Consider the following 71,568-nt stretch of genomic DNA (forward strand, 5'->3'; position numbering starts at 1 on the left):
AGAGCATCCAGGAACAAGGGAACGATTCCTGAAACAATTAATATAGAGGAATTGCATTCAAAAGCAGAATAATGGAGGGATAGATCTTCTCTAATACGAGTTAAAGAGGAGGTTTTTGTCTTTAATTGTTAGTGATAAATAAAAATATATATAAAAAATTTTTATGAATACCTGAGGGAGCAAGCAGTCATAATAGAAATCTTTGCATAAAATCCAGCTTCTAAGTGTAGAAATATAAAAAGTTGTTTAGCCTGGAGAAGAGGAGGCTCATGGGACACTTTATCTCTCTCTTCAACTATTTGAAAGAAGAATGTAGCCCCCATTGTGGGGGTGGTGGCTTTCTCCCAAGTTAGAAGCAATAGGATGAGAGAAAATGGCCTCAAGTTGCACCAGGGGAAGTTTAACTGGATATTAGAATTTTTTTTTTCTTGGAAAGAGTTGTAAAATATAGAAACAGGCTTTCCAGGGAAGTGGTGGAGTCACCATCTCTGGAAGTATTTAAAAGACATGTAGATGTGGCACTTGGTGTGTGGTTTAATGGTAGACTTGGCTGTGCTGGGCTAATGGTTGAATTTCATGATCTCAAGGGTCTTTTTCAACCTAAACAATTCTATGATTCTAGGGTTCTAAATAACTATTCAAAGTTAAAATAATCTGTATTATTCCATACAGTAGGCTAAAAAAAGAAATATAAATCACAGGGGATTCACGCTGAAATTGCATTCTGGTGACTCAGATACTTATTTCCAGAAGAAGCCCCATACATAAAATGTACGATAAGAGAAATAAACGAATCATTTTTAAAACCTGTAAATTGAGTAGAGACTCATTTCCCCCTCCTTCCCTTATCTGCTTCACCAATGCCATCACAAAGCTATCACCCAGCAAGCAGAGAAGGTAGCACTGCAGAAAATATGTGCAAGGAATTGGGAAGCAGGTACTATGAAAAAATGTCATTATGCTATATAAAAATATATTTCTTTTCGGACATTCATATTAAAGTGACAGCTACATCCCAAGAAATATGGGCTATTTTTCTAAAATGTGGAAGTTAAAAATTTCTCTGCAAGATTCTATCTAAACCTGAAAAAAGCCAGGCTTGATTTCTAGACTAGCTGATGAATGTATGTAGCAGTTTTTCAATTTGTTTTGTGGAATGGTAAGACTGGCATAAAAGAGCAAAAATGGAAGACATATTTGGTAGCTCTTGGGAAAAGTTGATGTGAGCGCCAAAAAGGGGAAATGAAGGAAAAGCTCTGCATTCCTGATGTGAGCTCTGGGCCTTTTTATTTGGATTCTGACTGATGAGTTTTTGTACTTTCTACATGATCTTTCTCCTTAAGGTACAAGTTGTTAAACCTAAAGTATTCAAAAGGCAAAAAATAATGTCTTCCACTGTATAAGTGTTGTGATTTATTTAATTCTGTGAAGTTACAGCCTTAGCTAATTAGTTGACAAAAAATACATTTTTTAGAGTTTTTCCTCTGGATTTTTTCATGGAACTAAGGATGTTTGTTTTTTCTTTAGTTGCCTAATAACAAAAGGCTTCAGGAGATGTTCATCAAGAGAACAATGACTATTGTCATTTGGAATATGCATTTTTCTTTTGAATCATCTTTTCAAGGGAAACTTACATATATCTTACCAAAACACTTCCCATGATTTCCCATGGGGAAAGGTTCACAGCTGCGTGTGCTGCCTCTACACAATTGCTTGTGTTCAGCTCTTTAGGGAACTAAAACTGAATAGATCAATTTCAAGTATACCTTGATGACTGGTAATACATGAATCAGGAAATACTCATCTGATTTAGGGTTTTTGTCTTAATAACTGAGAAAAACAGCAGATATATAAAAGCCCAAACACTATGAACTCATAAACATTTAGTCTCATGAACATTTGAGTGAATTCAAGAGGCAGTATTGGAGAAGTGAGCTTATATAATACTTGCAGGGTTTTTTTTTTCATTTCAGTTCTCATCTGTTCTCGATTCTTCAGAGAATCCAAAGACATCAGTTTGGATCTGTGGGCTTTGTCATATCTACAGCTAAGTGATTAATTTGAAATTTGGAAGGACTTTCTGATTGAGTCATAACCTCCAAAGGCACCTCTTCTGCAATGCCAACAAGCATTTCCACCTTCAGCATGCAGCCACATATTACCATAACACTGTGAACCTCCTGTTTGACTCGGTCCAACATTTTCTGGCAATAGCTAGCAAAAAAAAAAAAAAAAAAAAAAAAAAAAAAGGTCGCTTTTATTTGCCTCATTTTCCTGTTCTGCTGTACAATGTTGCCCCTGTGTCACTGGCTGGTGGGAAGTAACCAGGTGAGATCTCCAGTTCCCCATCCCAGGTGACACACTCAGTCAAGCCCTACCCCAGCAGCAAAGATGGATTTCAAAACGTTTTTCCCTAACACCTGCTTCTGCTGTGATGCAGCCAGGCAGGAGCTTGGTTAGATAGGTGTCTGGACCAGTTACCAGAGCCAAGGGTTGCAGGAAGTGCCAGCATATGCCTATGCCCCCCAGGAGGGGTCTTGTGTTTACAGCCATAGGCGAGGAGAAGGCAGGGCAGGTGCAGGGGCTCTCAGCTTGGGAAACCATGCTGTTTGTGATGAGACTGGAGCCAAGGGCTGGGCTCGCTTGCCAAGTGTAGCCAGAAAACTCCTGTGGACCTGGGGAGGCTGAGAAGAACTGGGAAGTGCAGTTATTCTCAGCTCTCAGGAGCTGCCTCCATATATCATCCCTAATTTCTTCAGCCTTTACTGTCTGTTTATTAAGCCAATTTAATCTAGCCTTAAACAGTAACTAATATGAAGCCCTGTTTCCTGTGCAGAAGACAGCAGGTCCCAGAAGTTTTCTTATCTGGGGACACATGGTTCTGGAGCCAAAAAGCCTCTCCATTACCATAGGCTTCTTGCAACATACAAAGTTTGGTTTGCAACTCAGAAAGGTGAGGTGTTGGTCAGAAAGAGGACAAAATGGCTGTTTTCCCATCACTAATGTCAAGGCCATGGCTAACATTTCCTTTTCCAGGAATATAGCTTACTTGTCTTCAGTTTCTTCTCTTGGTCTGCTCTAGAACCATTATAAAGGTGATTTCTATTACTTTATTAGTGACTCAGTGGCTTTAAAATGGGACATTTACAATGATGTTATACTAATATCTCATGGTAAATGTTTTAGTTGAAACCTGAATTATGTTGACATTTTAACTTCACCTCTGACTCAAATAATTAATACATTAAATGAGCACTGAAATATCATGAACAGCCAGATTTGAAGTAAAGTATCTTAAATTGAAAAAAAAAAATTAAAGCTAATTGAACATGACATAGTTTTCAGAAATTTGAAGTAACAGCTCAGATGCACTGAATACCAGCCCCCTTCCTTATCCCGAGCACAAAAAGTATTTGTTTCTTTTAAACATCAAAATGTCATGAATGTGCCTTTTAACCACATTTGTTAAGAAATGCACTGAGTGGTGGTTAGAAGTGAACATGAGTTTTAAATGTTCTTAATTGTTTATCCTGCCCATTGTACAGTCTTGGAACTCATTCACCCCAAATGAGAAAACAAACAACAGTTATTTCCATGACTCACAAGCACTCAGAAAAAGAAAAAGGAGTGTTTAGATATTAATCTGAGATTTTCTTGCTCCTTGAAGTAAAAACATATTCAAAGCCAGTAAAAAACCACTTTGGTCAGCTCTAGTCATAAAGGACTAGTAGCAATTGCATTCAGGAGCTCAAAATGTTGGTGCTGCTGTTGGCTCTCTCTGTTCTGGTACCCCAGTCTTGGTCTTTGCCATGTAATGGATAAGACATAATCAAGTTTTTCAGTAAGATAAATAGCCTGCTCTCCTCCTTTGAGAGTTGAATAAGATTTAGGGGATATAGAGATCTTAAGATTTAGGGGAATAGAGATCTTTACTAGTTTTGTAATTTGAAAACAATTGCTAATAATGAACAGCTTTCTTACAAAACACACAAACCACTTTTCATTCCCATTCCTATACAACCAATGAAGTAAAAGGCATCTGAAATGTCAAGAATGGTTTTCATTTAATCAATGTTAATATTTACTCATCAGTTGAGGGATTTATTAAAGAACTGTCTCTAGAGGAAAGACGAGGGGGGAAGCTGATGCATCCTTTTCACTGTGAAGCCTTAGACAAGACAAACATGCAGAAACCATGAAAGGGAGCAACAGCAAAGACAAAAACCCCAGTTCCATTTCTGGCATCTCCTATTCTTAGCTTCATTGAAAGCAAAATTCATGTGTAAAACCCTTAAAGCTGTTTTTCTGACTTTCTGTGGTATCACAGGATCATATGGAACTTTTAATATCACGCGTCTTATGGATTTTTGCGTCAAAAGCTCAGCTCACTGGCAAAAAATACAGACTTAGGGCATGCTCAGAAGAACAAGAAAGTTAAGTAATGCAATAAAGAAAAAGCATCTGAGATGAGAGAGGATGCTCAGATCTCCCACCCCATTGAGGACACAACTGTCTCTACAGGAGCTGGCAGCATCTTGCTGAACACAGTGGCCAGTTCTGACTAGTTTCATATGGTCACTGAGGCCAGCCCAGTCTGGGAACACCCAGGCCACCTGGGCCTCTAGGTCTTGGGGCTCAGTGACCTCTCCAGAGCATACCTGGTACCCCCCAGCACATTTGAATATATACTCCAGCATGTGACATCAGCTTCTGCAGCATTCTCAGCAAGGCAAGGGAGCAGCAAAGGTGGGGCAGCATGGAGGTAGCACCCTTTGTTGACCTTAGCTGGATGACATCTTCCGGACACGTTTGTTGTCTATTTTAATATTGGAAATGTTATTTTGACCCACAATCATAACAGGGTTTTACAACTCTTGTCCCTTGTGTCTTACTTGTGTCTGATTTTTGGCAGAGTAAGCTAGTCACGTGCAGGCTGATCCATGCTGCCTGGAAGAAACTGCTTTCTGAGTCAAGCCCAGGTTTTGTACTGAAGATGGTTCTGATGGTTCATCAGCCCTTTTTGGTTGCTGGCACCCTCTGGTTAAATGATATAAATATTTTCAGTGAATCTCAAGAATCAACATCCAGGATAACAAATCAATGCTATTCCATTAACATATCCTCCTGCTTTATGAACTGAACTGACAAAAAAAAGGGAAAATTACTTCTCTGTGTTTTGATCTCCCCAAAACAGCTGTATTTCAGCAGACAGTTTTGGCCCATAGGTTTTCTCAACTTGCAATTACCTTATTTGATGCATGCAAGCTCATGTTGTGGCTTAGAATAATTCTAGATTATCTACTTGAAGCATCTTTGCTATTAAAGTCCTGTACCACTTCCAGTTCCTACACACAAAGTACTATCTCCTTCTACTTTATTCAAATATCAGTAAAAATAAATGGATGGAAGAACCTAATATCGCTACAGCTAAAACATGATCTCAGTATGTCTTCCTGCAATCATTCTCTTTCGACCAGCACGGAGGGAAGAAGGGTGGGGGATTTTGGACCCTTGCCAGGATCCCTATTAAAGGCTAATTTGTTCTTCATTATTTAACAGACAATGTTGAAAACACAAAAATCAGTGGGATAAAAAATGGTTTATGTAAGTAGCAGTGGGGAAACTCTGTGGTAAACCAAAGGTGAGACTAATCCCCTAACAGAGAGGAGTGAGTAATCACAGCTGAGTCAGAGGGAGCAAGGTTTCTCTGGGTGCTGAGTGCATCCATGAGGAGCTGAGCATTTCTATTCCTGTGACAGTGGTCACTACAGGCAAGACAGGACCTATGTGAGCACCACAACAATTTGAAGAGGACGAGTGAAAGGGCTGCTTGAATTTCTAGTGAAACCGGAACAAGTGGTTTTTGCTATCTGTGTAAGGAGAATTACTACTGAGCAATTTGTTACTGGGGGTAAAAATGCTCCAAGTTAGTCCTGCAAAAAAAAAACAAACAAAAAAAAAAAAAAAAAAACCAGAATCATCACTATGCATTTCTTTAAAAAGGCCAGATAACCTTTTCAAGAGTGCTATTAAGCCAGGAACAGCATGATCTAGAACAAGAGACGTATTTCCAATGCTCAGCTAAGATTGTGCCACTTTATAACACTTGTTAAAAGGTGTGCAACCTCAGGAGAGAATTTAGTATGCCATTTCTCAGGGGAGCCATTTGCCTTACGGTATTTGCAGCTTGCATAAATAGAGGATGAGAGGGATGTTGATTCTGAGTCTTTTTCCTAAGTATTAATACTGAAGAAAACAAAACAGGTGGGTGGCTAGGCCCCAGAGTGTGCTTGGAAGTTTGCAAAGGGAAATAGTCTCCTTTAACATATCCATTTGCAAACTTCTGTCTAGTGGGTTGTCCTTGGAAAGCAAAGGTGTGTTCCAAAGCATTATCAGATCCTTAGCTAGCTGTTGTTCCAACAAACTGGGAAATCTCAGGCTGTTTCCAGCCAGAAAGGGGAGGTTGTGTTTCCACCCTCTCCCAGCCTCAGTTACTCATGCCTGGCCCCAAATCATAGGGCCTCACTGAATCCTTTGCTAAGCTGCACTGTCCCACTAGTTTGGCAGGAGTGATGTGACAGGTTCTCCATGTGAGTGGCGCAGAGGAAGGTCAGACACACTGGAGAAGCCAGAAGGAAGGAAGAGGAGGACATGAGTGATGTGACTCCAACCTCAGTCACTAGCACCCTCTGACATCTCAGCAGAGCAGACAAACCTACTATTTTCCTGGGTTCTTTTATTTTTAAAGAAGTAAACAGCTTTAGACCTTCCCTTCTCCCTGTCTCAAACATCATGAGGGATGATGATGATGATGATGATGATGATGATGATGATGATATGAACACAACTTACCTGCTGGATTCATTTGCTGGTATGTCTGTGTAGGCTTCTAGCACCTCCCTTTGGATAGTTTGGGGTCTGTGTGCTCCCTGGCAGAGTTGTGGTGCTTGTTTACCTTCATGGCTCTTGAGGCTTATCTAGTCTTGAAAAAGTAAAAGGGTGAAAATAAATCACGCTACAGTTTTCAGTCAGATGTTCACTTCTAAACACAGGCTTGACAAATAATGCTCTATCAGTATCAATGCACATCAGTGACCATATTGTTCAGTCTTGCATTTGGGAGTGCATTCCAATTAAAAGCAAATCACTGAAAGAGACTTTCAAATTGGTTTCATTGAAGAAGAAGAAATGAAGGGAAGCTACTTGAAATCTGACAATAGCTGGAGTGATTTGTAAGCATGAAGTACGCAAGATAACATTTAATTAACGGTGGCAAAAATAGAACATCACTTTGAATTTACGTAAGTTCTCTTGTTCTACATATGAGCAATGCCCTTTCTTTAAGTTCCTCTTTTCAGAAAAATGTATTAACCCTTCATTCCTGTAGATGATATAACAGTCACAGGTTGGGCAGCATTTCGCTTCCCTTTTTTGAAGATTTCAATATTCACATATGGGGTATCCAGACAGTATGTTCCAAAAAATCTCAATCAAATAATTTTCCCTAAAGCATTGAAAACGACTGTTTGTATAGTAGGAGTTACAACTAAATCCTTGTATCTTACTATGCAGAGACTTGTTTATTAGCTGATGCATGAATTTGAATCTTAATCTCTGTGGTTTAATCAAGTGTTATGTCCAGAACATGAGGATAAGCTGGGATGCCTGCAACTCAGGTGACAATCCTGGCCCCCCCGATCAGCGGAGCCAAGCAAACAGGGTTTAGATGCCAGTCACCTGATGCATTTTGGATGCCTGCTGTTCCCAGGCATTGTTTCTCACTGATGACCAGTGAGAGGACCATCACACTGTGGATGACTCCAATTATTCAGAGGGTCTTGGCTCAGAGCATACCTCCCAGCCCCATTATCACTCCAGTGATTCCTCTGGGTGAGATCCCACAGCCTCTACTCAGCACACAGTGAGACAGTGTTGCTGTCTGCATCCCATTTCCATCCTGCATCAGAATGCCAGTGTTGAGACACCACTGAAATGGTCATTAGGTTTGCTCCAAAACCCCCTCCAACCCCTCTGTCCTGCTGCATCTCCCTTTGCAGTGAAGCTGGGCAAGTTGCCTCTCTAAGGACACCATTCCTGCCCACCAGCTTTGAGAGGCAGTGGTGGTAGGCTGATGACAGATCAGCAGCTGTTTAGTAGGACTGATGGTGCTGGACAGGGTTCCCACCTTATTCACTGCTCTTACAATTCCCCTGCGATGGAGAGGGTGTTTTAGACCTAGAATACAATTGGAGGGACCATATAATGCTGAGTGTCCAGGTTATGGCCTCCCTGACCATGGGGAACTCCACCCTTCACTGGCTAAGGCCCTGAGCAACTTGGTGCAGCTGTGGAGGAAGCACCCAGATGATCTGCTGAGTCCTCTCCAGACAGAGCACCTCTGAGGGGCTGGGCATTGCAGTGAGCACACGGCTCACTGACATTTGAACACACTTGGTTTTACTCCACTTTTGAGTTTTGCAGACTTACTGCGTACTATACTACACCTCTGTAAATTAGAAAGCATCAAAGAAACCATGTCCCAATATGAAAAACAGCAGTAATTAGTAGTAATAGTAAGGTGTACAGGAATTATTAGTTAACCCACTAGTAATAAATAACTAATTATACATGGCAATTAATCAATTCTACAAGAAACATGAGCATAGGTGGGATCTATTTCTGTGATCCTATTATTCAGAATTAAGCTGTGCTCCAGTTTTTTGTGACGTCTGTTTTGAAGTTGCTGGCAGAACTGATGACTTTTCAATAGTGGTGTCTCCTAATCGTACCCCTGGGTTGTGATGAACCAGCTTGGTCTTTTCCAAATTATTTTCCTTTTTGCATTTGATGCAATGCAGGCTCCATTATCTACTTGACTTTGATGTATCCTCTGTAAAGTATGCAAATACACTCTTGTCAGAACTTTCCCCTCCTGCTCCACTTTTCCTTAATAAGATAGTAGAACAACTGTCCAAATCAGCCAAGAGATGGGAACACACTCTGATGGATCATGCTCCTCAATTAGGCTGGTTGTGAATAAGAGCAAGCCACAACCACTGGGACAAATCCCCCAAGATTCAGATTAGTTAATTCTTTGTTTTAGATTAGAACTTCTGAACACCATTGCCACTGTATCCTCACCTTCCCACAAAATGGTACCATTTACTGCCTGTAGAGACTGACAGCTCAGAGGGGCTGAGAATAAGGTTTTTTATTTTTGTAATCCCCATTATCTGTGTTCAATCTAACCAGATTATGATAGCACACACAGAGCAATTTCCATGTTTTGTGAAGAATCTATTTCTAACATGAAAAAGATTGTATTTGGACAGGTAGGGCTGATGTAACTGTAGTGACAAATGGATCAGCCAAAACAAATCTCCTTCCAAAAATAGCTACATATTTGGATGTAACGAGATGATAAATGTGGGTGACAGCTGCATTAAGAATGGACTTTATTATGCAGGGATGGCTCTATGAAGCTTTCCAGATTTACTTATTTTCTGCCTTTTATTTTGAGGATTCGATTCTTCCTGCTTCTAAGCAGGTTTTTTGTTTTATTTTGTTTTGTTTTGTTTTTTTTTTGTCATCTCCTCTACTTAAAGGAACCCAGTGTACTTGACAACAAATCCTTTTTCACCAGTTACACTAGTAATATGGCTTCTTCCCAAAGCTTCAGCTCAGCCCTGGAGCTTGCAGCAGCATGAAGACAAAGGATTTTTAGTACAATAACAAACTGCCTACACATTCGCAAAGGTGAGGTTTGAGCTTGATTGAACACTCAGAGACCTTGTTTGGTTACCACTTCATTTGGGATACTTAATTTTTGTCTTCCAATTGATTGTTGTATTTGGCAGAACTGAAGGAGGATTTACTATAACTCAAATTCAGTTATGGCAGTGTAAGAAACATGCCTTACCAATCTCATTTGCCTTGCAAACTGGACAAATTTCCAAACCAAAATATTTTTAAGGGAAACCAAAAACTTGGGTCTGTTTGGATCTCCTTCGAAAGGTGTCCAGTTTAATGCCCAGTTTACTACAATGCCTGAATTTGAGCAGGAGTGAGACCAACAGCTGCTTAGAGATATTGTTGATTTTGTCATGTCTTGTATCCTCACAGAAGAGACAACAAAGTACTTTGAGCCTGCTTGTTGTCCTATCTGACTGGTGTAGTCCTTGGGCCCAAAGAACTCATAGAAGAGATATTTTCCCTTGAAAATATAGACTTCTTCATTCAAAAGGTTGTGAAATCTTTCCAGAGAGGTTAGGTTTTGACTATACACCTACACAGCTAGCTCCATATTGAAGGGCTTTTTGGGACCTGCAAAATCCACTTGCAGATAGTTCCGATAGCAAGAGGTGCCTGGTTTGGGTTGCAGTAGGTGACAGGTGTAAGTGGAGAAGCTGCATGTGTCCAGCTCCTGCTGAGCCCTCACATTGTGTGACTTCTCACCACCACAAGGGGTTTTGGTCTGGGAAAAGCAAGGTAGGATCAGCTGAGACTCTCAGCAACTACCCCCCCATCACTGTGACTGAACTTCTGACATCTGAACAGAAGAAGTCATCACCATCCTGGCTCTTTGAGTTCTACTGTGCTGTACATATCTGCTGGTATCTGTCAGTTAATTAAAGCTGAGTTTTCCAAAGAGAGTGATTGTTCTTCAGACAAATTATTATGATTTTTTATCATCAGCCGCTATGATAATTCTGTAATTTTTTTTTTGTTGCGTGACAAGTACTCAGTCATCCCCTCTGCTATTGCCTCATATTGTTTTAATAACTGAGCTTTATATAATGTTTTATTTAAATGCATTTCAGTGCCTGCCTTTATCTGCACATGTCCAAGGTGTGTGCAGCGGTCAGTGGGCCCTGATGATGATATGATAGAGTAGCTTCTGCTGCTCTCCTCCACAAAAAAGATCCTTCCCCAAGCATCTCCTCACCACCAGCAGTGGGAAGCATACAGGATAAGAGAAATCCTGGGGGACAAGAGCCAAGATTATCCTCAATCAACAAGTGAGAGCCAGGCATAACACCAGGGCAAAGGAGGAGAGCTGGTGTGCCCTGCCGCCCTGCCTGTGATCTTAAAGTTCAGAAGATGATTTTCCTCCAGCTTTGGGGCATGAGTTCCTGGCAGAAGCAATAAGGCGTTCCTCATGTGGCTTCTCCTCTAGGTCCTTTCCCTTCTTCATAACCCTCGTCTTTATGTTTTTCTTTATTTTTTTTTTAGCTTTATATTTTTCTTACACTGCACCCAGAACTGCCCCCAGCACTCGAGGTGAGGCCGTCCCAGTGCAGAGCAGAGCAGGACAATCCCCTCCCTTGCCTGGCTGGTGATGCTGTCCCTGGTGCCCCCAGGACACAGCTGGCCCTCCTGGCTGCCAGGGCACAGTGGAGGCCAAGTGGTGGGACATCCATGAGAAATGTGCCCTTCGTGAAACAAGCATGATATGCTTGACTTGAAGGACATGCTAGGGGCTCTTCAAAATGCTGTGTGAGTCCTGATGAGGGATACTGAGCACCAGTATATAGATGGAAGGCAAATTTTGGTTATAAATCTGCTTGCTTTCCTGTTGAGGGGCAAAGTTATAAAAAAAAACCTATTAGTCAACACTATAATTGATGGTTTTATGGTAATTTGCAGGAGCACATATCAATTTTATTCAAAAGAACAGATAATGAAAACTTTTCATTTTGTAGTGACTCACGTGTAATACACTGCATTTCCTTTAATAGGAAATGATGTGCGTACAAAATCCATAGTTGCTATGATTAGTTGTTGCTGATCTTTAAAGATAAGAAGCAAAGTGGGGGAAAAAAATTGAAAACTGTGTCAATTTATCTACAAGAAAGTTACTCAGATACCATAAGTAATGAGTCTCTGAATAAAAATGACTATAATGAATCACTTCCTTGAAGTATAATTTAGCTGTGTTTAGAACTGAGTAAGTACAGCTTTGAGGTCCTAAGAAGTGTGCATTTCATGAAGGCAAATGAAATTTCTTAGAGCCATTAAAAATTAGCTTGATCTCTGTAACATAATTGGTACTACATATACTCCAGTGAAGGATAATGGAATCTAGAGGTTTTTGAACCCTATGTGAAAGAAATAATGTAGTCCCTGAAGATACATAAAATCTAATTGGCATGTGAGGCCAGTGCAGTGTGATGGCACAGGAGATGTAGTTTAAATTTTCAGGAGCAGACATTGGGTGGGAAGGACGTTATACAGTCAAGCAGTTAATATGTTCTGCAAATCTACATTCCTTACTTTTCAGCTTTCATGAAACTCCTCCCTAACTGTGGATTGAAACTTCAGCACAGAGAAAGCAGAGCATGATTTCACAGACTCAATGTCAGAGCAGATATTTAGGAGATGTTTTAGAAGTTGCTTGGACTGCCATTCAGAAAGACCAGAACATCTTGCTATGAGTGCTTATTTTCATTGTCAGTTGTGAAAGATAAAAATCAACATAATTTTAAGAGCAAAACTTCAACTTTGAAAAGATATTGTTCATTGTTACAGGGAGTAGCACATTACTGCCAATAAATCTATGATTTTTTTTTGTTGCTGCTTTATGAAGAAACAATCTAATTCTGGGAGCCTACGGTCACTTCACAAAGCAAAAAAGTCATTGTAATATCTCACTATTGCTGGTCTTTCTATATTACAATTGTTCTTTTGAATTTTTACCTCCGAAGACAGAAATCAGTGGAATTGAAGAATCATAAAATATCCTGAGTTGGAAGGAAGGCACAAGAATCAAAGTGCATGTCCTGGCCCTGCACAGGACATCACTATGAATCTCACTATGTGCCTGAGAGCATTGTCCAAATAATTCTTGAACTTCGTTTGGCTTGGTGCTGGAGAGCCTGTTCCAGTGCCCAACCACCCTCAGGGTAAAGATCCATCCAACCTAAACCTTCCCTGACACAAATTGAGGCTATTCCCTTGGGTGCTGTTGCTGGTCACCACAAAGAGATCATTGCCTGCCCCTCCTCTTCCCCTCACGAGAAGATGTAGACTGCAATGAGGTCTCCCCTCAGTGTCCTCCAGGCTGAACAGACCAGGTGACCTCAGCTGCTCCTCATACTTCATACCTCAAGGCTCTGCACCATCTTTGTGGCCCTCCTTTGGACACTCTCTAATCTTTCATTAGGCTGTTGTGGCACCCAGAACTGCCCCCAGCACTCGAGGTGAGGCTGCCCCAGAGCAGAGCAGAGCAGGACAATCCCTCCCTTGCCTGGCTGTTGATGCTGTCCCTGATGCCCCCCAGGACACAACTGGCCCTCCTGGCTGCCAGGGCACTGCTGACCAGGTTCAATTTGCCATCGGCTTGGACCCCCAGCTCTGTGGAGAGCAGCACTCTCCACAGTGCTGCTCTCCAGCCTCTCATTCCCCAGTCTGTCCTACATCCAGTTTTGCCCCATCCCAGGGCAGAATCTGCTACTTGCCCTCCTTAAACTTTACATGGTTGGTGATTGTCCATCTCTCTAATTTGTTGAGGTCTCTTTGTGGAGCCTTTCTGCCTTCAAGGGAGTCAACAGCTCATCCCAGTTTAGTGTGATCAGGACAACTTTGATAAAAGATTTCCAATACACCTTACTTACTGAAAATAAACCTGAATTTCTAAGTGTTTCTTTTTTTTTTTTTTTTCCTTAAAAATCCCAAGCAGCTTCAACAAATCTGTATCTGTTCCTGTATCAAGTCTTATCTTATAAGGCTCTTGGCTGAGATTCTCTCCGTTTAATAGAGCACAGTGCAAATAACACCAGGATTGTGGGTTTGATCCCAGTATGGAGACCATTCAGTAAAGAGCTGGATTTCATGATCCTTGCGAGTCCCTTCCAGCTCAGAGTATTCTGTGATCTGTGACTGCTCCATGTTGGTGGCTCCCGTAACAATGTTCCCCTTTCCATTGCCAAAAATCTTGTGACAAATGTTTTCCAGTTGACTGATTCTTTCAAAGGCCTGTAGTCACTTTTCTATGGACAGTTTTTTTTTTCCCCAGTACCTCCAGAATATTTCCATCTTCTCTTCTGACTAATTTTGACAACAAACACTCTGCACTCTCTATTAAATCTCTGTACTATAATTCACATATTTCATTTATACCTGGTATATATGGAAAGAAAAACCCCAACAATTCAGCTGAAGAATTATTGCATGGTTTTAAGTCAAAGAGTTTTCAATGTCAACTCTCAGTGGATTTGAGATTTTTAAGGGGGGAAATTCAACTTTCCTCTGGGAACTGTATTATTTTTTCTGAGCAGCCACCCTGGATTTAACGTTGTTTCATGCCCTGTATCCCTCTGTCTTTGAAGAGATTTTTTTGCAGTTAGAATTGTTGATTACTTCCTTTCCCTGCAGACAACAATTCTTGTCAGTAGGCTCTTTAGTAGCTTTTGTGGTGCTGAAGAGTTTTTCAGTCACTGCTTAAGTGTTGGCTCAGTTCAAGGCTTGTTGTTTTCTTTCTTAGCACGGTGCTCTTGTGCCATGTGCTGTTGTGGTATCATGACCCCTTTTATATCACTTCCCTAAAAAAAAAAGTCAGTGGTGATGACAAGTAAAAAAGATGAAGAGAACTGGTTTATTCACAGACATCAGAGTCTGCACTAACGCTGTTTACTCACACCTTTCTCCAAGGATATTTTGGGTTTTAGCATTAATTGTGAGATTTGATGATTTTGCCTGCAGTGATGGATGACAGGGTGCCTAAATACTGGACATACAGCTTTGTTTTCAAAGCCAATATTTCAAAACACTTCCTCTTCAAAGACTTTTATAACATTTTTATTGTTAGGGGCTTGATTTCTTTGCTTATTCTTAGGGGGCTTTCCATTTTTTGTCATCCTCCAGGCTAAAACCTTGCTAATTGATAAGTGCTTTCCTTGTTTCTTTCAACAGATGTTCAAGTTATTCACCTATTTCTAATCTTGTTTTTTTTTTTTTTTTAACTCATTTGCAAAATTTCCACTTGCCTTGTTTTTTTTTATTTTTCTTCTTGCAGTGCTTTTATTGTCTTTTTAAAAATGTTTTTCACTTATGAGGATACCTATTTCCTTATTTCTGCATTACTAAACCCTTGAGGATTCATGCCATTTGACATCTAAGAGCTGACTTCTTGTGACTGAAGTTCTGCAACTCCTGAAATCATAAGGGCCTCCAAAAATACACATACACAGATTGAAGTGACTTGATTTTCTGCATAAGGTAGGTGTTAAAGCACCGACCAGAGAAGGCCTGGTTGTCTGGGATCCAGGTTTGTCTAAGACAGCCATCAGAGAGGAGTGATAGAGGAGTGATACCATTGATGGTGCTGCCTAAATTTATGTTGATTAGAAGACAGACAGTTCTAAGAAAACCACTATGTACTGGAGTACTTCACATGAAACAGCAAGTGCTGCCCATCATATACTGTCTTTTTCATTTTCCTTTATCTCTAACAATGTTTTCTTACTAATAAAGTCCACTTCTGTACAACATGGAAGGTGAAATCTCAAATCTCTTAACATCAAGAATCTTTTCTACAAGGTCTTGGTGTTTTGGTGGTATTTAAGCCATGTTAGCATTGATAAAAAAGTACCACAGGAAACTGAAAGGTGGAAAATCCCACTATGAAATGGCATGAAGCAAAAGACTGAGTTTTCCTTCACTGGTGACTTAGTCCTCACTATTGGATCTGAAATATGTTGTTGAAATTTCATCTCCTCTGTTTCCTAGTGACCAAGGTATAGTGTTTTAAAGACCTCTACCTCTCCTTGCTTTGATGGGAGGGATATGAATGGGAACAATTTGATATAAGAGCTTATTCCCAAATGGCACAATGCAGAAACTGCCCTGGTTCACTGAAGGGTGCTCAGAAAAGGCTGGTGGGACTACTCGCAGTCAGGACCACCCTGACAGTTACATGCACGCAGAAAGGATGTACTGAGCAAGATGTCTGGGGACAGAGATGCTCTGTCACTTCAAGTTTTCTCATAAAAAAAGCTTTTTCATTGAGCCCTGTTTTTTCTCCCCCTGACTGATCAAATCAGTGGCCTTCTATGATGGAGTGACTGTATCAGTAGACAAGGGAGGGGTTACAGGTGTTATTTATCTGGTCTTCTGTAAAGCCTTTGACACAGTTCCCCACAACATCCTTCTCTCCAAATTGGAAAGAACAATTTTATGGGTGGATTGTTAGGTGGATGAAGATTGGCTTGATAGTCGCATCCAGAGTGTAGAGTCAATGGCTCGGAGTCTCAGTGTACATCAGTGACAGGTGGTGTCCCGCAGGAGCCTGTACTGGGACCAGTGTGATTTAATATCTTCATTAATGTCACAGATGAGGAGATCAAGTGCACCCTCAGCAAACTTGCAGATGACACCAAGCTGAATGCACCTTTTACCATCCAGAGGGACCTGGACAAACTCTAGGAGAGGGCCCATGGGAATCTCATGAGGTTTAACAAGCCCACTGTGCAAGGTGCTGCACCTGGGTCAGAGCAGCCCTGGCACCAGCACAGGCTGGGGATGGACAGATCACAGCAGCCCTGCCCAGAAGGACTTGGGGGTGCTGGTGGCTGAGAGGCTGGACATGACCCAGCCAGGGGCACTGCCAGCCCAGAGAGCCACACGTGTCCTGGGCTGCATCCAGAGCAGTGTGGGCAGCAGGGCCAGGGAGGGGATTCTGCCCCTCTGCTCTGCTCTGCTGAGACCCCACCTGCAGGGCTGCAGCAGCTCTGGGGCCCAGCACAGGAAGGACATGGACCTGCTGGAGGGAGTCCAGAGGAGGCCACACAGATGGTCAGAGGGATGGAGCACCTCTCTTATCAGGAAAGAAAGAGACAACTGGACTTTTTCAGCCTGGAAAGGAGAAGTCTTAGGGGTGATCTAATTTTGGCTTGCTAGCACCTGAAGGGAGCCTACAAGAAAGGTAGAGAGAGACTTTTTACAAGAGCATGCAGTGGCAGGATAAGGGACATGGATTCAAACTGATTGTAGGTTTAGGTTAGGTATTAGGAAGGAATTCTGTTCTATGAGGGTGGTGAGACACTGGAACCGGTTGCCCAAGGAAGTTGTGGATGCCCCATGCCTGGAAGTGTATAAGGCCAGGCTGGATGGAGCTCTGGGCAACCTGGTCTAGTGAAAGGTGTTCCTGCCCACAGCAGAAGGGTTAGAACTATATGATGTTTAAGGTCCCTTCAAACTCAGGCCATTCTGTGATTTTAGGATTATAGGATGTGATGTTTTTGATATTAGGTGGTGACACTGACACTTCAGCACGGCTCGGAAAGCCCACAGTGATTTGCATGAGGCTGGAGCAGGGATGTAGTGGCCAAGAACCCCCCAGTCAGAGACCCAAGTCAGGGTTGCTTCATGTTGTGAAGTAGCCATCAGTACTTCTGTTTTCCTTGGAATGAAGTGAAACATTCCCACAGTCCCCACTTTTTCCATAAACACAGCCCTGCAGGGGTGGATATGCTCACCTGCATCTGACCAGTCTGCCAAAGACATCCATCTGTTCATGAGTCAGTCACAAAAACAGGGCTTCCAAAAGAAAAAGAGGGAGAGTCTGAGGCATCCTGTGGTTTTCACCCCCTTCAGTCACAGAGAGTAACTGCAGAGCTGCTGAATAATCAAGACACTTGATTTTGGATTAATGCCTGTGAGATTAAGAGCCATAATTTAGAGTGAAAGATTTCAGGAACGCAGCAGGATTAATTAGGTTTCATCATTAATTTGAGGAGGAATAGTTTACTCTTGGTACTGGCAGGTACCACTCCCTGAAAACACAGCAATCAGACCTTGCTCTCAAACCTAGGACACAGCTCTGGTCCTCTACTGTACTTGTGCTTCCCAGAGTTCTTCAAGGCTGACACTCCTTTCCTGGAAAGGCCTGGAAAAAATAAATCTATATTTTTGTATCCTTGCCTTCGTGGGTCAGCAGGACACCTGACCAAAAAATCTGAAAGCGGGAAGGTACCAGTAAGAGTACTTCTGAAACCTGTTCTGTGTGGAGGGAAAACCAACCTAGAGAAAGCAAATTTTTGCTCATAATAGTTCACGTTTTTTCAGCAACATGTATTCAAAATTTTCATTTCCAGAAAACTGCACAAGACTTAGGAAGTTTAATCAGTATGTTAAAAGAACACAACATAAGAACTCTTTGCCAACTCTTTGAATGTATTTATTTATGTTTTGATTTGTGTAAGGAAGTCTCATGCTATAAATTTTTATTAAAAACATGTCATTAGAAATAAATAGTACATTTATAGTCATAAGTAAAACAGTAGTTTTTAAGCACACGAATGTTTGGCTTCCTCTTACAAAACAGGAATTGTATTTTACCTTTTTTTTTTTTATTTGTTTATACTTGATATAAAAGGATAAAGCTGCTGCATGAAGTTTATATTTATTGTGGGTTTAATATATCCCCAAACTAGTGGTTTTGTCTATTTTCCTAATAATACTGATACAGGAAAAATACCCTTCTATTCTTGCTACTGACTTTCGGTATGGTAAATGAGCTTAAACATTGCAGAAAGAATATAATGATAATAACAAAGATTAATACATTTGTTGCTTTTTCTTGCTTGCTGATGGGAATGACTGATTTGTATGAGAAAAGAATTATGCTTACAGAAAGGCTCGACACGACCAGCTAGTTAAAGGAAAAAATACATTATTACAGAACATTATTTTCATTAGCTATATGAAGATGCATGTCCTGGTTTCTCAGATACTAGGAAAGCAGAATTCCTCAATGCTGTTCTCCTTTCTTGTTTCTGTTTCCTGCAGATCCAGCTGATGATACTCAAATGTCACACGGTTGATGTGTTTGCCACTGGAGACCATTCGCAGCACAGTGTTGTCACAGCCAATCTTCATTTGGGCTATTTAGGGAAAAGAGATGTAAAGGGGCTATAAAGACACATTTATATGAGAGAAGGTGAGGGAAAAGAGATATGTAATGATGGGAATTATGAAGCACCGACACATGCAGTTTTGGAAATAAAGCAAATTCCTGTGTCATAATGACCTGCTGGACATCACTTTTAACTTTTGATTAACTTTTGTGTTTGTTAATTTTGCATTACAATGCTGATTAACTTTTGTGTTTGTTAATTTTGCATTACAATATCGGGTATTTAATCAAGTATCCATCCCTCATCCAAACATTACTCCATGTCTATGTGCTACTGTTAGATACCATGAGTGATGGGTAAGGGTAATGGCACTCTGTCCTGGAGATAGCCAAAATTAGCAACATCAAAATATTTCCCATTAGAGGGATGAGTGGATTTGTGTATAAGGACATTCTTCACAGGAACAAAGGCACGTGAAAGTCCCATCCAGACCAACTCAAATGGTAGTGCCCAGCATGTGGGCCCACTCTGAGGGAAATTAAGAGTCACTAGCTGCTGACTTAGGCAAGCCATTTGAGTAGAGATTTGGCAAAGCCTTTGTGTTTGGGGAGCTTGGGGGAACTTCCTAACTTGAGGAGAAATCTGGTATGTCATGGGGAGCTGCTGAGATGGATTTTCACTTCTTTCACGCCACCATGAAAGCACATTTTAATCTCATTCCAGTGCTCAGTATTATCATTCAACAGCAGCACTTACCAGTTAAGTCTTTGAAAAGTGCCTGGACTGCTAAGTTGTGGAGTGAGGAAGGCATGGGAAACCACAAGGGCCAGGCAAGTTCCTGCCGTGCATGTCTGGAAATGCCACTTCTCCAGTACCCTGTTGGTATTCCTGAGATATGACAGGTCCGCCACAGAGGTTAGTCTGTCATATCACTGCCACACTTTGCAGTCTGCCATCGAATATTAGGGAAACTGGAAGTTCTTATTTTTATGGGGAGAAAGAAGACACTGGACCAGCATGATAGTGAAACAGGTTCAGAGCCCAGCAGGTTCAATGTATAGAATGGGAACTCTGAGGCTTTTGGGGTATGTGTTACACCTGCAGCAGGAAAGGTCTTGGGAACACTGAGTAAATGAGAGAAAAGCTCTTTAACTGAAAATGTAACAATCTACCTTCATTTACTGTGGATTCTCAGACTTTTTTGGATGTGCTGACATTCTAATATTTATTTTTGTCATAGGACAAGAATTTTTAAAATATGTCTAATTCAGCCTTGTCATAATGATTACTAAAGGGGCAAATGAAGGTGGTCATGGGTGTGCTGAAACACATAGCCAAACCACAGGCTTTAGCTCTCATGTTCTGCTAAATGTGAAGTTCACCAGTCTAGCAGGAAGCGCAGATGTATGTGGGGGTCTCTGCGTGTCTTATTACAGTTAATTATTTTATTATGTGGAGGTAATTGGAAGAAGTTCTTACCGGACCCATGAAAAGAATGACAGAGGTCAGCTAGTGGAAACATCTTGGATGGGTCTAAGCCAGCTCCTCCAAGAAGCTCTACAAAATCTCCCACTCCTGCACAGCTTGCAGATGGTTTCTTAAAAAGGCAGAGACCAAAAGTTATTTACCATTCATATTCAAAATGCAGCAGTTCTGCAGACATTATTTGAGCTAACAATAGGTTTTAGAAATCCCCTGTGCTTAGAACTGTGTGAAATCAGTTTCTCATCCTGAGCAGTACTACCTTGATTTGACATTAGTAAGTTATTTTCTTAAGGCATTCCAAAGAAAGACCTAAGCAGACTCTAAAAATTACTGACAAGTAGAAAAGGTGTTGATTCAACTGCTTTTAATGCAGATAAGCAATCTGGTTCTGGATGCTTAAACACATAATCAAATTAATGCAGGCATGGGCTGTATGTATGCCTATATTCAGCTGGCAGGCAAGAGCTTCAGTTCCACTATATCATACTCATTCCTAAAAAAATACTACAATGCACCATTGTGGCAAAGTTCAATTAAAGTAGAAATTAACAAAAAGAGTAGTTTTGGGTGGTTTTTTTTTTTTTTTTTTTTTTTTTTTTTTTTTTTTCCTGAAAGCAATGGCTTACTTATTAAATACACAATTTTCCTGAAATTAATGCTGTTTGCCAATAATATCTTGGATGGACATCTTGAGCACCTCTGGGCTGTCACCTCTATGCTGCTATTTAAGTGCCTTCCAACAGTAAAGAACCTTCCTTTGCTGTTGTCCTTTTCTGCTCACCACTGAATAAGTCAACTAATTCACTTGCCCATCTCTCAAAACCTGTCTTGTTCAGACACTGGCAATGTCCTTGAAGAACTCACTCAGGCTGTCAGACTCAATGGCAGGAGAAAACAAATTTCCTTGCTCTGCTCTTCTGAATATTCTGGAATTGGCACCTTCTGGCACCTCCCAGGCACAGGTATCACCAATAGCTCCTGTCCTCTTCTGTTGGTTTGTCACCAAGCACCAAATACCCCAGACCAGAGCAGAGAATGCTCAGCACATGGAGCAGGCAATCAGTTGTGAGTACATTTGTACTTTGTCTGTGATAAAACCTTTCTATCTAGTGGCTCCTTTCTCTCTTCAGAGTGTTTTCTGCTTTTATTAACTTAGACAGACAGCTCTCTGAGAGAGTGCTCCTTTCTTTATAATGAAATCCTTACCCTTTGTTATGGCAAGCAATTTTTACATTCATTAATGGTACTTTGCATAATTTGGCTGCCATTGCAACATTACAGAGACAACAGTGGCAGAGACAGCCCCAGCTCTCCTCTCTGGGAGAAACTAGAGCCCTCAGCGCACACACAAGAGGTCCAGAACACACACACTTCAGCAGCCAGTGGCACAGCCTATCCCTGCTTCACCCCTTCCCTCTTCTGTGCCCACAAAAATTGCACATGCTAATATTTTCTTAAGAAATAAAGATCTCACCTTTAAAAAGAGACCATTTAAATGTCCCAGGATAAGATCAGATATTTTTATCACCACTGGGTAGATTATGGAGAAGCTGCAGTTTCTGTGCTGGTGAGGAATGACCATGGTAAACCTTCCTGAGGGGGTCTGAGAGATGACATTGCAAGCTGGGACACAGGAAAAGTACAAGAGTTACTTGTCCAGTCATCACTGCATGTAGCAAAACTACCTAATTACAGTACAAAAAAAAAGCAGAGATAGTTTAATTATTGTGAGTTACAACCAAATGCTGAAAAAATATGTGTGGCATTTTCTGATGTTCTTGCATAGCATTTGTTCCTTAAAAATTCCCTCCCCGTTTTTTTACTATATAGCATGAGGTCTGGCAGAACCTGAGGGTGAAGCAGCCAACAGAAGAGTTCACACCTGGAATCTGTACATCAGGGGCGCACACTGTCAAGGGCTCATACAGTTTGTCAGTTTGAAGGAGGCTAATCATAGGTGGAGGAAGGAATTGTGTTTAGTTTTGACAGTTTATTGCCTGATACTACCAGCAACTTCCTAAATCCTATTCTGCTCCTCTGAACTGGAGTTCCTTACACTGCAAAATATCCCATTGAAATGAGAGCATGATTTTAAGTTCAAACATAAGAGTTCAGGTAAAGGAGTAACTTGTCTTCTACTAGAACAATCCAAGGGATCCTTGACATAGATCTGGAGTCCTGCCATTGCTTTAGCAGGACTGTGAGAGACACCAGCCACCTCCAGCAGGTGAGTACAATAATCACATCCACGGGCATGAAGCCACACCAGAGTGGGGACCTAGCTTGCAGGCCCAAGTCTGAATAATTTGGAGTAAAGACGTAGCAGACATACTGTCACTGTTTTTTGGTTTTGGGGGCTTCTTTTTTTTTTTTGGTGTTTTAATTTGGGATTTTTTCTTTCGTTGTATTTTTTCTTTTGTTGTTTTTGGGGAGTTTCTTTGTTGTTTGGGTGGGGTTTTTTTTTTGTTTTTGTTTTGTTTGTTTGTTCTGTTTTCGTTTTGTTTGGTCACTTTAAGTGGTTAGGAAATAAATCAGACTGGCCTGAACAATTATTGTTAAATATACTGTCCTCTCTGGAAAACACAATTCAAGTGAGGTACTGGAACAGGTTGCCCAGTCAAGTTGTGTGTGCCCCACTGCTGGAAGAGCTCAACATCAGGTTGGACGAGGCCCCGGATAACCGAGTCTAGCGTGTGGCATTCCTGGCCATGGTGGGGGGGTTGAGATAATCTTTATGACCTCTTTCAACCCAAGCTGTTCTATGATTCTATGATAATTTGTGCCTTGCCAGCTCAGAGGCTTAGGCAAAGAACTTGCAGATAGATCTCTGTGATCATGTATCTCTCATAACTGCCACATAACCATTCAATATACTGATTTTACTGTTGATGTTTTTCAAATATTTTTTTCTCATTGTTCACCCAGATCTAGAAAATGCTGAGATTGAAGTTGCTCAATTAATACTATTTGTTCTAGCTGAATGTGTTGGAATATGCCAATATTAGATTGGGAGGGATCTTATTTGAAAGAAATAGCCTTATGGTCTTGCATATTGAAGCCTGTGTGATCTCTTAAGCTCCTTTGTTCTCTGGGGACACACACTGAGCCTGAATCAAGCTGCAGTCATGCAGGTACACATGGCTCCTCCTGCCTTATCGCAGCCATGTCAGCGCAGATAACACAAGGAGAAAACTCAGTGCAAAGCAACACATTCTCTTTGCTTCCTGCCTCAAATTCAAGCCCCTTTGGTGGTATGAAATGCAGACTTACGGAAGAGATTGCTGTTTTTCTTGACTGTGACAGTAAATCCATTGCCCGGTAGCTGAATCCTGAAGAGGATCATTGCCACGTTCTGTGATGATCTGATGCTCCTCTGAATATTCCCACTTTCACAGAAGTCTACATATCTTTGAGAAGTGGTGAGAGGATGGTCCAAGGAACTGGGAAATTTCTCTCCCTTGAGTATCCATCCATCAAACACCTACAGAGGTTCAATAATATAAAACAAGACTTTGCTTAATACTTTGTTAGCAGAGAACAGAAACATGACATATAACAAATACCCTTTACTTTTGACACCATATAACCTGTTCAAAGCCACAAACCGAAAAAAAAAAATCACTGTATTTATTGATTTCCTAACATTTAACTAATTATTCATGCTTCAATGGATGTTTAGGAAAGGCACACATATAACTTTTAATGTTGTTTTTATCTCCTTCAGGTGACAACTTTTGTTACCCACTTTTTTTTTTTGAGGGAAGTTTGTTTTTGTTTTTTTTTTTTTGCAATTGCATTGTTACTATGAGGAATTTTTGACCAGCTTGGTTTGGATGCTTTACAGCTTGTCATTAATGATCCCAATGGTCTTGCAGAGATATTGGAATACAGAAATCTTTGGGGAGGAATTCTTTGCAGAGGTATTGCTCTCACTCGTGCCAACTATTTTACCTCATCCTAACAACTAGAAAACAAAACTGCATTATTTATCTGGACCTTAGGCATCAACTTCTACAAATCTTTCCTTCATAACAAAAAAGCAACAATTTCCCTCACCATCTTCAGATCAGAAATAGAAATAGGTATTAGTTCTAGCACAGATACGCAGCTACCTGCCTTGCTGTTTCAGTTCCCTCCTAGCTGCTCTCACATGGCAATTCCTTGAACACTTCAGTCAATACTCCCAAAATTCAAGGGCCATGTTCAGCCATCGCTTCAGTCAATAATTCTGATGTGAGACTTCCTGATGAAAAAAACATCAGGATCTGTCTCTGTATTTGCCAGAACTGTAAGTTTCTGAAGTAATGGGACGCAGGTGCTCAAATTACATGAGGGAAAAGCTGTCTGTGTGTATATATATATATATATATATATATATATAGCAATATAATAGAGAAGTTTGGGACACCATTACAAAAGAAAGGAAAGCTCAATAAAACATAAAAGATATCTTGGCATTTTTCTAGTCTCCATGAGTGACCATAAGTGCAGGTACAAAAGCCTTAGCGCCACAAGAGACTGAAATCAGCCTCCCTCTAGCCACGTGGCGAGAGATCTCAGCCAAGATATGGAATGGAAGGACAGAGGTCTGAGCAGGAGACAAGGAAAGGCAGCTTTCCTCCTTCACCCTGTCCCTGGACCTCAGCTTTCCACTAGATGGGATGTGTTCTGTTCTGTGCCTTGCCAGTTCAGCGCAAAGTGCAAGATGAAGGGAGCCAGGGACCATCAAGCCTCCCCTTCTCTCCTTGACTGAGTTCAGACCTTGGTGAATGCTCCTGCCTGCCAGAGAAATGTGCTAGTAAAGTTTTTTAACACTGGAATAAATGGCTCTGAGTCATGAGCCTCTTTCTGTTCAGAGCCGATGTCCTGAAAAGTTCTAGCAGGGAAATTTTAAAGAAAGCCTGCAATGATCCACTCACTATTAATCTGATGCTAAATGACCCGAGAGCAGAGGTCCTAGAGCAGTGACAGTGATCCAGAGATCTGTGTCATTATCTGCTGGGCTTACGTGATTCATGGTGCAATGAGGAAATCCTACTGACCAAATTTTCAGCCATTCACCCAGGCATGGACACTCCATAGAGGAGCTTCTGGAAAAGTTCAGCCAGTACTGTAGGCTGGAGAGGGATCCTCACCCTGCATCTGACTTTGCTTTAGAGGAGTGGTGATGGGGAGGACACATGCTCAGAGTGCCTCAGGGAGGAGAAAGAGCCATCCCAGAGGTGGTTGCTTTGCGAAAGCCTATTTTTTACACACAACACACAGATGTGCACACACACTCGCCCGCCCCTTGCACTCACAGCAAACACCTCACAAGGCAGAGGAGAGCAGAGACCTGCAGCTCCTTACCTTCAGGAAGTCCCCGCCTTGGCAGTCGATGTTTACGAAGTCGTAGTGTATTGTGATGAGCTCCTCGGGCTCCCCGATGAAGAAGGTTGCGCAGTGCAGCTGTGGTTGGTCTGCGGTGAAGGTGAACTGCCCCTCTATACTCAGCATGTCAATACACCCTGGGGAAGCAGGGACAAAGGGCTGCTGCCTCCGCCTGCTCTGCAGGAAGACCCCGTGCCAGCTCCCACTGCGCAGGGAAGGAGGGGAGTGGCCCCCCGGCACTGGGATCCGGCTGGCAGTGAGGACAAGGAGAGCCAGCTGAAGCAATTAGGAGCCCGCTGAGCATCAGAGGATAAATGGTAACTGGCAGGTGTGAGCACAAACGTGCGGCGGGGGGATGAGGGGGGATGGCGTGTCGATGCATCTCTGAGCGGAAAGCTCCGTGCGTATATGTGTACAAGTGCACAAACACTCTATTCTTTCAGATTTCTCTCCAGCCACAGCTGTCACACCTGCCCCACCCCTTGGCAATGTGACCCTGCCTAGGGGCAGGGGTGGGGAATCCTCACCCTACTGCAGTTATTTAGGACCATTAACTATGAACCCCAACCCTCTGCCTTAAGCCACAGGTTTCTGCGTATTTAATGCTTTGTCCTCCTTCTTCTCCCTAGTCTTGCAAAAAGCTCCTGCAGCTCTGTTACTCCCAATTAGCCCCTTTCCCTCCCTGAGGTACCCCCAGGATTCTCCCACCTCCCAGTAGTCCCTACTAGAGCACCAAAGAAACTCACGGAGCGACCGCCGGTAGATCTGTCCGGCCGACAGCTCTCGCTTCAGATCTTCACTGAGCAGTAGGAAGGGGTCATCTTCACCAGCATCCCTCACCTGGTTAGAGATGGAGGGCAAAAAGAGTCTGGGGCAAAGTGAAATGCAGCTCTCTCCCTGCACCTCTCAAGAACAGGCACAGCGCGTTATGTCCCCCCTCCAGAAACAGTGCAGCTGTGGAAGAGATCAGGCAGAAAGCTGCCAACCTGCAGTAGAGGGGAAATAAACCTGGGATCTAAGAGGTGAGCCCAGCAGCTAAGTGCACTGAGAGTTTCTTAAATCCTCAGCAAAATTGCTGAGTATAAATAAATAGAGGGGTAGTACAGAATACGTGGGACTGTTGCATTAATGTTGCCCAGGTGTAAGTTTAATGCAGGAGAAGTGGGAATAGGAAAGGGAGAGAGAATAAAGCACAATGCTTGAAAGGTGAGAGCACAAGTTAGAAGATAGCAGCTAAAAGCACAGCGAGATGTTTAATCATCAGCCCTGTTGCTCACCTCTAGGTATCTGGTTTCTCCTTTGGAAGCTGCCAGGACGATGAGAACGAGGTGGCATTGAAACTGGAAAGCAGACGGCATGCTGACACCTCCTCTGGCGGCCGGCCCCCTGTGGCCAAGTTTCTGCGGGTCTGTGCCGGTATGCAGGAGCCGCTGGGGTGTCTTGGAGCGACTCTTTTTATAGAGCTGTTGGGAGGGGAGGCACTTGGTCCCCGTACTGATAGGGTAACCCATGGTAACTGAATTCCTCTCACAGTGACACAGTACGTGGGCATGACAAGGGTCCAAATTGCAGCCACAAATTTTCAAGGCGGTTGAATTCCCCTCTCTGGCAGATGTCTTTCCTCCTAATCTGTCTGGTGGAATAGCTGAAAACCTCTAGGGGAGAGAGCCCATCCCTGTGCATATGGGGCACTCATACACTGTGTTTATTTCCATTTATTCCAAGGCAAGCAACGAGGAGCATCCCTCCCTCCTTCTGGGACAGTCTCGGGGTATTTCAGACCTGCAGGGCTTTCTGCCTACCTTCTGCTGCTCTGTGACATGGAGCTCCCTGCAGTGCCTGTGCTGGGTGCTTCCTGCTGGCCAGGCCTGGGTGGGCACCCCTGGGTCCCAGACAGGTTTGCAGCCTGTGCCAGCATCCCTCCAGGGCTCTGCAGCAAGCACACAGGCAAAACCAGACAGCTCTTCCCACCAAAACCAGCTTTCATACAGAAATGACGAAAACTTGGTCTTTCCAAGGGCATATTCATCACAGAACTCCTGAGACTGCTTCAGCCTTGATCCTCAGGTGAAACCTGAGAAGACCTTTAAAAGTTGAGCCTGTGAGTGAAAATTCATAACTCTGCAGGGTACTAAAAATCTGGAACTCAGCAGAGGTATTAGATGTAGGGTATATATCTAAAATCTATTGGAAGTTACTTGGGAATTTCAAGTTTTGCTGGAAAACTGCAGAGTTTAGTCCCAGTTTGCATTAGAGTGTGGCTGGAACATTGATAAGGAAAGTGAGAGGTGCCTTGGGAGACCATGAGGATCAGAAGGGGCTGCAGAAGAGCCCAGCCTTACTTGCTATCCTTTTGCTCACTCTCTAAAGAGATTGACAAGGTTAAAATTATAGCTTGACCCCTCCAATCCCAAATTCTGGCTGCAGCATCCCAGTTTGTCCTGCCAGTACCCAGCCTATACCTCAGACGCTGTGTTGAGGAATATTCAGTGCAGGGAGCTGGGTGTGCAGCTGCAGGGAGAGTTGCAGATGGAGGTGTGGGGGGCCAGCAGTCCAAGCCCAGAGTAAGAGGCTGTGAACTGCTGACCTTTTGAATTCCAGAAGGGCCAGGGACCTGTGGCACTAGCCAGGTGACCAGACACTCGGAGATACAGCAAGAGTCGAGGACTCAGCTGGATCACATACCTTTGCATACATAGAGTGTGAGGGTGTAAAAGCCCAGGCACCCCTTTGTTCAGGGTCCCTCTCTGGAGGCACTAGCTCAAGGTTTCTATTCTGCTGCTGCACCATTATGCAGAATAATGGTCTGAGGCTCTGCTGGGGGAAACCTGGATTTCAACCAGTGAGGAAAGCTGGTCTGCCTAAGTGAGTGTGGGATGTGTAGGGAGTTGAGTGGGGACCCATTGGCTCACTGGAGCTGCCCTCTATGAAGGGGCTTGGATCCCAGCAGCTAAAGGCTCTCGTGGTAGGGGTGTGACTGCCTGAGTGCCTCCTGAATGGTCAGACTGGGACACTATCTTGCTGTGAGTCCTTGAAGATCATCAGTGAAGCACAGCATGTCTGTATGTCAATTTGTTACTGAAGACTTCAGATTTCAGAATTCAACTCCAAAAATTAGTGAAGGACACATGGCACTGCAGCTAAAATATTATACCTCTCTTAAACCAGAAGTGAGGTGATCTACTCAGAATGAAGCATACAGCAGTGATGTCACCATAGTTTAAACTCTTGCATATGAATAGCTGAGATCTGGGCTTAGCACAACATTCACAGGTGGAAGAAAAGCAGGAAGCTCCACAGTGTGGAGGACAGCCTGGCAAGTGGAGTGAGGGTACTGTCCTTCTCCAATAAACAAAGTGGTGGGAGGGACAATAGGTGCCACCTCCATATCTGCTGTAATTTATTGCTCACACAGGGCCTAAAGCAACTTTGAAATTCCTATGCAACACCTTGGACTTTGTTATGAATATACAGATATTCTGTGTAACACTGGTGCAAAAGCTGAACTCAGATACACTTTGCTGTTGATGTGGTACTTAATTTTAACAGAGGTGCTAAATTGTTCCCACCCCCTGCCCCCACTTTTCAGCTTTGGGCTCAGCAGGAGCTGATGAAGCACAATGACATGCTGACCAGCCTCATCACAAAGCCCCCCAGTGCCTGAGGCAACTCTCTCTGTCTTCAAACACAGGGCTGTCCTCAGCCCCCAGTCTCATAAGCCTTCTTTTGTGCTGCTCTAATGCTTGGGGAAGGCAAGTGTTTGGGATGGAATAGGGAATCACACTCAAAGAGATGCAGCTGCTGCTGCTGGCTGGGGCTCTGCTGCCTCAGGTGGAGCTCAAGCAGATAGATCCCCAAAAGGGACCACTCAAAGGGGAAAGAGGAGGTTCGTCTCCTAGCCCTGCATCCCACCTGCCAGAGGGTGAGAGAGGAGGTGAGGCCATCTTCTCACTCAACTCTGCTGCCTCCTCAGCGTATCACAGGTCTCCCTCCCCTCTGCCCTCCCTTTGCCTGCTGCAGGACTGCTTTTGTTAAAAGTCACTTGCAGAAACAGATTTTCAGGAGATGAGAATGTGACAAACAAAGCAAAGAAAAATCACTTTGAATTGGGTTCAAAACATCCCTGCAGCATTTCAGAAGGGAAAAGCACCTCCAATGTGATATAAACCCTTGGTGAATGAGGAGAGTGTCATTTTTCTTTAATGGAGTTGGGTCATGATAACACTCTGAAGGACAAATTTTTTTGTTAATATCAAATTGTTTAGCACAATAAAATGCCTTCCCAGTGACACCCTGTCACAGGCTAAATAATCCAGTTGATTGGCACCTTGATCTGCTAACTACTGTCAGTTACCCTGGGAGCAGCCCTTCTCCCTGGCAGAAATGATGGAAAGCCATGGTGCTGGTTAGAGTCTGGGCTGAGTGCAGGGCTTCACTCACTCTGCTCTGCTGCAGCTCAAGATGGTATTGTTTAGGCACCCCAGCCTTTGCAGAGCCTTTGGCTGTTACAGCAGTGCCCTTGGGTGGGCTTTTCAGGAATGCGCTTTGGAGGACCTGCCTTCCCCACTTGTGCTCAAAGCTTGTAGGTGTGTTGTCAACTATTATAGAAAAGAAGAAAACCCAGCTGTAGTAAGAAGTGGAGAAAATAAAACTGAATAAAGACAATAGTGAAACAAACTCCATTTACCCTCCCCCATGGTGGTCAAACCATACTCTGTCCTATAATACAGATGGTAAATGCAGCTTCTTCTCATAAAAAGTAAAAGTAGTTGTCACAGGAAGAATACACATTAAGTGCTTGGTAGTGAGATTTATTAGTGAGAAGAGCTTGAGCTACAGACAATCCTTAGGGATTCCTCCCTGTAGCAAAGATGAGCCAGGTGTTATGAACCCTTTTGGCTCTCAAAAAGGGTGCCCGTCTCTTCTTACACCTCAGTTGCAGCCTGACTTCTTGCACAAGTGGCTTGAGCAGACCAAACCCCTCACTAGCATCAGGGTCTTAAACATGAGTTAATATTTTCTATACAGACACAGTCCCAAGCAAGCTTTACACCACAGGGATCAGCCTGGCTGCTGCATGTCCCATGGAGGCTCCTCTGCTTGTCTGTGACTGGTGGTTTCTTGAACTGAGAGGAGCAGCAGTGAGACTGCAGTACAACTGCTCCAGGGAAGAGAAGCAGTCCTGCCTCAGGCACTCTGTCCTCAGCTGTTCGTGCTGATTTCTCACTACTGCTCAGTACTGGCTGAAGAGACACCATGTGGGGTCATGCACAGTGTGAGACATCTGACTGGACTTTAAACTTCATATCGTGTCAGCTGCTACGCATTGTGCTGAGCTAGATTTATTTCCCTTATGCTTTTTCCCACTCTAACTGAGAATTCATTCAGAGGATAGCTTTTCATTTCCTTCATGGTGTCTGTGAGACATAGTACTAGTCATTCCTGTCTTGTTATCATGTGGCTGCAAGTCTCATACCAATATCAGTGTCTTTGAGGAGTAGGAGATTGCTACACATCCCTTCTAGTTTATTATATATGTTCAACTGTTTGTGAATCCTTGAGTGTATTGTTTCCGAACAATGGGATGAGTAAAGGTAAGAAAGAAATCTAGTGTCTCTATAGTGTCACAACTGCTACAGTGAAGGCTAAGTTTTTTGTCCCATCTTTGCTAAATCACAATCAGTCACTGTTTTAAAATAGTACCACAGAAAAGAAAGCAAGGGGAAGACTGTACAGCAAATCACAGTCCTGAAAGCCATTAGGAAACCATGTCTTTGATACAGACATATACAAGATTTCACTTCAAACTCTGTCTGAGCCAAAGACAAATGTGTAAGAAGCTCTTGTTCCTGGCTCAGTTTAAGCACTGGATTATGGACATACAACAGGAAAGATAGAATTCAGCATGGCTAAAGTAAATTGGCCCTGTCAATAAGATATTGGCCCTGGTTTGAAGATATGTCCTTTATGCAAGAACCCAGTCAGAGTTGCAATGACAGCTGAAGGAGAGCATTTCCAGCAGCAGAAACACAAAGTCTGAAATCACATTTTGTGCTTCAATCCTTTACTCTTGTGTTTGTTGCAAAATCAGGTAGGTGTCCCAACAGTCCATGAGGACTCCTCCCTCTGTAATCAGTCTGCATCTGCATCACTGATTTCTGTTGCTACCTGTCTGCCTCAGCTTTGTGCTGGGTATGACAAGCCTTTTGCAAACCTCACCACACATCTCTCTGTAACACCACTTCTGTTACTTCTCTCTGTGTGTCTAAACTGGCTTTAAATAGAGCTGAACTTTCCATAAGGTGAAGTAAGAGTGGCTTGTTAACTCTGGGCAGTTTGACACAAGAGATGGTGTGATTTGTCACATTAAGTGGCTCAGAGGGATGACAAACGCATGTGATTTATGAACTGAAGGCCTATCAGCATCATGCAGGCTTGATGATAAATGTTGCATTAACTCTATTTATGGCATTGGCTAAAAGCAAAGGTTGTGAAACTCGCAGTTTAGCGGGTTACAAATAATCAAGCAAACATTATATTCAGACACTGAGATTACCCTGAGGGCGGTTATCACTACCAGCTCTGCCTGTGAGTCAACCAGCATCTACACAAAGCAGTCAGGGCCAAGAAGTGGGAGAAAAGTTTTTTTCTCAGGAGGGAGAAAAGAGATATGAGAATGGGTGACTGGAAAAAAGCACATGCCATTGCTCTGGTGTTTGGAGAGGTACCAGATGTTTCTTGAGCTGTTTAATTTTAGCGTGGACTTTCCTCCTCTGTGGATCCTTCAAACAGAATCTCTACCCTCAAGGGTTGTTTCAAGAAGGCCTCAACACCAGAGCTGCACACAGGTGTCAGCATGGCCCCCAGGCAGCCTCTTTGAGCCCATCATATTTGCCTTTCCCAGCTGCAGCAGCTAGTCTGATCAGTACCAGTGCCCTTGCAAAACGGTCTCCTTTCCAAAACATGGCACAGTTACTGCATCTAGACATTGCTTGGACGTGTAACCCTCATGGCCCAGGTCACATCCTGTTCTAGATCTCCTTTCCCATGGCTGCAACTTTCTCCCAGTGACCCTCCCCAAAGCAAAAGCCCCTGTTCCTTCTCTCCCAAATTTCCTGTTCAGTTTGGGGCTACTAGAACACTTGTCACTTTGTTTTCAACGCTGAGCCAGTTTATTACACAGAATATAATCTCGGATGTGTTGAGAAATCCCTGTATTTCCACATTTCATGTTTCAAAATTTGTTTAATCTCTGAAGTACAAACTTTACCTTTGACAAAGCACCACTTTCCTAAGTGATATTTTAAGATGTTTTGGGTTTTTTTATCCAAGAAGGACAAGAATTTCTTCGCTGAAGTGACTCTCCCTGAGGAGAATCATTCTCATCCGGAAAAAACTGTAATTCAACACAATTCTGGTAGTGTTAGACATCACAGTAATGAACGCAACTTCAGAAACACTGTGAACTGTTACACAATTCAGGCAGTCAGTATGAGTCAGATAAGAGATGTCAGCATACCCAGCGTAATGGTATATTTATCCTTTCAACTGCTCCCTCTGCGTAGTCCTTTGTTTTTCATGTGTGTGATTCCTTACCAGTCATCCCCAGTACTGTGCAGTCTGCAGTGCCAATTTGATCAGTTAGGCTCCAAATGCTTTTAGGTGAAAGTACAGGAATATCTTGTGTTAGTGTAAAAATCACATATGTTGAAGGACCTTGGCTCACCTGGTCAGCATTTTTCCACCTCCTGATGTCTAAAGGCAGCTTCATCTTTGCCAGCAATGTTACAGAGCATCTTTAGCTCAAGTGCAGTAATGGGTTTTTAAATTTCAAACATAAACTATTCTCCTTCTTGCAATACTACTAGGGCACCAAAAATGACCAAAAAAAAACCCCTCCTCTGAGAGAGAGATTTTTCCTAAAACTGCAGAATTCGGTCATTAGTGCAAGGGCAAAACCAGTTTTGCTTTCATCTACCAAAGGCATCAGTAGTTCAATGGGATGGAACTCTCCAGCCCTGTGTCTCATCCAGACACATCACTCAGCCACAGGGATCTGTTTGCTACTGTCACTTGATCTCCCCAGCCAGAGCTGAGGAATTTACATCCTTCTGCAGCAGTCTCAACTTCTCGCCATTTTTCTACTCCAAAAAAAAAAATAAGTAGGGCTCTAGATGGTTCAGTTGCTTTTCTGCCCTTTATAACTTGTTCTACACACAGATCTTTTTCCTGCCATACCTTTATTCTGTAGTGCTTTTCTGAGTTCGTGCAACTACTGGGAATGTAAAATCAAAGCAACACACGGAGTTTTAAGGCAGAGTCCACTGACAGATATTTGAAAGCTGCGCTGTGATGCTTGCTCTGCACCCCATGCAGTCAAACAGGACTTGAGAGGACAGCTTAGAATTTAAAGCAAATGTGTAACAGGAACATTTTCCACTGATTTTCCCCCAAAGAGCTGGGCTCTGAGCAACTACTTCTTCTATCTTCCTCTTTGCTCTCTTGTTGCAATATTTGCAGTTTTATAGACATGTCCTTATTTAGCCAACCAGCTTACAGAAACACAACTTTCCATTGAAGGCTAATTTAGAGTCTCAAGCACATGTTCTCAGCTGCTGCAAAATTATGCCACTGAGTGCAATAGGCTCTGTCATTTTACATCAGCTGAGAATCTGCTTGCAAGGGCAAAATAAGTGGATGCAGCTGCAGTTCTCTTCCTTGGGAGTTGCCCCTTATACACAACTGATAGCAGGTGGCTGAGAGCTGGTATTTAAAAATTACAAGTTTTTTTGTGTTTCTTTTATTTAAAATATTTTTGCTGAAGTTCTTTCATGTGCTCTCTTTGGTAGTTGCCCGGTTTATAGCCCACCATCCTCCAACTCAGAGGAAAGGATGTGGACAGAATTAATTTAGAAAATGGATTTCCAGATCATGAATTAAACATTCTCTCTCATGCCATATCATGTGGCAGAAGAAAGATCAAATTTAAAATGTTACTCCTTTTTTCTTCAAATAATACAGTGCTATTCAACAGACGTAATTATCCCTAAAGACACATGCAATAATTGATGGCCTGTCAATCAAAGCCCTTGTTAGACATGCACATGATGTCACATCACAGTCTAAATCTTAATCTAAATCTAAGTCTTCCTGCCAGTCAAAAACCTTTATATAGATTAATCGGATTTCAGATACAAGTTTTGTGTGCGACCTTTTACCCTATCTTTTCAAGGCTGTGATCAGAGAGGAGCTGGATCTTTTATGTGTGCTGTTGAGCTCCTATTATGGACACTGGGCTGTCCCTGAGAGTTTTTCTCCTGGCCCCACTTTGCTTTATGCTCTAGCATGGAGCCTGGAAAAGTGGCTGAAGGACCTGGGGTGGACCTGCAGTGCTACAATCGGTGGACGGCAATTAATAACATTACTAGCTACTGGAAACATCATCTGTTCTGCTGGGGTCTCCAGGGGTCACTTCTCTTTCCCTCCTCACAATGCCAGGCAACTTTGTCTCTCATCTTTACAGAGAGAAAACAGTGTTGTGTAAGATTGTTATCCCATTGCACTTGATGCCTTCCATGCTGCTTGGGATTATTATCCTATTGCATTTCCACACCTTCCATTGAAAGGTGGTGCCTTCCTGCTGGACCTAGGTGGTAATTCACAGCTTGGAGGCACAGCTTCATTACAAACTCCTTGTCCTCATGATGAAGTCATGCACATCTCTTTGGGATTGGTAGTTGGATAACAAATCTGAAGAATTTATAAATTTGCCAACAGGTAATGCATCAAGCTTTGTGTTGCCAGTTTCAGGCACTTCAAATCTCTTTCAAACAGAAATAAAAGCAAATGGCAGAGTCTGAGGCTTTCAAGATAATGGAATTTATCTTCTGCAAATCTGCTCTTTAGATGTCAAACAAAGCAATTTCACAATATGTAGAAAAGATCTTGTCTGGCTTTGTTGTATTTTTATTGATCTTTGATGTATCTTCAAAATATTAGGCCATGTTTTGGCGTTCAATTTTCTATAGGTTTTTAAGACAGCCTGATATAACAAATGGAAAAAATGTCTGTAATTAGATGTCATTCCTAATGCTGAGGCACTCTGGAGAAAGCCACAAGCTTGCTTGATCTGCAAGCTTGATCTGCATGTAAAACTTCAAAGTGCTCCCTAGATCCATGAACTACAGAAAGACTTGAAGTCAGCAGGAAAATGTCAGTAAGCAATGAGAAAAAAAATCCTGCCTTCAGGTCTGAAAGAGAGAATGAAAACCCAAAATGGTTCACATCTGCAGGACTCATGTTCATAGTGAGGTCAGCCTTGTAGGCACCCTCTTGCATAGCCACTGCCAGTGGTTTCAATGCCATTTTCCTTCTTGAGGAGTGCTGGCAGAACAGAGGATTGCTCATGGGTTTTTTTCTGGTTCAGAGGCAATTCAGAACTTTCAGGTGATCCTCATATATCTTAGAAGCGATGTCTACTGTAACAGCTAATGTTCTAATGGAGCATTAATTGGCTCCTGTGGGAGAGGAGTGAGAGAGGGCCACTGGTGCAGTGGATCAGCCCATAGGTAGCCCAAGAATACAATGGCTAGTCTTACCCCAGGGCCCCATATTGTGTGAAGGCTTTGTGGGTTTGAGCTTTTGAATATGTTTTGTGCATTTTCTTACTTTTCTGCTTGGTTTCCAGTCTTTGTACAAAAAGGTTTCTTCTCACAGAATAGACAGAGTTTAATATTTGTCCTTGCAGTTAAAACAGCAACAAAGAAATACCTAACAAGACAAGCTAAACACAATGATTTATGAAGTTTTATGAAACTTTGTTGGAAAAAAGATCATTTGAGTCATTCTCCTCTGATTCTCCCGCAGCTCATCTGCAAGTAAGCCCCTTCCACAGAGCAGTTAGGATGCACACAATCCCTAGCAAATTCAGCGGATGAGATGGCTCCGCTGGCCCTCTCCACCGCAGCAATGACTCTTGCTGACTGACTCCAGGGCAAATTGTTTCTGCCAGCTGTGACCCAGCTTAATTCTGCTACACACATGGGCTGCTACATGTACAAGGGTTCGTCAGGAATGGGTTTCTTTCTGGAGCTTCTTTCCAGAAAGATTCTTGTTCAAATTTTTTAAAGAAGGAACTGGTTTTTACTGGGATAACCTTATTCCTTTTAGCTTGGAGTTGAAGCTTTAAACAGCTCTTCTTTTACTTCCCCTTGGAGGACAGGGAAAGGCTTACTGGCTAGCAACAGTCTGGGACCCATGAGAAACCATAAAAATGGTCCTATGTTTTCTGTCTGATACTTTTCCCATCCTGGTGCAACACTTGCAATGATATTGAGGTGCATGACATTAAAGGGGACAAAAAATTGTCCAGTTGTTGCCAGTTTTACTTTTGTACTTTCTGTTGTGTTGGTCTAGAAGATATTGTGTTAATCCTGTATAACTTTGTCGCCGAAGGATTAAAGCATGCTGTGGTACCGTCACCATTGCAAAGTTTGCTTTTCTTCTGGGATAACACCATTTGGTGGTGGCCCCATTCTTAGGATGATGCCTGCCCCTTGTTACACTTATTACACCCTGCAAAGTCTCCTGCTTATAATAAATTACATATTCTTAACCATATGTAATTTCTTACAAATGTGCACTTTGCTAAATGAAGTTTGGATGCCTGGGAAGGAGAGACAAGTGAACTACATTCCTCAAATGTTGTCTAGTAGGGCACATCTTCATTGGCGAGTGGTTTTTTAATAACATTTTACACAAACAGAAAATCTTCATTTAGTTCAGATGCCCTTTATTATCGTTTGAAGTTACCAGAAAAATAACAAGGAAATAAGAGAGCTCTCCATGCAGGAGAAAAAGCCACAATATCCTGCCACTGAGGACTTGCAGGGCTTCAGAAGTATGCTTAATTCAAACAGGAGTGAGTAAATACTCTTAACTCAACCCAAGAGAAAGCTAACACTGGAAGGGGCTGTCCTACTCTCTCTTTACCTGCCCATGGGGCTCAGGGAACCCCTGCTTCCATACAGGGTGGGGATCAGTGTAAGATGAAATAATTGTTTTTCCATAAGATGACTCACATTACAAAGTTCTACCCTGGAATTTCATCATTAAATCTTCCACAAGTGGTCCTAAAAGGCCTCCTTTTAACCATGCCAAAGTAGTCAAAGCAGAAGGCATTTACACATTTCCCCCAAAGACCCAGACCTTCCATCAGCTCTCCAAGCAATTTGCTGACTAAATTCACTATGTACTTGAATAATTTATGATACGAATAAATTCATTTATGCCAAGTGAAGAGGTTGACTACTGGGATGCAGCAATGCCAACAGAACAAAATTGAAGCTGGAGTCAGGAGGAAATGAACCCATAACAGTGGCAAGCAGTATTGTATGCTCCAGCAGCAAGAGACAGCTGTGACCACATCTGAAATATGAGTGTTTGGAGCAACAGCTAACAAAGGTTTTAGAATAAGCAGAACTGAGCTAAAAAGAATCTGCTGGTTTTGAGCTGCAAAATAGATTATTATAACATGACTGAAAACTAAATTGCAAATGTTATGTCTCATTTCAATTTTTTTTTCATTCAGAAAGTATATAAGTAACATTCCTATGCTTTTTACTTTCCACTGACATTGAAGAAATGGAAGTCTCAGCTTGTGCCAAATGATCTGTCACCCCAAGCCCTTGACCTGGGCAACTGATGAAGGCATGTTACAGATGCATGGACTGCAAAGACTGGAAATATTACACATCTCAAGTAGTGTAAGCTGGCTGTGGTCCAGCTCACACCAGCTGCTGATTAACTCCATAAATGTCTTAGAGCAGAAACAGTTGGGGGAATTATGGTTTGCATTCACTAAACACCAATGAGGGCTACCTAACTAGGCATACTTTGCTTGTATTTGTGGCCAGGAAATTGATTACACCGAGGATTTTTAAAATTCCTCTTTCTTTAGCTGTTCTTCAAAGAAGTCATTACATGCCACTGTCAAAGCAGCAACTAGAATGACAAATTCATTAAAATCCACTTCATTGTCCTTATTGGAGTCCAGGTCATTCATAATTTTATCAACCAGGAGGGGGTCCCTTTGGCCCTAGAGAGAAAGAAAAGTGACTTAGCTGTGCAAGTCTTGAATGTGCAATTCTGACACGCCTGGCACCACTGCTTTGTTACAAGGCTGATGTTATTAAATAAAAGGCTGCATCAAATATGCACCTGAACAGCAATACATCTCTAGTCACTACAACATCAGAAACTAAAGACAGTGCAGCCCTTAAAAGGTATACAGGTTATAAATGGGGACTGAAATGAATCAAACAGATTTTAGGAGATACTGAACATGGATTTCTTTTGTCAAGATGGATCTGTAAAGTGCATTTCTCTGTATCATTTCTTGACAAACAGCACTTAGATTTCCAACAGAATAGTCATAAATAGTCATATTATATATCCATTCATCAAATTCAGAAGACTTCTGCTTGACAAACAACCATCCTATTCAGTGGGAGCAAGAACATTGAATCTCATAATAATAAATCAATAGCCAAGATTAAAAGAAAATGCAATTCAAGGAAATGGATGCAATGTAAAGAAATCCCTTCTGGGATGGGGTCCACAATAATTTTTACAATTAAGAGGCTACATAAAAACATTATTTTTAAAGCTTATGATTCCATAAAAGCATTTATGCTGTGTAATGTAGAACACAACAAACATGCAAAGAGATATTCAAATCAGCAGCTTATCATTGAAATGATTCCTCAGCACCGCTCTGTCGGCACACAAGCAGCAGTACTGTGTGGCCAGTGTGCACAAGCTATTTTCCTGTCTCATGACAACTGGTTGCTGCATTTAATTCTTCAATGGATTTATCTATGCTCTATTATTATAAACAAACAAACAAAGAAACAAACAAACTAACAGACCACTATTCAACAGTGATCTCTTACTGCTTCTAGGCTGGCCTGGCCCTCTTGCACAAAAGCACTGTGGAGTTTGCAGAGCACCAGTACCCATCTCTGCTGCCAGTGGTACATGGGAGGATACTGGGTCTTGACCACCCTCTGAAAACATATTTCTCAAATGGGACATTTGACATCATATTCTTCTGTACAGCTCCACAAGGAGGTGCTATTCCTATCCAAGCACTTGGATAGCTGTTTAACCCACTCATGACAGTCACTCAGGAGGTTCAAAAGCTGCATCTTACTGAAAGGAAGTCAGTGAGCTCACTGGTGAGGAGCTCCTTGAGTTCTCCTTTACTGAGCTTGTATCTGTCTCCTTCTTTGCCTGAGTAGTGATGGAAAATCCTGATCAAGGTGTCCATTGCATCTTCCAGTGGAGTGGTCATAGCAGTGAGCAGGAGAGCTGTGTGGCAAAGATATGGTCACTACCATTGCACAGGAGTCAAACCAAAGACAAGTCTCTGGGAAGGGAAGGAGGGCCAGATGAAGACAGAGATTGTCAGGCTAAAAGTTAGGCTTTCAGTTGATCCATCCTGTTAGCTGTGTGCGAACAAGGATGGACTGTAATTTAAAAAAAACAACAACAACAAAAAAAAAAAAAAAAAAAAAAAAACCCCATGGTCCTAAACTCATAAGCAATTGCTTCAAAAAGGTAAATGGAAAGAAAGGATTTTTATTTAAGAAAATTATCTACTGTGTATCCATTTTATAAAGCTGCTGTAAAAGGAAATCTTTTGTGCCTATACCTGAAAATACAGGAAAAATGAAGGCATACTTTCCTACCTGCTAATTTAAAATTTTTCTAAAGAAAATGTCTTCAAAAAGTTATATCTGTGAAAGTGAAAGTACATTTATATAGGAAGCTCCACACCAGTTTAAAGGTGCTCAGAGGAAGATCATCCGTAATAAGAATAAGTATCATCTGTCAATTTATTCAGTCATATTTGCTTGGGCTGAGCCTTTTTCCTATAAATTGCCTGCAGTAAACAGGTGTGAGCTGGCCATCCCCAAGGTTTGCTTCATTGAGCATACAGTAAGAAGGTACACAGGGAAGCAACATAAAAAAAACAGATGGAAATGCAATTACTTGCAAAGTAGTGGACTCCAAAAGTAACTGAAAGTAGAAATCAAGTACAAGTGAAATGTGTTGAATAAGCCCCGGAGAAAGATTAAAAAGCCAGAATGCACTTCAGGGTAGGACTGGAGTCCTAAACAATATCATCATGCAGAGGTTAAGACTTACCTGCTTTACAGGCTAGCGGACGTGTACACAAGAAAATACCCAGATCGCAGGAGGTGATGGTCACCTTCCCTTCAAAACCCATGACAGGCTCTTGTTTATCAGGCTGAGAGGGTGGATTACACAAATAGAGACAGACGTATAATTGTCACAGGGGTGACAGGTCTTCTGTTTCCCTCTGCATTTGCCTACTCTGTTCAATAAAAGCCTCTTGCTCTAACTGGGTCACTAAAATATTCACCAGGCAGAGTAAAGGCTGCATTTGGAACACATGGGATACCTTTTATTATTTGACCTTTTACAAATATGCCTATTCAGGGCCTTGAAGTTCAAAATTCAAAAATGCCAATAATCATCAAGTCGATATAAAACAACTTTCCACCATTTTTAAAATAACACTTTCTAATCTGTCTTTCAGCATTTCTACAGTCTGAGTACCTCAGTGCTGGAAGCCACAGTTGAAAGGTACCTGGGTACCTGGGGGTAAGCTTGTGTGTGAGATTACCACATATCCCTTGAGACATCTACTTTAATTGTCAGGTATCTCCATACACCTAAAACATTGTCTCTTGACAAATGAAGTTCTTGCTGTAGTAAATGAATCCTCAGGAGGAGATCAGGGAACCAGTTTCAGTGGAAGGTGTGCCTGGAATTACAGTGTATACTGAACAACAGTCTTGGCTTCATTTTTACAGTCCTGCGCAAAAACTGCAGTCCAGCATTCTTTCTCTGAATAAACGACCTGGCTTCAGAAGAGCAGTAAGTGTCTTCTGCCTCAACTCCAGGAAGTTGTTGATTCTGGGAGTGATGGCTGAGGGATGCAGGAAACAGCAGTTTCACCACGGTAGGGCTTACCACCCCAAATAACAAATGACCAGGGCTTTCATGACAGACACATGAAACAAAAAACTACTTGTGAGTTTGCTTGAGGGTTTTGTTTCCCTTAATAAAGCCCTGTACCAGCTGCACACACTTGTCCAGCAAGCACAACTGTGCAGATGAACAGGGAGCGGAGCTGCAGCTCCTTCCTTATTTCATTCCAGCAGAGGGAAAGAGAATTAGGTGGGCATTGTTTTTAGCTCTGAAATCCTCCAAGCACTCCTAATTTTGACTACTACCATATATCTCAGCCCACACCGCTGCCTGCCTCCTGTGCCTTCAGACGGGTTTCTTCTGCCTGTGCTGTTGTGACAAGTCTCCACAACCTGGGGGTCTTGTGTGGGCCTCTGCGGAAGAAGGCAGGGGAGAAGAGGGGGTGGAACACAAAAAAATACTGGATCCTAGTGATAAGGGAAGTGACCATGTGTAAAGTTTCATTTCCAAAATAGGCAGGCCCTTCTGGCTAGAGGTCCCTGTGGGCATGCAGGTGTATGCTGTGGGCATACACCTGCAACTGCCTTCCCTGTGGCCAGGAGTACTCATCAGGGAAGGGCAAACCAGCACTCAGGGAATTATTAAAAAAGGTTAAGGTAGAAACCAGAGGAACATATCTCTCCTGGAGTCAGAGGAAAGCATGGAGGAGAGCTGCTCTCCATACCTCTTCTGTATTTGGGGAAAGCTCATGGGTGCCTGATTTTGTGCAGGAATTGTCCTTGTGTTTCTGTCCTCCTATAAACACTGGAGTCTTGCTGGATCATATAGAACATATGAGAGAAAAACATGAGTGATATCAGGCACAGCATATCTCTCCCACTCAGTTCTGGGAATCCTCTCTGTCTGCAGATGAGAAGAAAAAGCACAGAGCTCCTAATGCAGCTACAGCCACATGGTTCTGTCTTGCCTGTGATTCACTAATGATTATAACTATTGCTCAGAAATATTATGCAGATAAACATCAAAATACTTGGTTGTTTTTTGGTATTGGGTTTATGTGGGTTTTTGCCATTTATTCAACAGCAGTTTCACCCACGACCAGAAAAAAAAACCACAGCTGACTCAATATATAAGCATGAAATCCTTCTGTTTGTCCATATATTATTACACTGACCCTCTGGCTAATGAATATTGCAAATTAATTATCTAAGCAGAGTCTACAGGAGGTACAACTTCCAGGAAGCAAGTGTAAACTTTCAGAGTTGCCATCCTTAGGACAGAAGAAAGAAAGGGTTTCCTCTATTATCTCCAGAACACCAGCTCAATAATTTATACAGTGATGTAATATGTGCAGATTCTTTCTACAGGTACTTTCACTCCAGCTAATTGTGCAAGTAAACTTCTTTTCCACCCACTAGTGGGTGACCTACACAGGGAACAGCTGCACTGAGCTTGTTTGTCAAGGGGTCCATGCAGTTTGCTGCAACCAGTCCTTTCTTCCCTGGCTAGCAAAATCCTGCCAGTGGCTCCAGTGACAGCAGATGTCTCACAACTTATATGAAGGCAAGTCCCAGCACTGTCTTCTCAAAATTCATGAATATCGATCAACTGTTACATACTTCCTCATCCAACTCCCCAGAACAATCTGGTTTAGTATGATATCCATTTGGCACTGAAGATAACTAAAGTCAGCAGAGACTGCAAAGCAATTCAGCATCAGGCCAAGACCCGACTGTCAGCAAACACCATTCTCCCATCGGTCCTCACCCTGCACTCTGGTTTCCAGCAGGTTAAGCACAGGAGCAGCACCAGATCTGGCTGACAGAGAATGTAGGACTGCCTGTAGACACGGTGAAGGATGGTGTCTTCCTCATTCATGCCTTAACTTTGTCCACCAGAGCCTGCCAAATCACAGCAGTGCTGGTGGGAAAGAACCTTTGGAGCTGCTTAGTTCCACTGCCTGCTCAAAGGTGGATAATCTTCAGCATTAGACTAGACAGACACAGTTTTGTTAGGTAAATATTAAAAACCTCCAAGATGGAGATTTCACAAGTTCTTGGGTAACCTGCTCAGGTGTTGCACTATCTCCCTGGGGAAGATGGTTGCCCTAACATCCAGTCTGAGCATCCCAAAGTACAGTGGTGAGCACTGGCCCTTTTTGCACCACCTACCACTACCACAAATACTTCGACTTTACGAATTACCTTCAAATAGTCTTGACTCTTCACTTAAACTCAAAATTAAATTTGGGAGCAGTCTATCTATCTAGCAGTCTATCCTGACTCACCCAATCTATTTCTTTGTTTCCTTGACCCTTATATACTTTCCCAATGAGTATTTCAACATTAAATTGTGCACTGTGGAAGTGATTGCTGTCAGAAGGGGAAGGGGTAGAGTCTCCACCTGGCCCAGCACAAGTAGTCTACAAGGCTGAATTCTGCCATGTTTTCTCAAGCAAGTGATAGACTTAGGCTAGCTAGGCTTACACAATGAGTCAGCCACCGTGACTTCCAGAAGATGATCAGAGGGATGGGGTATCTCTCATGTAAGGACAAGCTGAGTGACTTGAGGTTGTTCAGCCTGGAGAAGAGAAAGGTCTGGGGTGGTCTAATTGTGGCCTGCCAGTACCTAAAGGGAGCTGATAAGAAGTCTGCAGAGGGGCTTGTACAAGAGCATGTAGTGACAGGACAAGGGGTAATGGCAGCAAATGGAAAGAGGGTTGGTTTACATTTGATAAAAGGAACACATTCTTTTCTGAGAGGGTGGTGAGGCACTGGCACTGGTTGCCCAAGGAAGTTGTGGATGCCCCATGCCTGGAAGTGTTCAAGGCCAGGCTGGATGGAGCTCTGGGAAACCTGGTCTAGTGAAAGGTGCCCCTGGACACTGCAGATGAGTTGGAACCAGGTGATTCTTTAGGTGCCTTCCAAACCAAAGATTTCTGTGATTCTATGATTTCACTGGAGGCTGTTGAGAGAAAGGGACATTGTTCCTTGCCCTGTAAATCTGAGAAAGGACCCAACATGCAGGACTGATTCCTTTTATTTTAGTTAGGGTAATATAAACATGCACAGAGCTGGGAGGCTTTATGGTACCGTTCCTCTCCTCCTATTGGAGATGGGGCAGTCAGATCATAGGCAGAAAATCTTATTACTCTTTTTGAGGTCTCTGCTCTTCAAAAAATGAGCAGAGCTTTGACTTGTTTGAAAGTAGTCAGTCTTTGACATAGCTCAGCAGTCTTCTTCCTCTACAGCTGGGGAGGAGCTTTGACTTATTCACCAGGATTTCTCCTTGATCTCTAGACAACATGACAGAAGCTGCCTGTAAGCCAGAGCAGTTTATAAAGTGCCACTCTAAGCCACTCTGAGTAAAATACTACTCAGCTTAAGTGTGAGGATCTTGTACTTAGGGCATTTGGCTTTCAACATTTGCCAGAATGCTTGTGGGGAACATTTTCTCAAAAGTAATTATTGCGCTGGGAAAGGCAAGTCAGCCTTCCACCCACATCCTGTCATTATTTATTTTTCCCAAACTCACACAGTTCTTGGTATGCACATATTTTGAATCAGTGTTGTAGTTCCAAAGTGGGAAAAGGTGAGATGGGAGGCAAAACTGCAAGGCTCATAAGAACAATTATACTACAAAATAAAATTCCTATATTGGATTAGAGCCTAGATTAGACTAGAGTGTATTAATAGATTAAGGAGTTTATGAGACTTACATCTGAGTTAGAAGTTCTTGTTAAATTATAATGAGCATTTTTTCATTTCAGGATTGTTAGCATTTTCATTGGTGGTCTGTTTCCATATCTGGGTGGCTGATTGATCTATTCATTTACATAAGGAATATCTCCCTCCCCTACAGGTTCCATCACATGTGATCCTACAGGCTCACATCTTCAAAGCTGTTTAAGCTGCTGTGATCCCATAGGCAGCAGAATAGCAAAGAACAGTTAAATGTCTTGCTAGTAGCTTTTACCACCTAGACTTGGTGGTTTACTCTAGGTATCTTTTTTAATGGGTATCTTTTTTTAATGGGTTATCTTTTTTACACTTCAAGGGCTGCCCAACTGAAGTGTGTCCTTATATTCTCTGTTGAGTCCTGTTTTGAACAAGTTACACACCTCTTTTCCAAATACAAAGTGACTTTTTCACTGAACTGTCGAGATCATTGAACACTGCTTGTTCCCATAGTGGTCATTTCTCTTGTGATACCCACTTAGCACAGAAATTGTAGCATTGTCTGTATTTGAGGTACTGACTTCAGTTACCACTTACTGCTTTCTTCTCCTCCTCATAGAAAATTGCTCAATTTCGTACCTCTGTGAGCAACCTTCATCAGCCTGTGAAGACATATTGTATATGAGTGTACTGTATATGAATCTGTAAAATATGTAGAAAACTTTCATTAACCCTAAACTGGAGTTTAGAAGTATTTCTGGCTACAGTTCTTTCTTCCTCTTATGCCTCTGAAGCACATGGATCTGTCTTGCTGTGTATCAGCCAAGAAATTTACAGATTTAACACTGTCTATCTACACCCAGGAAGGATGCCAAAATAGTGTAAAATATCTTAGTGTAGATGGAGAATCTAGGCCAGTTGTGCTCCAGGTAGTGGCAGAGGGTCCCGTTACAGAGCAGTCTGGTAATCAGAGACCACACACCCAGTGCCAGCTGGCTGTGGCAGCTCACATTACAGCTAGTACTTGGCAATACATCACCATTTGAACAAAGCCAGGATACTCATTCTCCTTGCATTAGATCTGCTGATCAGTAGGGCAAACCCATCCCTTGGAGATACGGTGGCTCTGACTGGCCCACGTTTTTTCCTAATTCAAACTCACACCAACATGCAGCAATCTTCATCCTGATTCACTCCAATGTCCTTCCACACACAGTCCTTGCTCCTTCCACAAGGGTTTTGCAGCTAGGTTCAGGTTATGTTTCATAATTATTGGGATATCTCCTTTAAGGCAGTGGTCCTGTGTCCCAGGATGGCGAGCAAGGCATCTACTAAGTTGTAGTGGTAACAAAATCTTACACAGATTTTCCATGGTCTTAGGTAGGTTGTTGAGTTATTCCTGCCTCAGTTCCTCCTTCCTGGTTTCCAAGAATTCATACAGCAGCTTCTACTTTGGGAATGGGACTCCAGGGTCTGTGTGACCAGCTTTCTGTTGCCAAGGAGCATCTCTGAGCAGTGAGGGCTCCTGCCCCATGCAACTACGCAATGGTACATGTGCTTGGCCATGCCATGGTGTGTGGGGTGGCCACCATAGCTCCAGATGCAGAGCTCACCATGTTTTTCCATCTTCTCTACCCTCCCTCTGAGCTCAAGTGTGCCCATTTACAGATAACTGGCAAATAAACTCACACGTTCTTCATCACCAGTGCCAAACTAAATAGTAAAAATGCAACAGGAAAGAAAGCACTCCAGATTAACTTGATTCAGTTTTTCTGGGCACTACTGATGTTAAATCAATATAGAAAAATGGGGAAAATACAGTGTTCTCTTAGTTTGTGTGTATATAAAAAACCAGGAATATTCTTTTGGTCTGGAGCTGCCACTTAGTGTCCTGCTGAAGAACTGCTTCTTCCAGATCTCAAGCCAGCAACAACTGCCAAAGCTGCAGAAACCAAGGGAGAGAAACTCCCTCCTGTCTGCTCCAAGGTACACACAGACGCTTCACTACTGCTTTACTACAGGGGTGAGCATTGTCAACAGCACATCAATCAAGAAGCATTATCATTAAAAATTACGGAGGAAAGAAATAACACACAGCCTTGTTAGCTAGAGGTATAAACTCCGCAGAGAATTTAAGTACTAAATCAGTGTTAAAATAATGGAATTTAGGCACATGATTTGCTGAAATCAACTTCGTATACCACTATTGGCCCTTAGCAACTCATCCCAAACTTACCAACTGCAGACGGAAAAAGAAAGTTCAGAAGCACTTCAGGTTAATGCTCCTGTTTGGAGGTTAAATGCAGGAAAAGTCTAGAGTAGTGTAATGTTCTCCAGAAATGTTACAGGAACATTCTGCAAACAGCCACGGATTCTTGTCCAAGTGCAAGGGGATCAAGAAACCTCAAGAGGGCATCGAGAGCCAGTAGATCGTGAGGGTATAGAAGGAGGGCTTTAAAAAAAGGTAAGGACATGGCTGAAAGCCTAAGTAAGTATTTTCCATGTGTTTTCACTGTGGTGGAGCTTGGAGAGGTTCCCAGAGGTTAGAGAAAAAGGTATGTTGAAGAATCTGTCTCAGTCTGAAATGAAGGGTAGAAGATGTCATAGGACAGATCTGCAAAACAAGAGGTAATAAGCCAGGACAGGATGGAATCCAGCCTGGACCTCTAGAAGAACTTAAGGCAGATGAACAATGGGAGCCTCTGGCTCAGGACCACAGCAAGGAAAACTGACTGGTACAGTGCCAAGTACTATCCAGAGAGCCAGTGAACATCAAGTCTGCTGTCATGTTGGGTGAAGAGGTAGAGACCCACCTGAAAAGCAGAAGGGTGAGAATATGACTAAACATGGTACAGTGGGAAAAAGTAAAGAAGAGTCACAATGCAAATCTGCTGGCACTCCCTGAAGGAGTTTGTGATGACTGACCTCCCAGATTACTGCCCACCTTGTTCCCAGAAAGCATTCCTCACTCTTAAGGAAATTAGGCTGCAGTGGGATACAATGAAAAGAATCACATGGGAAATGTCTAACTAGAAGATAGGTAATAAAGAATAAATTATTGAGTTTTACAAGGGAACAGAACAGCAACGGGTCTCACAGGCACATGTTCTGGAGGCAGGGCTAATCAGTATGGTCATTGGTGATTTCAGAAAGGGAAGGAGAATTAATGGATTTTTTTTTACTGTTGATACAAGTTATACAGAGACGGAAGTTAAAGTTCTGCTGTGAAGGATGCAAGAGAACCTCATGAAATTAAGTGATATAGTGTCAGATAAATTCAACATAGATTAAACACAACGAGTCATGGGTACATTATAAACTCTGATTTGACTATAAGAATTCATGAGAGAGATCTTGGAATTACTGCAAGTGAGCATATTGGTTCAGTAAGAAAACAAACAAGACTAGGAAAGAAATGAAACACCAAAAAAAAAAAAACCCAGAAGAGTTTTTATGCCACTGAGCTCAAGGGAAGCCCATTTATTCAACATCATGGCAGTCTTCCCACCTTCATCTTTCTCTCAGTACAGCAGAATTATAAGAGCAGAAAAGAAACAGCTTCTGTGTTAGAAAGAGTTACATACACAAGACAAATACACAAGAAAGAGCTAAATACACAAGTAACTGGGAATGTCAAAGAATTATGTGTATCCAACAGTGGCACAGAGAAGGTAAGAAGTAATTATTCATTGTGCTTACAGTACTCCCTGGATGTTCTTACAGCGATTGCAGCAGCAGTTGCTCTGAGCGATCTGCGCCAGAAAAGTGAATTTCTGATAGTACTAGGAAAGAAGCTGGACCAACCCTACAGCTGCAATGCATGTTTCAGCAGGACCCAGCTTGAGAATTAGAGGCTCATGTGAATTAGGAGGTAGAGGTAGTTAGTGTACAATTGATTTAATTGTCTTTAAAAGACAAGGAAATTAGTTGTTGTTCCTGGTTTAATGAGCACCATAAATGGCCCAGAGTTATTTTGCATGCATTTTAAAATCAAGAACAGCTGAGATGGTGGAAGTAACACAGAAAGTCAACAGGCATAATTTCCTCTTCACACCTTAGAATATGGGGCTGCATGTTTCTCTCCATTTGGAGGAGAAACTGATAATACCCTAGGGTGTGTAGATACACTCCAGTGTATCAGCAAGATGCATCACCCTTTCTGTTGTGCCTCCATCCCTCCCTTTGCAGGGCAGTAGCAGGAGTTCCTGGTGCCCTGGCAGGTACCATGTGCAAGCCATACCTCATGCCAGCCACACCTGGCCCGTCAGGGAGCTCTTTCATGTCAAACAATGTGATGGTCCCTGGGCTTCCTGTTGGTCTCCTGGCTCACACCCTGGCCACACACCGCCAATCTCATACCACAGCCCTGTGCCACCTGGTGTCTGGTGCCAAGAGGCTAGGTGTAAGTCCAGCATGGTGACAGAGAATGCACTTGCACTTGTGTCCCTGGAAAGAGCACAAACACGTTCTCAAGCCTTTGCCAGCACTTGCTGGGTACTGCTCTTCTGAGTCCTCTGTTTCACTTCTCCTTGCTGTTTTTATCCCTGCTTCTGCATCTCCCACAAATAACACTTGAAGCCTTTCAGCCCCTGCATTTGCAAAGGGCTCCCCTGGCTCTAGTAGCCTTCATCATATCTCAGACTGCAGCATGAGATTCTTACAAGGTTGTGCATCATTTCCCATCATCCTGCTACAGGAAGACTGCTTTCTGTGGGTGATCAGTTAGCTCACTTTCAAGTCTGCTACATTAGATGCACAAAATTAGCGTGAATGGGAAAAAAAAAAAAACAAACCAAAAACACCTTCAGTACATAAAACCAAAGACACAGATGTTGGAAGAGATGAAGCAAACACAGGTGATTGCAGAACTATTAACCAATACACATCATGGTTAAAATATATCACCAAATTTTGAAAAAAGGGAAATAAAATCACCAAAGTGAGTTAAAATGGGTGAGTAAGAGTTTTGAAGGCTAGAAAGCCTACAAAGCAATTGCACTTAAATGTGCACTGTCGATGTCCCACTAAAATAAGACATCATGTCTGCTGTAGAAAACAGAGCAGTCATCCACAAATCCTTTGCTCTATTGCCTTCTGAAAGGATGTTATGTTTTATTATTAATGGAGCTCTTGCTCCATTTCCCAAGTACTTCTGTTACAAAGTCTTGAAGAAGCTTGAGTTACATTCACAGCCTCCTCCTCATCTCCACCCTGCCATGCTGAACAGTATTACACCTTTTATCAGTGTGTCTTCTCTTTACTTTAAAGAGTGACATAACACCATTTAAACACTTTCTTAACTAGAGGACATTGTACAGGTTGCATTCAAACTCTCCGATTGCAGTAAGTTCTCCACATCTCATCTGTTATACCTGAGAGTTTAATAACATTAATATTGTACCTTCTAAGAAGCATATATCACTCTGAACAGAAATTCCTTCATAATCAGATTCACATGAATTTCTGTTGTTTGCTTTTCAGATCCTCAAGATTGTTGAGTCCAATCCATGCCCTAACATCTCAACTAGACCATGGCATTGAGTGCCACATCCAGTCTTCTTATAACACATCCAGAGATGGTGACTCCACCGCCTCCCCAGGCAGACAGTTCCAGTACTTTATCACTCCTTATGTAAAAAACTTTTTCCTAATATCCAAACTATATCAGATAGATGGTCTAGCAAAAACCAGTACATATAAGGCTCTGCTTTTGCTCAAAGATTGATTTCTTACTTAAAAAGTACATTCTTTTTCTTGAGTCCACTCTTGTGAAGCAGCCTCAGCCACCACTCTTAGCAACATGAAGTTATTTGTAACTACAATGACCACGGTAAATATGCATTAAGTTACAGGTAGAAGTTGCAGGTGAACAACATTTCCACAATGGAAAGCTTCACACGGGCTCATATGCTGTGGAAATAAAGACAGAAATCAAGTATCACTGACAATAAACTTCTGCATGTCATACTATTCCAGAAATCTGGGGATTACAAGACTTAGACAGAAACATCTCTTCTTGCTCAGATAATCTTATGCTTTGAAGCTTTGGTTTTAGAAGTGTTTCAAATCCAAGAAAAAACAAAGGAGATTGAAAGATTTTGTGAGAATATTCTTTTTTGAAAGTTACACTCCAGGAGCCGCATATCTCCCCAGCAATCTGCTTCTCTGATCCCAAACCTATCAGGGATATTTAATATCATCTGTTAAGTCCTTCTTCTTCTCTTACATCAGATATGTGTGTGTATTTTGAAATGGGGAATTACAAAATATAGCACAGCACACGGAAACGGGATTGTCTTTCACGCTAGTTTGTTAAACAGTGTGCAACAACAGTTAGAAACAGAAGAGGGAGCCTTTAATCAGCTCTGTTTGCAGGTACTCGGAAAATTAAACAAAGCATGATCCTGTATGTAACACTCTTTCCCCTGATGATCGACAGAGTCCTCAGCTAGTTCCTGAATACCACCGACCTCCTTGGGCTTGGACTGACAGCTTGGTTGGCATGTGGCACATACCTCTCCCCCTTCGCTAAGAAGCCATGGTCCTGCACCATGCCGTGACCCTCTTGTCTGCCCAGACAGCACCATTTCCCAGCACTGCAAGCTTCCTGAAGCTAGGCTGATACAACAACACTGTGGGTGTGATCTCAAGGGGGTTGTCTACTCCACAGAAACATCAAGAGCCACAGACCTTGCACCTCTGACTTTAGTGCAATGGCTTTGGCTCCCCATGGGGAAGCAGCTGCTCTGGGCAGGAGGAAAGAGGCTGTCTGTTTAGGATCGTTTAGGATGCTTAGATACCAAAGCAGAGATGTGTGTCTTGAGTTCACTTCTGATTACAAACTGTGAGGAGCTTTCACTTTGAAGGAGGAATGAATTGCTCAGCAAAGAGGTACCATGAGTTCATGCTAAAGGAAACAGTGCCTCAGCTGGCATAGGATGTGTGCCATGTGCACACCTGAGTTCACACTACGTGAACAAGAACACAAATGGTCCTTAAGCCACAGTGTCCTATGGAGCCCTTGTTCTTCCTAATCACATCTGACAGGTCTGGTTCAGTGTCTTTGGGTGCTACAAACAGCAGTGACTCTAGGGTTGGTGTTCATGCCAAACAGTGTTTAAACTTAAACCACACACAGAAGATAAAAGACTCTTGAAACAGGATGGCTGCTGACATGTCTCTTTTCTAAAGGCCTGCTGTCTTGATTTGAGGTGTAAGCAGTGGAAGCCATGACCTCAGCAAAGTCAGGCACTGCCATTTCCCCGTGTCTGGCAGAGCTATCTCCACTCTGCTATCCCCTGTCCTACAGACAGAACCTTCTGCATCCACCTGCCCATACCCTGCTATAGCACAAACTGAAGGTAGCTGGCAGTGGACCCTCTCTCTTCCATTGCAGTTCCATTGCTTCCTGTTGCCATTGCTTCCTCAGCACCTTCTTGGCTCAAGCTGCAGAATTTGATTACACAGGGCTCACTGTGGACTGACTTTTGCTGATGCTGGAACTCTACATCCTTCAATAACAAACCTGAACAAAGGCACCTGCATTCTTCAGAGACATCAGACCAAAGAGACCCTTAACAAGCAGTTCACCAGCCATCACCTTTAGAGATTTCCTTTGTCATCTCCATTGCTGACCCTGCCAACCAAAATGCCATGCTTACTGGGAGTGCTGCAAGGCTCTGCAGCCTTGTCTGCTCACCCAGGGTCTGGCAGTCATTCATTTACTGAGGATCATCTTACTGGCTATTGTTGTAGTATTCATGACTGCCTATTTAGTCATAGTGACATGGGGAGCTTCCAGGCAACCAGCCTAATATACACAAAACAGTCTTCATAAATTATGACAGAGCAGTTCCATAACTTCCTTTCAGCATTTCATTTCACCATCAAATCACTCTTCATCCCAGCTCACAAATAATATCACTACAACACAGCTACCCCGAGCACTTCCAGCTGTGCTCCTGAAATTAATGGAGACACATTAGTGACTTCAAACCAAACCAGGCAACTTCATTTGAATGGGATACAGCACCACTTGCCTCCAATATGCCCTGAATTAGTGCTAGGGGCTTGTCCTAGATACTCTTACACTTTAAACCATGTTGTTCAGCTCAGCTACTCACAGAAAGCTAGACGGGTTTCCCAGACTGGGATTTGAAGGTGAAATATCAAGGGTCGTGTTGTGTCAGTCTGAAAGTATGCGCTAGTCCTGAGTCACCGCCAGCTAAATACAGGGAACACCACAGTGTGGCGCTCCCTCCCGAGACAATGCAGTCATTTTGGCTCATCGACTGCCTCTTGTGTTTTCTTTATATCTGCCTGGCTTTTGTAAATGCATGACACAGGACACTCTTCAGTACATTAAGGTAACTCCTTCTACCCATCACATTTTATCTTTTATGTTCTTCAAGTTAATTATTTCATTTATTTCCTCTTATTTAGTGGGTTAGCCTCTCCAAAGAAGCAGCATATCTCCTTGTTTTACCCGCAGACACAGGCTCCATCCAAACGAGCTCTACCTCTCCACTCTCCTCTCCTGCAGTCCACAGGATTATGTGACAGAGCAGTCCCCACAGCAGTCATTCAGCTGGGGAAGCACAGACCCAGCTGCTGGACCACAACACTATGAGTACCTAATGTCCTGAACTCAGACTCTGTGGAGAAAGCACGAATTCTGATGATGTTCTGCATTGCTACACTGCCATATAATGAAAGGCAGCATAGCCCAAATGTTCAAGACTTCCCTGAACAAAGCCCTTACTAAGCAACAGGAACTATATACATACCATGAACTGTGGAAGAGTATTAATCTCCTCTCCAAGAGATCACATGGCCATTAAAAGCCTGGTAAACGCTATAAACTGGGGAAGGGAGGGGAAAGGATATTATCAAATAAACAGCACTTCAGACTCAAACATACTGAACTCTGTCCCCAGCAGTTTGCTTCTTGAAGGTGAGGCACAAAGCTGGAGTGCAGTTGCTGAACCAAATGTAGGTGATAATGCAACAGAGATATGCACTCATGCCAGTCATGTTTGTTCTCAGACAGAGCACTCACCACTTTTGCATGCTTGACAATTAAAATCCTGCCAGCCTTAGGAATTACTATGCATTGATTTTTAGAACTATTTTAAAACACAAACATCCATCCTGCCCATTGTTTCATCAGAGATCTCTGCAATAACTGACTGGTCATGGGAGTTGTAATATCTGGAGGTGACCTACTCATAGAGCTGAGAGTTGTTATTGGGGCATTTCTCAAGTTCCATATGTAGACTGGTCAAATTTAAGCTTTTCTTCTCCTCCTACATTTTGTTGCTTTGCTTCACTATACAAGTGCTCATTCATGCTCTTTACTGCATATTACCAACACTTTTGAAACAAAGGATTGAGGCTTAGTCCATGTGTGCTACCTGCAGACCATGTTGCTGACATGCAAACCTCCAAATACAGACCTAACTTTGGCAGCAGGACTCTGCTTTACAACACCCACAATAATGCCATGAAGACCAAGTGTAGCAAGCTCCACCACGAAGGTGCAGTCCCTAGGTTACAGCTACATTAGCCACATCTGGCTATGGGTCAGGTGATCAGAAATTGAACTCATTCTCTCCTGTGGACACTCCTATGCTCTGGCAAAAAGCAGGTGAGTACCACAGTGCACAGACACTAGCTGCACATAGCATTCAACAGCTATGTGGCAGGGAAGCAGGGTACCCAGAGACATGGGAGTGGACACACTAGCTATCTCTGCACTTGTAATGCTGCATCTCTACTGAGGCACAGACACTGGAGATTCTGACAGGATTTAGTCACAAATACCAGGCAGTCCTTGGTACTACTGAGCTGACTCTTTACCACAGGTGCAATCCCAGGTTCTTTAAGAACTCCAGAGCATAATGAACCTACTTAATGAGAGCATAATGAGCCTACTTATCTCCATGTTCACGCAAATAGGCCTTTTTCCCTTTTCCTGCCCTCCAAAGAGCTGGCCAGACCATCAGGAAAGCTGGTTTTGGACACACTTCAACGACAGAAAAGTGCAAGTCACAAAAGCTAGCACTGGATCAGTGAGTCCTCAGGGACTGAGAGAAGTTGTCACAGTGTCTCTGCACAGCATTCCTTGCATCCTTCAAAATCTCTAGTCTTTTTTCCATTATCTGAAGCATCTCCACCTCCCTTGGCCTGGATGACAGAGAGCTGACTATGTAGCCAGCCTGTTGTACTGGTCCTGCTAGCAAACACTGCCTGGAGAATGTTTACCTGCAAACCTAAAGAAGGTTATCACTCCTGAGACAAAACATGTAGGTAATACATACCCTCCTAGCTGTTGTTGAATCAAAATGATGATGACTACTGTGCTTATGCCATATTTAAGAGCGACGCTGTTTATTAACCATGTTCAAAGAGCCTATGACAGATCAAATACATCCGTAATGAAACTTAGGTCCCAAATAGCTGTTATTGTAGGTAGGCACTATGCTGCTGATTCCCAGGGCAGTTACAGCTAAATATCTTCAGTTTTCGTACCACAGTAAGAAAAAATGAATGCTTAACTTGGTGAGCACAGGTGATACTCATTGAGAAGTTATGAAAAACTTAGACAAAATAGCTGAATTACTGACTGAAGTGTGCTATCCCTTGCCAGAATTATGCCTGACTACTAGGAGACAATGTTGTAATCAATAAAAGGTTCTGACATGTAAAGGAAAATACAGTTCCATGAGCTCAATATGTGTACTGAGCAGACAGTGAAGAGTCTAAAAGGGACATCACTATGGAATTTCTTGATCTTTCTGGTAAAAGTCACCACTGTTTTTGTTAAGAGAATTCTGGACCTACAAATTTTATGGAGTTCTTGGAAGAGGCCAAGCACAAGTGAAGATAAGGGTGATCCAGCATATCCAGTCTACTTAGATTTCCAGAAGATTTTTTGGCAAAATTTCTGATCAAAGACTTTATAAAATAAAGTAGTCAGCCATGGAATAAGAGGGAAAGTTGTTTTAGAGCAAGTGATTGCAAAGAAATAAATACACGGTAGCAGAAAAACAGTCTTCACTATGCCAGTAACTCACCAGTGTGGTGCCAGACCTGTACTGTTCTGCATGTTTATAAACGGTCTGAAGAGGATAAAGCACTGAGGAACAAAAGTTTGCTGCTAACATTTTAACTTTTAACTGGCATATGGAACTATGGCTCCTGAAACGACCGTAACCAGTCAAGAGAGAGATGTAATTACAGGCAGCTGCATGAAAATACCAGCTCATGCTAAGGAGGAGAAAAAAAAAAAAATAAAACCAACATTGAATAGTAAGGGCTATTGAGGAAGCAACACAGTTCAAAACAGAAGTCATCACTGTACCATCCACAGCTCGAATACTATGTATCATTTGGAGACTGTGTTTAGAAATAGGAATGTCTCAGAGAAAGGAAACAAGACTGTTGCTGAGTGGCTGACTGGGAAGGAACTGGCTACGACATCTCAATGTGCAAAGTACCTAACAGGGAACATGATACTAGCTTACAAAATTTCAAGTGGATGGACAAGACAGTTAGGGACTTTTTCACATTTTCTTCTCCTTTAGGAATGAGGGGCCGTCCAATGAAGACTGTGGGTTCTGACTCAAAGTGAATAAGGTGAGGTTGAAAACATGATACTCAAATGAGGCCAGCCAAATTAGTCTTAGGGAAATTCTAATGCTGAAGGTAGTAGGATTTTGAGACACTGTGATGGGGGATGTGATTCTTGGCTGTGTTGGTTTTACTCCTACCTGAGTATCTGCCTCTAACTTCTTTCTGTTGCTCTTACACATGTTCTCTAGTCAGACAGACCTGCTCAGCAGCAGCTTTCTTTACAGCTGGCAAGGACTTTAGCTGCCCCAGCCTTTGTCTCTTTTTTTTTCTGAACTTCAGAGCACATTTCAACTATGCTCCAAAGTGCAGCACACAAGTGGTGCTGGCCACATCTTCTGTGCATCTGGTATGTTGGCCAGGTGCCTGTGCAGCAGTCCGGCTGTCTTCTTGACATCTCCCTTGATGCCTTGCTTGACCTCCAGAGGAACAGGTGAGATTACTCTGGCAGAGCTGGATCTACCCTGAGCCAGAGTGAGCAGAGCAATTCCTATGGTCATGGGTGGAAGCTTGCTCCCTGCTGCTTAGAAGGTAAGGCAGCTACTGTGCTTTGACTTGCCTTGCAGTTGCACAGTGGAAGCATTTTGGTGGTGAGATAGTCTGAGCCTCTCTCCTGATCTGAATGAAGAGCTCATCCAGCAAAACAACCAAATACTGTTCCAAGCCAAAAGTAAACTTTTCACCATCCTCCTGGTTTAACTTTAACCCAGAACTGATCCAGTCCACCCCAAGGTCACACTTGCTTGTGACAGTATGAGGAAACAGCGTGATCACACAGTTGGGTTAAGGGAAAGGCTAGTCCACTTCTCAGGTGTGGCATAAGCTTGAGCTACCTGTGAAAGCTTGACATAGTGCACATAAAATACACCTGATTTTCAATGGTTTCATGAATGTTGCACTGATTATTTTTTTAGCATCTAAACCTTTAATCAGCAGTAGGTAGGGAGAGTTTTTCAGTTCTCTTAGTGTTCGAATTGCAAAGCTGGCACTGTTCAGGAATGTATTTATTTTAAGCTGAAGACAATCACCTTTATACCAACCAACCCTGCCCAAGAGTACAGCCTCCCCTTCTCCCAAAAAAAGGTTTAAACAACCACCTTCACCCTCATAGGTTATATGTTCTTACCCTGCCACTACCTGGCTGCACAGGCATGTAATTGCCAATTCAAGGAACTAAATCAAACTGAATGAACCACCACCCTAGTCTGCTTTGTTAATTGAAGCAAACTAATTCATGCTAAATTCAGGATAAGGATTTGCAATATAGCTACACAGAGGGAAAGCTTCACTTAAATGACTGTGAGCTCTTTGAATAGTATTCTCCAAAATCCGTCACATGTCATACAGCCCCATACATCTTTCTTTAAAAAGAAATCATTCTATTTATTAGAACTTCTTTCTCAAGAAGTTTTCAACATACTGCACTATCATCTAATTCCCACTTGTGCCATTGGCAGACCTCCACTGTTGCCACAGGTAAGAAAGATCCTTCACTGCAGCCTGCTTTGCCAGCCTGCAGGTGAAAGCTAGAAGGGAGAAATGGTCAAGAGGATCAGCACTTTCCTTCACAGGAGCTGCAACAGAGTTGTCTAATTATTTGAAAGGAATGACAGGAAAGAAACAAAGATACATACATCTATGTGTATAACATAGATATACACACAGTGCTTAGTGCACTTCTGATTAAATAATGCAAGAAATAAATCTTGTTCCACAAAAGACAAGCTATATTAAGCATGTCACATTTTAGACATTTAACAGTCATCTGTGAAGCATGACCAGTCTCTTTGTGGAGACTTGTGGACACTGACAATCTATCATCTTTACAACATATAACCTATAACCTTCGTACTCCTGACAGAGCACAGGTAGGTCTGTAAGTACATGAACTGGATGCCCTTTCTTCATATTACTCACTACTGCATATAGAGCAGGAAGGATACTGTTTAGCATGATAAAGGGAACAGACTATAGTAAGAGTTCAGACAGCCTTTTGTGAAGACAGTTTAACTCTCTTCATTTCAAATTCCTCCAGTGAACTGTAGCCTCTTATGTACATTCATTTTCCAGTTAAGGGTGCTAACACCCTCAGTTCAGTAATAAATATGCAATTATTTCCCTGCATTTGTCAGGAAACAGGAACAGAAAACTATTTATGTCTGAGAAGCATTTGTGTTCCATGTCATCTACAGCTGGAGTAAACTCTCCACTCCTTAATGAGACATAGGTTAATATACATTGCTATTTTAGCTTGGTCCTCTGAAATACTATCAGAAAACATCCTACTTTCATTTCTCTCCAAACAAATGTGTCATTAGGTAAATTTTACTCTACCCATTTAGACATTACAGCTACAGTTGTCATGCTTATAATAATTGTTAGGAATATCATCTTTGTTATGTGAAGCCAGGCAAGCTGAACTAGTCAAGTTGAACTATTTTTGAAGTGCATGTGAAAGAACTAAAGAAAACACTCAACTCAAATGTGTTATAAAAAAAATCTTATTTAGATGTCTTAAAAAATACAAGGCACATTTTATAAAATCAAATAGCTATCCATTAAAACTTTGTTGTATATCCCCATATAAGATCATGTACTGGCAAATGTTAAGTAACAGTGGATAATCTCAACTAACATTTTATCCCAGTGCTAGGTGATAAGATCAGCTTGTCACCCCAAACAGGATAACACAGTTTTTTGCTATGTTAGTATTTACAGCACAGTAACTTGGAAAACAATATATAACATATATTATACCAAAGATAATAAGCAGTTTAATCCAAGATGGTGAAGTGGATTCTCCTCTATTTTTCTCTACAGTTTCAAATGATGTTCAGTGTAAGCAGGTGCACAGAGCAAGGTCCTATACACACAATCTGTTCAGATGCTTAATACATTACAGTTACAGCTAAACAAAACAGATTTTCCTGCTAATTACAAATACTAACAATACTGCATAATATTCCAGAGACATTTTGCTTTTTTAGCAACTTTTATATTCAACAAGAATGTCCTGAGCCTCACTTCCAGGTCAGCAGCATTTTCCAGCACGGCATCTGAAATGTCTTCTTTTTTTTTCCCAGTTTCCCAGGAAGATTTATCTGCTTATGATTTCTACACAGAATAAGCAACTGTCAGTTCCAAATTCCAGACTTCAATGTAATTAAAATGCAGAGGTGTTTCTTCAGACTCTCTTGTACAAAGTTAGTCCATTGTCACTCACATCCTTTCATCAGTAATAACAAAAGTTCACTTTTCTAAGATTAAACTCAGTAGGTTGATTTAGTGGTCCTACTTGAGTTTGAAGTATAAGAATTTGATTTCTTGGGGTACCTGCCTGATGAGAGAGACACCTGCATCCTCTGTGTAGTTCGCACACTTCGGCAAAGAAGAGCATATTTAAGGTTGTCTCTGAAGTCTTTTGAAATATAGTAATAGATGAAAGGATCAATACCACTATTCAAAGCGGAAAGACACAGTGCAGTTATGTACCACACATACAGATGGCTCTGGCTGTAGGCTTTGAGGAGTGAATAGTGCACAATAATCAGCACATTGCTAGGTGTAAAACAGATGAGATACATGGACAGGACAACAATAATGAGTTTGATTGCTCTTTTTCGTTTCTTCCCAGTGCTAACATCTATGATGGAAGCACTCAGGGTCTTAATCATTAGAATGTATGCAACAGCAGTGATGATAGCTGGGATTAAGAAGAGTCCAATTGCAAGTGAGAGAAAATAGCTGAACATATCATGAGCTGAAACATTTTCAGGCAACACATCATGGCAGGTTGTGATGTTAAGATTTGAAATATATGCTGTCTGATTAACAAGATACAATGGTATGGTGCCCAACAAAATTAGTATCCAGATAGCAATGGAGATGCCCAAAGCAATTTCTGATTTCTTTTTTGAATGCACTATGGGGTTCACTACAACCCAATACCGTTGCACACTGAGACATGTCATGAAGAGGATGGAACAGTACATATTTCCATAGAAAAACCCAACAAATACTTTGCAGAGACCTTCGCCAAATAGCCAGTTATTGCCATTTAGATGGTATGAAATCTTCAGAGGGAACCAGACAATAAAAAGAAGGTCTGCCAATGCCAAGTTAACCATATAAATCACAGCTGGATGTTTCTTCTTTGTTCGGAAAAAAAAGACCCAGAGGGCCATGGCATTGCTTGGCAAACCAATTATAAAGACAAAGACATAAACAATGGGAATAAAAACTGTAGTCAGCTTTCCTGTGAGGACTTCTGCTACAAAGTCATCCACCTCATATAACTCTTCAGAATTATTTGCATTTGGAACCTTATAGCCAATGAAACTTCTTCCTTTTGGTTTGACGGAGCCATCATTCTCTAAAATTAAAAAAAAAAAAAAAAAAGTTGTTATTGGTGTAGAAGTACAGACTTTTTGCCCTTTTAAAAAATAAACTAGATGCAGCAATTTGCTCTGAACATTTACAGACAGCCTTATCAACAGAAAAAATTTTGTTTATTCAAACACTTGATGATTTATCTTCCCTTTCTTTTAAATTTATTACCCAAAGGACAACCTTTATCCCTTCAAGAATTCAAGGATTCTACCAGAAACCAAAACACTTCTCCACATCACCAGTGATATTAAAAATGCCTTGTTAAAATGGGCTGTCAGGTGCTCCTACCACTTGAACAGTTACAGCAGAAACTGTTCCAACTACCCCAGGGCACCATTAGCTTTTCACACAGCGTGCCAGATCACCTGAGTGCTGGGACTTAGAGAACGTCACAGCAGGCTAATTTAACTGCAGTAGAAGCTTTTCCAGTTTAGATGGCCCAAAAATCAGGTATGCAGTAAAAACAGAACATACTACCTTCAGACAAACTAAAACTGAAAGTCAGAACACCATGTCCAAAGCCATGCTCAAATAATCTCTAGGGCGTGCCACACATTACAGTGTATCCGAACAGAAATTTGAACACACCAACTCTGTGTATGAAGCTGCAATACGGTCCTCATCGGGGGTCTCCCTCAGGAGAGTCGCTCCCTGTGGTTTTTACTCCAACTATCAGGTGGTAGAGCTGACACCTAAGGCTGCTTCATACACTAACTGCTCTCACTATAAGCTTTGCTCTGCCTCTTCAAATGCTGTGGGAGCTTACAAACCATATGGGTGAGGCAGGTGCTCTTGACTCGAGTCATGCAGGACAGACTTTGAACAGCCCAGTTCAGAACTCCTGCACACACAACACAGTTCTCCTCTGCTAGCAGGCTAAACTGCACAAGCAATGTCCTGGAATCCACACCATTCTGAAAAGTCAGACATTCACCTATAGACATCCATGACATGGAAACTGACTGGCTTAGGGAGGATTATTTCTAAACTTTCTATCAATAGTTGTGGATTTGTTTAGCTAAAGCTCCCCATTTGTAATATAAAAACTCTTTTTGAATACCTGATCAGTGAGCAGCCATGAACAATGTTGAAGCACAGCCTGCCCCTTTGTTAAAAAATAATTAATACAGTTCCAAATGAAAAATACTTCCACCTTACATTTTAAAGAATTCTTACACAAGAAATATGTAAATACACAAGTGTGTGTTTCTCAGTATAGATTCAGCAAAGCAGCCCACTTTAGACAGCTGTTCCTTTCAAATTACAACTGCAAAAGTCTGATGTGCAGCATTAGATTCCTGTCTAGACTCTGCAACCTTCTGAAAATGCATACAGAAATATTAACACTCTTCAGAGTTTTGAATTAAGTTAACTTAGATTCACTTGAGCACTTAATCTCCAGGCCCAGGCAGCCTTCTCTGGAAAACTGAGGTGCAAGAAAACTTTTTGCCTCTACAATGACATGGACAAATCTTTGCAGTGGATTGCATGAAGACAGAGGCTTAAATTATACTAACAAAACTATCATCCTAAAGAAAATTAATTCAAATGCCAAATAGTAATTTTGGTCTATATGTGGTGTAATTACAACAAACAAAGCAGAATTATAAAAATTCTCTGTTCATACATTCAATCCCCATGATCACATCAGCAATACTGTTCAAGACTGCAAAATTGAATTATAATGCAGCAATCCTAGTTCCCTAAGGTGAGCTGTGAATAGGAGAACTCATAAAACCACTCTGAAAGACATAGCTTACAGACACCAGATACTGCAGTGATAATGAGCTAAGCAATGTTGATTTTCTTAGGCTCACAGCTTAGCTGAGAATGATCCTGGAGACGCTTGGAAGCAGACCCTACAGACTAGGTTGATAGCAGTGATCAGGATACAGTAATAAAATGCACCATACAGTGCTATGTTAAGCACCTGTCCATCAGAAAGTGGTCGATATCATCAAATTCCAGTCATGCTCTTTTCATTCTATTCCAAAGACTCAAATTATTGTAGAGAACTAGAAAAGTAAATACTACCACTTCGTTATTACTGAAGTTTTGTGATCAGACATAAAGCAATGCTTTGTAATTGAAGTTCAGAGGTTAGGTAGAAAAGAAAAAGCCTCATCAAAAAGTCCCAAATTGTTAGAGCGAGACACTACAGTAAGAGGTACACTAAAGTGGTTGCACAGATACCTGAACCACAGACAGGACTTTGTATTGAAAGAGTGTCAAAATAGAGACAAAGATTTGTTTTATTCAACTTTGTAGGATATACTGTTTTCACAGACCAAGTCTTTTTTAAGCTAACTTTAATTCGAGCCTCAAAATATACTGGGCAGTTTTTTTCAGTCCAGCTAGCAATCTATACATATAAGGAGACAGTGTCCTGTTTCCCTGCAGTTAACACTCCCTCACTGAGCAGCCAATCCTTTGTTAGGTATGCGCATTTCTACATCCTTTCCTTACTCATTCACCACTTGCCGTTTTCCATAACAATCGAGCTCTTTTCCAAGACGAGTTTCACCCTGCTTGACTCACATACAGAGAATGCAGTTGACTTGCTAATCTGCCCACGGGAAAAGCGTACTCTCTCCTCCCACAAAAGACTGTTTCAACACCTTTGCCATTTGTCCAGAAAACATAACCCACTACATACCAAACACAGTATTAGGCCTACCCTGCAGACACAAAAGTGACAGCAGCACGGTGTATCCAAAAATTAACTAGTTTACTCATGGTAGTAATACTGCCAACAGGACTAAATTTAAGATTATCCTGGTTTTTGGATCTGTAACCTCTCTCCCTCTTCCCCAAGAATTCCAAATTCCTCACTCCGTCCAGGTCAGACAAATAGGCTAAATGGCAGCTTAATTTCAGGAACTCTACTCTGAAGAACACAATTAGCAACTACCTGGCATCTATCCCTTGAGAAAATATGACGTATGCTTGGCTTCAATACGTATACAACGTATATCCTATGCTTGGCTTCAATATTTGCACAATCTTTACGCATATGATTTTATTAGGTAAATAACCCCGGTAAATGAAATACGGAAGGACACAGTGAAAAGGTATGCACAGATATGGCAATGGGGTTTATTATAAAACGTGGCGAAAAATTAACTTAATGCAGTGAAATATTAATACGAATGTTTAAGTTTTTTTCTTCAAACTGCACTTACGTTCAATAAGCAATAACACAGACTAAAAATTTAACACGAATCCTAGCTTTTTAGATCAGGGGAAAAGCCAAGAACATGTTCTTTAAAGTTTTTTTCATGTTTATCGCAAGGGGAGGCGGGAAGGGGACTACAAGAAGGTTGGACAGGGGCGTTTTACAAGGCTGCTAAGTGACAGGACCAGACGAAATAGTTTTAAATGGAAAAAGAGTAGATTTAGACTAGACAGTAGGAAGAAACTCGTTATGTGAGAGTGGTGAGGGGCTGGAACAGGTTGCCCAGAGAAGTTGTGGATGCCCCGTCCGTGGCAGTATTCAAGGCTAGGCTAGACGGGGCTCTAAGCAGCCTGGTCTAGTGGAAACTAGACCCGTGGCAGGATGGAAGAGGTTGGAATTAGATGGGAACTTTACCGTCCCTTCCAAGCCAGACCATTCCACGATTCTCTGTAGGGCGGGTGAAGCCAAGCCCCACGCGTGCCACAAGCCCGGAGGGGGCTGCTCGCCGCGCCCGGCTGCCCGCCCGTGAAGCGCTTTCCCTCCCGGCCGGGGAGCCCGCCCCCGGGTCCCGGCAGTCACACTGCCACCCGCACGAGCTTTCCGACCCCCTCAGCTCCGCGGAACCCCGCCCCGTCCGCTCCGGACTCGCCGAACCCCAGCCAGGCCAGACATCTGTCCCGCCGAGCGCCCCGCCGTGCCCCGCCTGCGGCCGAGGGGCGGCCGAGCCCGCCGGGGGTGCCGCGCTGGCCGCCCCGCTGATGCTAGCCGAGCGGGCAGCTCATGCCGCTCCTCTCACCTTCAGCAGTGGCGGCAGGAAGCAGGAGCACACTGAACAGCAGCAGCAGCACCAGGCACAACCCACGACGTGCAGCCATCCCTCCACGCTCCGGCTACCGCCACTCCGCCCGCACTCCTGACCCGTTTCACCTGATACCTGAGCGGGGCGGGGCGGAGGGCGCGGCCGGGCGCAGGACCAGCCCCGCGGCGGGCGGGGCTAGGCTGGGCCCTTCCCTCACGGCGGAGGGTGGCGGCGCTGTCCCCGAAATGGTGGGCGTCGGTGTTCGCTGGCTCCGTTCCGCCCGGCGCAAAATGGCGGGTCCGCCGCAGCCCCCGCAGCCTGTTGGTCACCGTCAGGCCGTGCCTGGCAACCGCTCGGCAGCGGCTCCCGGGGGTCCCGGCTCTTACCCTGCTCACGCTGCGCCCGCGGTCGCCCGTCCCCGAGTCCGCTGTGAGCCCTGCCCGCGGGAGCCGCGCTGTTAACGGCCCCTGACTGCCCAACACCGCTGAGCAGCGCGGCTGGAGCGGCCATCGCTGCAGCGGCCACGGTCCGTGCCACGCTGCTGCTGGAGCGGAGCAGGATTGTTCTGGGTCACACCGGCAGGGCCCAGCAGCGTTAAGTGGGATCGTGTTACTTCAGCTGCTTTGTAACACATTGTGTTGTGCGTTCCAGGTTTCTTATTCTTCTGTGTTGTAACATCACAGAATCGTGGAATCTTAGAACAGGGCAGGTTGGAAGAGGCCACAGAAAGTCATCTGATCCTTGCCCAGGCAGGGTCCTCTGGAGTGCATTACTCAGGATTTTGTCCTGTCCAGTCAGCTTTTGAATAGTTAAGGAGAAGAAGACTCCACACCTTCTCTGGTCAATCTGTTCAGTGCTCTGTCACCCTCGCACTAGAGAAGGTCTTGCTCATGTTGATGTGGAACGTCCTGTGCATCAGTTTTTGCCTGTTATCTCTTCTCCTATTGCTTGACAACTGTAGAAAGCCTGGTCTATCTTCTTGACAGCCTCCCGTCAGATCATTGAAGACATTGATGTGGTCCAGTCTGTCATGGGTGGTTGCACAGCACTCGGGGTATCAGCGACTCCTCCCAGCTTTCTGTTGTCAGCAGACTCTCTGAGGAGGCATCTGGCCCTTCACTGAAGTCATGGATGAGCACGTTAAACAGCACTGGGCCCAGATATGTCATATATGCGTTACATGTGTCATATGACAGATAAGCAGGAAAACGTCTAATTCCTGCTTAACCCAGATGCATTTGTGGTAGTGTGCTGGCATGACCCAGTAAGAAAGGTTAAGTAAGATGTCTTCACCTGGCAGCTTCATTTAAGCTTAGAATACACCAACTTCCCTTTGGTTTTGCAAAGAGGGATTTCAGGAACAAAATTAAGCGCAAAGTAATGTCATCAGTGTTTTCTGTTTATCCTCACAGATACAAATTTTGAATATTTTCATCAAATCAAGCACACTGGAATTAGCATATTCCAGAATTAAAGGCATGTGTTCAACCCTGGTTCACACTTGCAGTCAGAAATGCTCTCTCTGCCTTATTCTGCAAAATGCTCTGTGTTCAAGCAGTGATAAAATTGCCTTCTTTTCCCCTTCTTTGAATGAGCATTATATTTATACAAATATACTCTGTTTTATGTGGTTCTGAAAGAGAATAAATATTTTTTATTTTGTCTTTCTGTGATGGTCATGAGATACAGTTGGGAATAGATGTCTGGGAAATATGAAGGTAAATCGCACTGGGAAGTTTTGGGTGTCAAAATTTACATTAAGGGCCTCTTGTTTTTGAGTCTTTGTTATAAGTTCCTGCATGCTTAAAGCACAGTTCCTGTTTGTCATCCACACAGTTTACGGATTTCTCATCTAAGTCCCAGCCTTCTAGCTAAACATTGGGAAAGTCATAGCCCATCCCTCCAGCCTCCCTCCCTGTCTCACTTTCAGTGCCATTTTATTTACTTTACCATTATAAACTACTTCATAGGCATTTACTCCTGCTTTTAATCACCTTGTACAGTGAGCTGTAGTCTTCTCATTTGGCTTTTTATTAAGCCTCCCTTTACTAGTCTCCAGAGTTTTTCCTCTCAGATCTCTGTTACTAAGCAGTGGTCAGTCTTTCATCCAATTCTGCTGTAGTCGGTGCTCTCCTTCCTGTGCCCTGTTACAGTTTTCATTCTTGGTTCTTTCTTGATTAATTCCATCCAGTCTATCTTTTTGTCCCCTTTACATTCAATGCAGATGGCTCCTTCTCTCTCTTGCTTGGATCCAGCAGCAGTGGAAGGGACTAAGCACACATGGGAAAAGTATTTATTGCTGTTGCTAAGTGAGATCTGTTCCCGGCTGTCCCATGACAGACCAGAGCTGCAACTGGAGAAGCCCTGTGGCTGTGTGTTGAAGCACGTGTCACTGCAAGTGCATCTTCTGGAAATGCAGCTCTGGACTTTGCTCCAGGTGAGTGTAAGGAAACGATACCAGAATAGTCTTGTAGTTTGTCTAGCTTCTTGTAGAGGTGTCAGAAACATGTAATTGATGGGAAGATAATTTCCTTCAAAATTTTATATTAATATAAAATCATTAGATTCCCAAACAATTAAAAATGGAGTTTATAAAAGGGAATGTCAGGTGACTTTAATATCAGAGAATGCTATCAACCTGTCTTATAAGAGAGACTTTATTGCTGCCTTATGTAGAGGGGGCTTTTGAGAAAGGTGGAGAGAAACACTTTACCTGTAGTGATAGGACAAGGGCTAACATGTTTAGCTAAAAAGAAGGTAGATTTAAGTAAGAGATGAGGAAAGAGATCCTTTGCTGTGAGAGTGGTGGGACAGTGGAAGAGGCTGCCAAGAGACATTGTGGATGGGGCATTTCTGGAAGAGTTCAAGGCCAGGTTGAATGGGGCTTTGAGCAACCTGGTCTTATAAAAGGCGTCCCTGCCCATGGAATGGCATTGTACTAGATGATCATTAAAGATCTCTTCCAGCACCAATTACTGTATGATTCTATAGCAAGCTAATGGTCTTTGGCACTTGTAAGCAATTCTTGGTGCTTTGTCTGTGCAGTGCCAGCCAGGCTGTTGTTCTGATTTTGTTCTACTCAATTTATTGAGACATTAGAATTCAGAAGGCATAATATTTGTTATGAAGATTTCCCACATGTAGTCTATAAATCAGTTCTTCGTCAAGACTTAAAAAATATTTAATAGAAACTAGAAATGGTCTTACTCTTGCTCAAATCACTAGGACTTCTCAACAGAGCAGTGTCAAAACTGGCTTATTTTAGATGTCTTTGTTGAAGACCACTGATTTGTCAAACCTCTTTGCAGTCCTAGTGTGTCATTTATCAAACAGTTTGGAAAGAAAATTAACAATTTGTAAGTACACACAAAGCAACTGTGTTCTTGTTCACACTTGTTTATCATTGGGTAATAATTGAGATAAATACAACTGCCACAGGAAAAGTAAGTATTGTAGAGGCTTATGAAACCTTTATTCTCTGTTACAAATTGGGTTCTCAATTTTCTTGGGTTTGCTGTGTACTTTTGTTTTTCTGTTACATATCTATGTATATATCTGTGTGTGTCTGTGTACATATATATATAATACATATATTTGTATATATAAATATAAAAATACATATATACTCCTATATTATGTTATAATGAGTTGGGAAAAAGCCACTGTCATCTACAGTGGCTTGAAGGGAGCTTTGACCTTGCACATCATTGCTTATCAAAGTATACCCAAAGCTGACAAAAGGTAAGTGAATAGCAGCTCATAATTCCCTGCTCTGTCAATGTTTGTTTGGAGCATGTTGTCATGAGAGTCTCGTGCACCTTGGGACAAAGGCCATTACTGGAAATGTACCCTCCCTTGCACTTTGAGTAGCTGGTGAGTGTGGTTTTAACACTGTTCAGCACAGGGGCTCCAAAGGGGACCTTCTGTGGTATACTCCTTGGGCCTTGAGTCATTTTAACAGCACGGTGATGTCATGTAATCATGATTACATGAAGATGTGTTACTGTCAAAGATAATTGTTACCCCTTCAGTAATTGAGAAATTAATTTGGTTTCATTGCAAGGCACCTGTCAGTACTCGTGAAGTGTGTGCTAGAATAAATAGGTGGGAGCATTTTTATTATGTAGGGTTTGTTGTGTGTACTTTTTTGCTCCATGGAAGTTTCTGAATTCAGACGGCAAATATGTTTTTAGTGTGTGGCTTATTTTAATTATATGGTATGTCTGTTGGGGGAGAAGGTAAGGGATAGTTGTTTGTGCCATGAATCTGACACAAATATATGTTTTTTTGTATTTTAAGGAGCAAAAAGATCTTGGTTTTGAAAGGGAGAAGAAACAAAAATACCCTAACTTTAAAAATCAATATGTCTTGTAGGGCTGGCACAGCACTTAAAATATCCTTCAAAGAATGTGGCCAGTGCAAGTGTTCTCGGAGGGAGAGTAAAGTTTGGGTCAAGTGAAACAATGTGAAGAATTTAATTTTAAGAACTAATGTAATTTTTGATTCAGAAGAGCTGATGCATTATCTCTCAGTGCTTTAGCCTGCCCTCAGGCTAGCCACCTGTCTTCTTGGAAACTTAGGGGAGTGCCTGGGTACTAAGTTACAGAAGGGCTCTGCTTTAGTAGTGCAAGACCAGGACTGTGAATATAATAAGCATTTTTGATGACTCATTTCAATATGAAGAAGTTCTTTATAGTTCTTCCTTCTGTATCTTGTTCTTACAACCCTCTGTGCCATCTTGAGTGGTCTCTCTTGCTTATTTTCCTGAGCCTTTGAACAGGTGTCTATTTCCTGCTCAGTTGGTTGGCCTTGCTGGCAGACTTGTTGGGTACTACATAAGGGTTGTCACTAATGCCCTTGCCCTGTATGTGTCCAGCAACAAGCCTAGGAAACGAGAGAATATGGGCAGCAGCTGTATATTTTCCATTTCTCTGTGAGCAACAGTCCATTTTATTTCACTCTATATTTAGGAAGTCTGTTCCATTCCCTCCCTTACCCCATCTACCCCAAGATTCTTGCAGGTTTTTTGAAATGGAAAAATACGGTCTTTATAAGCCGTGCTGATGTGCTTTTATGTTGTTGCTACTTGAGGTGCCAGTGTGAGTGGCTTAACAATTTATGGCATTTTGGGGTCACTGTGCTGGCAGAACATTTAGGTAGTATTGGTTGTTTTAGGTTGTTTATAACAACCTAAATTTCTTAATGGTTACTAGGTACCATCCTGATTTTCCTTTCCTGACCCTCTGCCAGCAGCATCCTGTGTTTGTTTCTGTCTTTGGCTTTTAACTCTGTGTATTTTCACTTTTCTCAAAAGCAAGATACAGGGATGGGGCTGGAGACATTATAAAGAAATGTGATTAAAGGTCTAGATAAAAATGTTAGGTATTCTCAGTGCCTGAGGGGTAGAAACATAGATGGCCCAAACCAGGCTTCATGCTGACACAGAGGTACAGAGGTGACTCCTGTTCACCATGACCTTGCAGTGACAGAGGATTTGCAAATTTAATGAAACATTTTGGTCTCAGCAGAATGTAAAGCAGTGCTGCTGTACTTGTGTTGACAGTTGTTTAGTCTGAGGTACATCTGCCTTCAAGTGTCCTTGCAGCTACATGAAAAAGGCATGTTAAGATATTAAAATCAAGCAGTTGAAAGTTAGGAGATGCTCCCATTTAGGCTTTTCTTTAATCGTAATTCAGCATTCTCACCTATATGCATTTTGAAAGGGATTTAGTTATGACATCATACTCAGTCTTTCTATGGTGCACTCCATGGAGTGTGCTCATGAAAGCACAGATAATCTTGAACTTGCACCTCTAATTATATGAATATTACACTAGAAATACCACTATTTAGCTAGTACTGAGTTCTTATCCTGCTGCTATTGAAAACTAGAGAAGCACTCTCTCTGCATAGATAGAATTCAGAGAAGGGAGTGTGCAGATTGCTCACAACTCATCAGCACAGCCACTAGTTTGGGCTGTGAGTTTGTAAAATCGTCTTGAAGGGAATTGAAATTTATTTTCAGTATGGATTTATTACAACTCTTGTCTTGTTTGTACCTTTGTGCTGGAAGGAATATAGGGTGGAATGTATAAAACAACAGTTCCTCTTCAGATAATCATTACATAGGGAATCACAAACATTCTGTGTGCCCACAGTGTTGTCTTG

The 71,568-nt window shown here is 42.4% G+C and overlaps 3 protein-coding genes across 4 annotated transcripts; all 3 read right to left on the reverse strand.

Moving 5' to 3' along the window:
* Positions 1-18,723: 18,723 nt before the first annotated feature.
* On the reverse strand, positions 18,724-27,090 carry LOC121363666 (corticotropin releasing hormone binding protein). The gene is made up of 7 exons (XM_041486222.1): positions 26,987-27,090; positions 26,456-26,549; positions 25,689-25,846; positions 23,610-23,820; positions 21,814-21,962; positions 20,334-20,451; positions 18,724-18,881 (listed from the first exon to the last, which is right to left on the reverse strand). The coding sequence occupies exons 1-7, from the start codon at positions 27,065-27,067 to the stop codon at positions 18,724-18,726; spliced, it is 969 nt and encodes a 322-aa protein (XP_041342156.1). The 5' UTR covers positions 27,068-27,090.
* An 11,556-nt stretch (positions 27,091-38,646) lies between these two features.
* Positions 38,647-40,062, reverse strand: S100Z (S100 calcium binding protein Z). The gene is made up of 2 exons (XM_041486243.1): positions 39,922-40,062; positions 38,647-38,805 (listed from the first exon to the last, which is right to left on the reverse strand). Exons 1-2 carry the CDS (start codon positions 40,060-40,062, stop codon positions 38,647-38,649), a joined length of 300 nt encoding a protein of 99 aa, XP_041342177.1.
* Positions 40,063-59,553: 19,491 nt separating this feature from the next.
* On the reverse strand, positions 59,554-65,697 carry F2RL1 (F2R like trypsin receptor 1). Of its 2 annotated transcripts, none has more exons than XM_041486188.1 (2): positions 65,398-65,697; positions 59,554-61,409 (listed from the first exon to the last, which is right to left on the reverse strand). In XM_041486188.1, exons 1-2 carry the CDS (start codon positions 65,474-65,476, stop codon positions 60,307-60,309), a joined length of 1,182 nt encoding a protein of 393 aa, XP_041342122.1. In that variant the 5' UTR covers positions 65,477-65,697; the 3' UTR covers positions 59,554-60,306. The 2 variants fall into 2 exon arrangements, with proteins under 2 accessions (XP_041342122.1, XP_041342123.1); XM_041486189.1 differs by lacking the exon at positions 65,398-65,697 and adding an exon at positions 65,016-65,215.
* Positions 65,698-71,568: the final 5,871 nt, after the last annotated feature.

Source organism: Pyrgilauda ruficollis, unplaced genomic scaffold (genome assembly GCF_017590135.1).
Source record: "Pyrgilauda ruficollis isolate IOZ18807 unplaced genomic scaffold, ASM1759013v1 scaffold74, whole genome shotgun sequence".
Lineage (NCBI taxonomy): Eukaryota > Metazoa > Chordata > Aves > Passeriformes > Passeridae > Pyrgilauda > Pyrgilauda ruficollis.

Coding starts and splice junctions, on each gene's coding strand:
- LOC121363666 (XM_041486222.1), bottom strand. CDS start 27,067: ATGCCGTCTGCTTTCCAGTTTCAATGCCACCTCGTTCTCATCGTCCTG. Junction 26,550..26,986: donor GAGAAACCAGATACCTAGAG/GTGAGCAACAGG, acceptor ATCTCTAACCAG/GTGAGGGATGCTGGTGAAGA. Junction 21,963..23,609: donor GAAAAACAGCAATCTCTTCC/GTAAGTCTGCAT, acceptor CCTGTGTCCCAG/CTTGCAATGTCATCTCTCAG.
- S100Z (XM_041486243.1), bottom strand. CDS start 40,062: ATGACCACTCCACTGGAAGATGCAATGGACACCTTGATCAGGATTTTC. Junction 38,806..39,921: donor AGCTCACTGACTTCCTTTCA/GTAAGATGCAGC, acceptor CTTTCTCTCTAG/GGCCAAAGGGACCCCCTCCT.
- F2RL1 (XM_041486188.1), bottom strand. CDS start 65,476: ATGGCTGCACGTCGTGGGTTGTGCCTGGTGCTGCTGCTGCTGTTCAGT. Junction 61,410..65,397: donor TCCTGCCGCCACTGCTGAAG/GTGAGAGGAGCG, acceptor TTTTAATTTTAG/AGAATGATGGCTCCGTCAAA.